At 34.0% G+C, this 72,089-nt stretch overlaps 2 long non-coding RNA genes across 2 annotated transcripts; one reads left to right on the forward strand and one right to left on the reverse strand.

Annotated features, from left to right (window-relative positions):
* Positions 1-5,704: 5,704 nt before the first annotated feature.
* On the reverse strand, positions 5,705-29,080 carry LOC147393102 (uncharacterized). The gene is made up of 4 exons (XR_015182061.1): positions 28,616-29,080; positions 26,655-26,733; positions 11,545-11,976; positions 5,705-7,078 (listed from the first exon to the last, which is right to left on the reverse strand). It is a non-coding gene; the product is annotated as an uncharacterized LOC147393102 (long non-coding RNA).
* A 25,280-nt stretch (positions 29,081-54,360) lies between these two features.
* On the forward strand, positions 54,361-56,715 carry LOC147393103 (uncharacterized). Its single transcript, XR_015182366.1, has 3 exons — positions 54,361-55,247; positions 55,319-55,667; positions 56,334-56,715. It is a non-coding gene; the product is annotated as an uncharacterized LOC147393103 (long non-coding RNA).
* Positions 56,716-72,089: the final 15,374 nt, after the last annotated feature.

The following is a 72,089-nucleotide window of genomic DNA, read 5'->3' on the forward strand; positions in this document are numbered from 1 at the left end:
AAATCATTTATGAAATTGTTAAGATCACTCAATCGTTTTAAAATTTTCTTAAAAGAAAATAATTAAAACAACTAATGTATCGTATGAGCTAACATCCCTCCATGTTTTGGTGAATATTTGAGTAGCCCAATGTGTTCTGGGACTACGACATACTTTTGACCTTAGTTTTCTCTAGTAGATTAATGAAAATTGATCTAAATGCCATTTTCTTCAACCTATAACTAAATGCCCCTTGATTTTTCTTTTCAAAACCAATAATTTTCAACTTTGTGGAATAAATTTTTTTCTTGAAAACTCTAACCTTGAGATTCTATCTACTTCAAACTTCAAGAACAAGATACCAGAAAACTGGATTCAAATCCCACTAGCATTGAGTTATCGAACTTGTTAAAATAGACTTACTAATAAATATGTAAAGGAAACTTCAAGAACAAGATAATAGTTTTGAAGTATATAGTGATCTAGTCTTGGATAGAAAAATCAAGGATTTTTTACAATGGATTAAAGATGAGATTGAAAATGATGTATTGACGATGGGGTTCAGTAGATTTAAGATAATTTACCAAATAAGTTTAACGGCTTGAAAAGATGACAGATTTTTTATTTATTTATTTATTTTTTTGAGGGGGGGGGGGGGGGGTTGTGGAAATCAAGGTTTTTGGTTATAAATTGAAAACAAGGGCAACTAAGACATTTTCCTTAACCAAAAAGTGAAGACTGAGGTCAAGGAGCATGTCATCCATTTGAAAACACAGGAGCTATCTCAAATATTCACCAAAATGTAAAGAGATTTGTCTAAATCAGCCTAAATAGTCATGGAGTTAGATGGACACTTAATTGAATAGTTGAGATGTTAACCAAAATTAGAGAGTACTCAGAGGATTGGAAATGGATGGTTAGTTGGTTACTACTTTTTTTTTTTAGCACATGTGAAGGGTGCCCCCACCAAGGTTGTCTTTATGCTTATACATCTCATGTGATTCCGACTATGACACCATTTTACAAAAAAATAATTACAAGATGCCAAATAAGGGAAACTATGTCACACTTCATGTTCATTCAATTACCACCCCTCTCAATTTATCCATCTATCTATCAATCTATCTTTAAACAACCCCCACCACCATATAAAATATTAAATGGGCCCAACCTACAAGATATGGACTCGGAGATAGGTGGAAAGCATCGACTCAAAGCAACCCATATCATGGTATCTACCTTTCACCATGATGTGTTTTATATGATCTGATTTACATTATACACCATGAACATGGACTCGGGTAGATTGTGTCAAGGATGTCAATGGGTGACTAGTTACCTGATGTACCCGAAATTGATTAGTTGATTTTGGATTTACCATTATGGATCCGATCATTTGTCGATTTGGTTTTCGATAACCCTCTTAGGGACTCAGATTTTTTGTTATTTATAAAAATATTAGTAGTGATATCAACTATCTAGTGAGGAATTACAAATTATTATTATTAATTTTCCTTCAATAAAAATAATTGTTCATCAAGTATTTGTAGGGTCTGTTCTAGTTCCAAGAGTCTCGTTCTAAGAATCCAAATCCTTATTTTATTTAGGTTTCGAATTTGGGAATATGTGGTCCATCTGTTGGTTAGTTTCAATCAACAAGTGTGTGAGTTGAAGGCATGTTAGGGAATTAGAAATGGAGGAGTATTATATGTGATGAACTTGGAACCACTGAATCACTACTTTCAAAACATCAAAAAAGTGAATTAGTAGTGAAAATGGCTCAAAAGGCCCAACACCCATTGTGAGGAGACAAACGTTGTTGTCAAAGTGACCATGTAATTGACTCTAACGCGCTTAATCGAACACAAATCATCATCTCTAACTTTTTGTTTTCTTGTTCTCAATTCATCAATTAATTCCATCATCACCACCACCTTTGAATTTGTGAGAAAAGGAAATGAGAAACAGCCCTTAAAAGTTATAATTTATGTACAAAACAAGAAACTAGAAGGAAACATGAGGAGAAAGATGAGGGAAAAGCAAAATGATAAAACGCGTTAGATATGATATTTAAATGCTATTGTTACAGGGTGAATGGGTCAGGCTCTAGCTTGGCTTTTAGTAATATTTTATTGGAAAAATTACTTTGTAGACCATGGAATAATATAAATCCTTTCTTTAAGGCCCCTTCACCCCGATAAAACAACAAACTCGAATCATTGAGATTGATGATTTAGATCATTGAGATCAATCGTTCAAATCATCGAAATGTTGAGATCGATGATTATAAAATGGTTGATCTCGACAATTTGAATTGTTGATATAAGGATTCACGTTTAAATGTTGAGATCAATGACTCATAATCATTGATCTAAACGATTGAAAAAGGTCAACTCAAAATTTTGATTCATCAATATCTCAAAAATTGAAATGGAGTGAGGTAGTAACACATGGTTTTAAAACTTGTCTAAGACCGAGAGGTATCGCCTAAGTTAACTATATCGGAACTAAACGAGATCAACTCATAAAATCACTTTTTTGACCCAAATATAGGACTCATGTTTAATTTTTGATTTTTTGAACAAGACGTTTCAAACGTATTGAAAAACTTGTCTGAGATGACTCGGTATTGGACCTGGATGAGATAAGATGCGAAATCATTTTGATTTAGCTTTCGTCACTCTACAATCTATAAAGCAACCTAATGATAATAATTTACTCCTATTGAATAGGCATAATTATTTTCTATGTTTGATCAATAAAATAAACAAATATCACTAATTTGCAACCACTTCTATAAATTTAATATACATATTTAGTGAAAAAGACGCTAAAAAAGGAAAAGAAATAAATGGTGCAAATGACGTTGGGATGAGAAAAACCTTCAGCCATCTAGAATAGGGCTGGCAATGATTTGGCTTTTATTTGGAATCTGACCCGAGCCAGAGGGTTTGGATTTATGGATTGGATTTGGATTGAAATTCAAAAATTGATTAAATTTCAGATTACTTTCGGTTCAACCCCAATCCCATTAGAAGTAAATTCGATCCGATTATTGTTTAATAAAAACTGCAAAGAACCAACCATCCTCTACTCTTCTTTAGAAGTATATTTATTAAAAAAAAAACAAATAAAACTCTCCCCAAATCCATTGTCCTCAACAGTTGAGTCTCCCCCAAAACTAGGGATGGTAATGGGTCGGGTCGGATTGTGTCGTGTTGAGGTAAGGATAATATGAAAATTTACCAAACACAAACTCAACCCATTTGATAATCGTGTCAAAAACTTAAAAACCAAATCCAACCCATATATAACTTGTCTAATAAAATTCTAATCTTTATTGGAAAAAAAAAAAAAAATTACATTTTCACTACAAAAAATAAAATACCATTACTAAAAATAAAGTCACACAACTATAGACTAAGTTCAATGGTGGAAAATAACTTTCTTTTGAATTATTTTTTCAAAGTTCATATAATTTTGTCCTTTATAACCATGTGGCTTCAAATCATGTTTTTGGATGTCATAAGGTGATATGGTTAGAAAACTTTCCTTACTTAATAAGAAAAGTGTTTTTCATTATTATCATTATTTTTTACTAAGAAAAATGTATTTCATTATCACATGGGCATGCTAGCCTTACTTAGTAAGATCTTAAATCTTACTAAGGGTTGTTTTGCCCAAATGAATATCCATATTAGGATTCAAACACTACATGCCTCTAGATTTCAATGAAAAGTATATTAACAAAAATATAAATGGCAGAATGACTAAACATATCAAAACGGGTTCGCGCTCCTAACCTAAACACGACCCATTTAATAATTGTGTTAGACAGATTGACATTATTATGAGCCAAACCCACTAATTTCAAGTCGTGTTTACGGGTCGTGTTAAGATTACCAACTCTACCCAAAATCCATTATCTTCAATCTTCTGTAGGACTCACCCTCTATATATATATATTGGGTCCCGTTCAGCAACAAACATTTTGGCAAAATATTTTTCAAAACATGGGTTAGAGGTTTTGAAATGGGCTGATTTTTGGTGAGGATGATCTCTACGGTGAGGAGATCATCCTCACCAAAAATCAGCTCATTCCAAAACTTCTAGCCCCAGTTTACAAGTAGAAAAATCATGGATCGTCTAATTTTTGTAAACCATTTTTGATGGGGTTAGAAGGTTTGGAATGGGCTGATTTTTGGTGATGATGATCACCTCACCGTAGAGATCATCTTCACCAAAAATCAGCCCATTCCAAAACCTCTAACCCATGTTTTGAAAAATGTTTTGCCAAAATGTTTGTTGCTGAACATTTCCCATATATATTTCTCTCCCCCTCTTTATTATCTGAAACAAAGATTTGAAACGCTAACCCCCTCTCTTTCAAACCGATCAATTTGAAACGAAGATAAGATACCCCAACCTTCTTTCTCACATCAATCAATCTGAAATGAAATCAAAAACCCTAATCTCTTTCTCAAATGGATTGATGGCTCTAAAGTTTCTGAATAAGAAGTGATATCACACATGCATTCTTTGGACTAGGCATTGCTAGTGCAATCTTTGACTCTGTCAGGATCCCCTTTTTTCACAATTTCCAAGGTTTAATCTTTCTCTTTCTCACACACAAGGCATAGGTAGGTTTTTTCTTTCCAAAACATAAATATATATATATATGGGAAATGTTCAGCACCCTAAGTTTTACCACACACTTTAACAAACGTTTTTTGTCCTACATGGGTTAGAAGTTTTGGAATGAGCTGATTTTTGGTGAGGATGATCTCTATGATTAGAAGATCATCCTCCACAAAAATCAGCCCATTCCGAAATGTTTAGCCCCATGTTTACACGTTGAAAAATTGTGGACCGTCCATTTTTTGTAAATCAATTTTGATGGGGTTAGAAGTTTTGGAATGAGCTGATTTTTGGTGAGGATGATCTCCTCACCATAGAGATCATCCTCACAAAAAATCAGCTCATTCCGAAACTTCTAACCTATGTAAGACAAAACGCGTTTGTTAAAGTGTGTGGTAAAACTTAGGGTGCCGAACGGGACCCTATATATATATATATTTAAATAATTGATATTGGAATGATCTTGGGTTGAGCAAAATCTCAATCGAATTTAGTTCAACTATTTATTGATCGAATCAGATTTGATTCATAAGGTAATGATTTCATATCGATAATGGTATGATACTAATCTGGTACCAAATCGATCTGTTGCTAGTCCTAATCTAAAATGTGCTTTATGAGGTTCGATCATTGTGTTTTTGCGAGCAAATTACCAAAGCGGTGTATGAAAATTGAAAAATTATCAAAATGATGCAGTATTCATCTTAATTCTGAAAACAATAATTTATCATTTTGAGAAATAAGTTATTTTACCAAAATGGTAAAATTTGAAATGAAAAGTGTTGTCATACCAAAAATTCCCTTTTAACATATTTTTATAAAATAATATACATATCCTCCGTCTCTACAATGATGTTTCATTTCAAGATTTAGTTTATTTCAGCATTCGATGAACTTCTAGGAAGTTCCAACATTGATAGAAATCTAAAAACCCGAATTTTCATTAGAGTTAAGGTATTGTAGATTTACAACAATGACGTCGAGTGTTGAAATAAATAAAATCTTGAAAGGAAACATAGCTGTATTAAAATAGGTATATTTCTATCTGTTTACTTAAATAGTGAATGTGTATACTATTTTATGAAAATATGCTAAAAGAACATTTTTGGTATCAAAATACTATTCATTTAAAATTTTACCCTATTAATAAAATATCTTGTTTTTGAAATTTAGATCAATAGTGCACCATTTTAGTATATATTTTTTTTTCAATTTTCTAAGCATGTTTTGCTGAATTACTCTTTAAAGTAAGTTAAGAACAAGAACCAAACAAAACCCAAAAATTTTGAGTTTAGCTTGTGGATTCATTAGCTAATTCCATATTACTTTGAAAAGACCTTCTCACTCATTACGTAACTATCATAGTGGATTAGACCCAGAGAATTTCTAATGGGACAAAATCTTAAAGATACATAGATTTAATTCAAAATTCCTTCCAAAATAACATAACTCAATGCCTATTTTTCTAGCTATCAATATTTGTCAACATTTAAAATGAACATTATTTTCCTATTTACACAAAGTTTCCAACTTATTAATTAAATGAGAAATGAGAAAAAGACCTAAAGTAATATAAATGTTTTTTTTTTTCTTTCTATATTAAAAGAAGACAAAATCAAAGATCTTTAAGAACCTTTCATTATAACTCTTTTAACATGAATATGAAAATATAAAATAATACATTGTGAGACAGTACAATAAGATTTTACATCTCAACCATAACTTGAATGATATAAGAGAACTATATCATAGTATCTCTATAAAATAAAAAAGGGCATTGATATACATGAACTAAGTTTCACCTTTTAAAAAATAAGATGCACTATATTATGGTACATGAGATGCATTAAATCATCCTTGTAGACACCCCAATTTGTCTGAACTGAGCTCGAGAGCTCCCAGAACACGACAAGATAGGACCAGACCCAAAAAGCCTAGGAGGGACTGTTCAAGGAAGGCCCAAACAAGTTCAAAACTAACCTAATTGTGTTTAAGGTAAACTATGCCAAATTTTGGTCTGGTCATGTGTGGCGCCCTGCCGAACGCTAACACAAATCCTCATGTCAGATCTCGAGGTATTATGTAACACCTCGAAATTTCGGCATGATCTCCTCTGTTTATGTTAGCATTCCAAGGCGTTCAACCTGCACCTGATAACCGACATACAATCCTGCATACATATATAAAATATAATACTAACGGAAGCTTATATACGTCAAATAACATACGAAAGATCAGAGTGCGGAAGAATAACTAGAATACAGGATTATACAAAATTTCACACTCTAACAGAAATCCTAACACTCAAGACAGAATCTATAAAACTATCTGAGGGAATTGACACCACTAGGGGGTAATAACCCCAATACTCACCAAGTGACGAACTCTGGCTGTCTATCTGACTCACCAGATGATTCTCACTCGTGCTCTATATCTGCCTCGCCAAACTTCGGATCTGAAACTAAAAAAATGGAGAAAGAAAGGGTGAGTAACAAAGGTTACCCAGTAGGGAAACAAACAATTTCTGCCAATAACCCCTCCTAACATGAACGAATAAGCATACTGAATCATTTTTAAATAGTCAAAGTTTTACAGAAGAAATTACGATTAACTGGTACATATAGCCAGGGATGAACAACTAAACATTTTAAAACTCACATTACATCGATTAGCAGTACTCACTATAACATTATCTTTTTATACAAATCTAATTGATCAAAGGAAAATAATAAACATGGATTTCATTTTATATATCAAAATAAACAACAGATACATAATACACAATGGTGGAGTATTGGAATTAGAGAGTTGGGATTCACGACTGGATCGCTCCCAGTCGGGACATGATGTTACAATTCTTCTCGGGCTTTTAGTTCCTGATTTTGTGGCTGGTCGCTGTTTACCACGCTTGGTTGACCATTTATCCGGCTCAGGCTGGCCGTTTGACGTGACCGTAAGCAATGGGTCTCTTTTCGATGTGTCAGAACGTTCGACTACTATAGATTGTTAGTGATCACTGACTAATCATCTTCGTCTATGCCTATCAGGCGTACATGTGATTCCCAAAGATACAAACCATTCGTATACGACCACCTTTACATTACAAGTTCACTGGTAAAGATAGAGAGGAATAAACCCGGATTCCAGTTGTGACTCCACTCTCATACGCGTCCCATACCACGTATAAGTTTGGTGGTCCCTACCGTACATCCCAGGATAGTACACCACTCCGGATGATATGACGCACTATCCCTTCAAGCATTCACAAACTCTTTAACAACTCACAAAATAGCTACATATGTATATTATTTTCATTTGAAAATAAAAGAGAAATTAACAATACAAGGTTGAGAATAGATATCCAGTTTCCTACCATGCAAGTGTGGCCACCCGGCCTAAAATAAATAACATAACAGAGCGCCTCGCGCTAACAGAAAGTAAATAAACATGCAACCAGTAACATTATCCCTGGATATTCGTTCACCAACCTGCATACAACACAACAACGTAAAACGCAGACATCACCCCTCGGGTGTGACTCTGACATTTTACCGTTTCATACCCTTTTTCCCTTTTTTCGCCTTTTACAGTTTTCAATCTCTTCATAAAATATCCATTTTCTGATATTCATCAACTCAATCTGAGTTCATTGAATATTAAATCACATTTTTCAACTATAGAATTTATTTCTATCAATAACATTGAAAAAATACAAATTTCATATCAAAACGGGGTCCGAGCAGTGCACAAGACCCAATTTATGGCAATAACCCGTTAAAATACCCTACCCACGTATAATTTATTAAAAATACAATTAAACATATCAAACATGCAATTTCTGGCGTGAATTTTTGAAATAACAAAATAATTCTATATTTTAAAAATACATCCAAATTTTTCGATAAAATCCTAAATGCAATTTTCACAATCTAGATTACTAATAGAAATTGAGAGTTCCTTACAATGTCTAGGCGAAAAGGATCAAAACGTGTGCACGGAAATCGAGGCGATCGGCACGAAAATCGAGACGGACCGAACTTCGAAGCGGCTGATTTTTGAAACTAGCTTGGTGGTTTCGAAGATCTCGATGTGCTCGTCTCTTCTCCCTTCTACGGCGAAAGACGGTTTGACCCCGAAATCGATGAAAATCGAGGTCGAAGTTACGAAAATCTCCGTATAAAAATACGGCTGATTTTTGACTATACGGGGTGAAAAATACGAGAAAACGGAAGGAACTTGGTTGGGTTATGTAGAGAATGAGGCTGCGGACGTTTCTCCCTTCTGCGTCGGAAAGCGATTTGACCCCGGAACGGACGAAATCCGAGGTCAAAGTTTCAAAATTTCCGTATCCAAATACGGCTGATTTTTGACGATATCGGGTGAAATAGAAAGTGAAATGAAGAAAGGTTGGGTGGGTTTTGTAGAGAACGAAGCTGCGGACCTTTTTCTCTTCTACGGCGATCGTCGAAAGTGGACCCTTTGCAAGAGATCTGAGGTGGAAGGTCGAAGAGAAAAAAAAAATTCATTTCGTATAGGTCTCGGCTGTTTAGACGCGTTGGGGAAGATGAGATTAAAAAAAAAATTAAAATTATTATTTAAATAAAATGTGGGACGAATTCGGTATTTTGTCAATTGTTTTGATCGATGATAACTTGATCATCCGGACTCCAAAACTGATAAATGAATACTCTATTTCGCCTAATTTTTCATTCCGGATCTAATGGTGTAGTCAATTTCTACAAATTTTATCTCTAACAAAAATTTACATTTTTGGCCTGAGGTGACCCCTAAACTTGATGTCGTTTTCGTTTTTGGCGATGATTCGACTTCCTGATCTCCAAAAATGACAAATAAATAGTCTATGTTGAAATTTTTTTTCGTTATGAACCCAATGGTATGATCGAATTTTAAAAATTATTCCTCTAACAAAAAGTCACTGTTTTAGCCTGGTCCGACCCGGTAATCGAGGATTTTGCAACTTTTATATTCGGACTCACATTTGAGCGTGCTTACAGGCTAAAGTATGTTTTTCGATCATTTTGAATCTAATGGTGAGGTCAGATTCAATTAAAAATGATCAGAACAAGGTCCTACAATTTTACCCTAAGTCCCACTTTCAAGATTTTCTTAAAATTCGACTATTTATTTTTTCCTCGAGATACGAATTAAAAATTCGGGGTTTTACATCATGAATAACACAAGAACCCTTTAAAAGTTGGTCTAGTCCATACCTCAGGCAAGTACCAATACAAATTTGCATAAGTCCTTGCCCCCAAGTAATGGCCATACTGTTTTCCATTATTTTCTTGGTTCTCACCGCTATCTATGACACAAATTTTTATAAGGTGTTTTTACACCTTAACCCTCTCTAATCACTCAATTGCCTCCTTAGCCAAGAGAAACTCAAGGAAAATTATACTTTTTACCCCTTCATTAATCTTTCTCTTAAAGTTTTCACTAAGGTTTTCTTGAAATTTGGGACACCTTTCAAGGTAATTTCCTTACTCTTCTCAAAGTTCAATTACATCTCTAACCTCAAGTTCTTAAGACCCAAGAAGAGGTAATTGACTTTAGAGACCCTCCTCTTGTGAATAATTCTAAGAAATCAATCAAAAGATTAATGTAATTTGACTAAGCTCAAAGGACTTAGACCTTTTTACCCATTGAAAGAATTATCTAGAATCTAAGGAGCAATTACACTTTTAACAACAATTTGTTAGAATCTTTGAGAAGATAATTGACTCCTAAGCTCCCTCTGAGTGTGGATAAAACCATGCCATTGCCACAATGTTTTTTTTTTTTTAAAATTATCTCCTTCCTCAAGGCTTTGAACAACAATATCCTTTAAAGAATTCTCTAGAGACTTTGAGAACATTTATACTTTTAATTTTGGATCATCGTGATTAATAAGACTCATTGAAAGGTAAATGACAATCAATACCTATTTTTCAAGGATATTCAAAGTCATTCATTGTGATTATAGTGTAATTAAGTTGAACTTGTGATGCGTGGACTATTATATCCCCAATTTACGTAAACAAGGTTAAAAAAGAAGGTTCTAAGAACTTAATTAAGGCCCAAGGCCAAGTTATAAATAAATGCAAAAGTTGGAATTATTTTTCCAAGATTTACATTCAAATTTAACCTAAAAGCATAAATAAAGACAATTTAGCCTAAATTCCTATTCAATGTAGATTATCAATAAGCCTTAACAAACAATGATTGATCCATTGAGACAACGTTGATCTACAATTTCAGACTTAAAACGATCACAATTCAAAGTATAAAAGAAAATTGAAATAAAACTAATTGTTGGATAAACAAGAATAGGAATCACAATGTAGAGAATTAAATCAGTTGAATCCACCAAAATCAGTGCATCTCATTAATTTATTTGTTTATTTATTATCTCAATCCAATCAACAATGCTAATGTTATTGGATCGGAAGATGAAATATATTAATTCAAATATGTAACCTAAATTCTGTGATGATATTTAATAAGATGAAATCAAAAGATCAAATATAAAATCTCTAACAAGGCATAGTTTAACTTGAACTTATCTAAGATTAAATTATCAAAATCAGATAAATAAATATTATATCTGATAATCACTACTTAACAAATTGGTATCACAATAAAACATTGAAACATAATTAGAAACAAATAAGATTAATCAAGAAGATCTTGCTTAAGCTTCATTGACCTCTCTAATAGAGATCTAGCCACAAATCATTGTAAGAATGATAAAATTATATAAAAATAAAAGAGAATAGATTGAAAAGAAAGTGACGCTTCTTTTATTAATCTTGGTCTGAGATTGGCAAATAACTCATTCTATTTACAAAGCTTGAATATATAATAAATTAATAACTGAAAACTAAAATAATAAGAGAGGACTAGAGAAGATGATCAAAAGTGTGGTACCTCCGAAATATTAACACAAAGCCCCATGTCAAATTTTAAGGTTGTAGGTGGTGCCTCAAAATTTTGGCATGGTTTCCTCTGTTTATATTAGCATTCAAAGGTATCAAGTATCTGTTTCACCTGATAAACAACATACATTATATCCTGCATATATACATACAAAATATAATATTAGCGGAAGCTTATATACATATAATAACATACGATATATTAAAGTGCGAAAGGATAAAAAAAATACAAGATTATATAAAATTCGACACTCTAACAAAAGTCCTAACACTCAACCCAAAATCTATAATACTACCTGGACAAATTGATGTCGCTAGGTATAGCTTAGTGTTTTCCATGAAAATGACTTTGATCGTCTATCTAACCTACCAGATAATCTTCACTCGTACTTTATACCTGCCTCGCCAAGCTCTGAATGTAAAGCTAAAAAAATAGAGAAAGAAAAGATAAGTAACAATGGTTATGCAGTAGGGAAGCAAATAATTCTTGCTAATAACCTCTCATAACATTAATGAATAAGCATACTAATCATTTTAACATATTCAAAGTTTTACAAAATAAATTATGATTAACAGGTACATATAATTAGGGATGAGCAGTTAAACATTTTAAAACTCACATTACTCCAATTAGCAATACTCATTATAATATTTTCTTTTTATGCAAATCTAGTTGGCCAGTTGGAATCATTAAACATACATTTTATTTTATATATTAAAATAAGACACCAGATACATAATACACAATAGTGGAGTAGTGAAATTACAGAGTTGGGATTCACGATTGGATCGTTACCAATCGAGACATGATGTTTCATAATAAAGTATTAATTTTTGATTTTGTGACTGGTTGCAATTTTTCGCACTGGCGGGACCATTTATCCAGCTCAGACTGGCTATTTGACGTGATCGTAAACAATGGATTTCTTTTCGATGTGTCAGAACGTTCGACTATTATAGATTGTTATTGATCAATGACTAATTATCTTCGTCTATGCCTATCAGGTGTGCATGTGATTCTCAAATATACAATCTCATTCGTATACAATTACCTTTATATTATAAGTTCACTGGTAAATATAGAGAGGAATAAACCCATATCTCAGTTGTGACTCCACTCTCATACGTGTCCCATATCATGTATGAGTTTGGTTGTTCTTACTGTACATTTCAGGATAGTATATCACTCCAGATGATATGACAGATTATTCTTTCAGGCATTTACAAATTCTTTAACAATTCATAATATATTTATATATACATATCATTTTTTTTTTTTGAAAACAAATAAGAAATTAACATTACAGAATTGAGAATGAATATCCAATTTCCTACCATGCAACTATGGTTACACGACCTAAAATAAATAATAGTACAGAAAAATAAATAAACATGCACGTCACCTCGTGACAACAAAAAGTAAATTAATCCTGGATATTCGTTCATCAACCCATACATAATATCACAATGTAAAATGCAGACATCACCCCTCGGGTGTGACTATAACATTTTACCGTTTCATATCATTTTCCTCATTTTTCGATTATTACACTTTTTACTTTTTCAAACACATCATTCATTTTCAATATTCATTCACTCAAATATTTATTTTTCGATATTAAATCATTTTTCACACTTTGAAATTTATTTTTATCATTTAAATTGAAAATTTATAAAACTTATATTAAAACGGGATCCGAGCAGTGCACATAACCCAACTGACGAAAATAATCCGATGAAATGTCCTTCTCACATATAAATTTGTTATAAGATACAATTAAACACATTAAATATGTAGGTCCTGACGTGAATTTGAAATAATAAAAAGAATTCTACATGTTTAAACACATTACAGATTTTCGTTAAAAATCTTAAATGTAATTTTCATAATTTATGGTTACCAATAGAAATTGAGAGTCCTTACCAATCTCTATACAACAGAATTGAAGCACATGCATGAAAATCGAGATGATCGACATGAAAATCGAGGAAGATTAGACGTCGAGGAGGTTGATTTTTGAATTAGACTCGATGGTTTCGAAGATCTCGATACCGCCATCCTTTCTCCTTTCTACGGTGGAGCACGATTTGACATAAAAATAGATGAAATTCAAGGTTTAAAAGTTGAAACCCCCATATCTTATACGACTGATTTTCAATGAAACGGGAAGAAAGAGAAGAAAAAAAGAAAAGAAATCGGATGGATTTTATAGGGGTCGATGCTGCAGAAGTTTTTTTCTTTTTCGTCGGAAGTTGATGACTACCCGTTCGCGACGAATCTAAGGTTGAAAGTTGGGAGATGTTATGCATTGAAAGAGAAGATGAACAGTGATTTTCGTTTTAAAAATTATTTTTATAAGTTGCAGGACAAAATCGATATTTTTAATATTGTTTTGTTTGACGATAACTTGACTGTACGGACTTCAAAAATGACGAGTGAATACTCTATTTTTTATAATTTTTTATTCTAAATCTAATGATTAATTAGATTTTACAAATTTTTTTCTAACAAAAATTCACTTTTTCGGTTCGGTAAGACCTTAAAATTGACGTTTTGTTTTTGACGATAATTTAACTTTTTGGGCTCCAAAAATGATGAGTAAATAGTTAATTTTCTATAATTTTTTATTATGAACCCAATGGTGTGATCAAATTTTAAAAATTCTTACTCTAGCAAAAATTCATTATTTTAACCTGGTCCGACTAAAAAATAAAAGATTTTGTAATCTTTTCGTTCGAACACGTATTTGAGCATGCTTATAGACTAAAGTAAATTTTTGACCATTTTGAATCCAATGGTGAGGTCAGATTTCATTAAAAATGACTAGAATAAAAGTCTAAAGTTTTACCCTAAGTGTCATCTTAAGAAAATTTCAAAATTCAACTATTTATGTTTCCTCGAGATACAAATCAAAGGCTCGGGATTTTACAAAAAACTTTTGTCTAGTCTTTTATTCATAGAGGTTGGATTAGGATTTTCAGAATTCGAAACACTTACGTGTTTTACAAAGAATGTAAACCCTAACTTATTACATCACCAATCATGTCACCTTAATATTTCATAAATCTCGAGGAAGTTTTAATACTATTTGTTTGATTATATTTAACTCTAAGATGTTTCTATGTAACTTAAAAATCAATAATCAATGGTTATAATGAGGTAGGAAATATATTAACCTAAATGGGTGTAAATTATAAGATCAGGATCACACAAATTTGTTAGTAACCTAAGTTACTATTGAGGGATGAGTAAATTTTTTTTTTTGAAGTTTTAAAAATCCTAGAGATCTCCCCAAATTCATGCTTATCTTACCCCATTCTAGAATACTTAGAAAAACACCATTATTTTTTTTAAAAAAACACCATCGGAGGAGCCCTTGAAATTTCTATCTGCTAAAGTCGTTTGCTCTCAAACAAAACACGAAAGTTCTTCGTCAAATCAAAGTCTAAAACATACTTAATTTCTAGACCAAAAATATAAGTAAGTGCAGGCTTATAGTCTCTTTTGATCTTTTCATTATAATGACATTATATATATATATATATATATATATATATATTTTTTTAAGTTTGTTATGCATATTTCCTTGATGTGAAAAAAATCATGTGTTTCTTTTTATATTTCATTTATGGGAGAAGAATTCGTTAATGATAAATGAATTATGATATTAATAAGTTTTGAAAAATGATATATTTTCTTTGGCATAATGGATTGGTAAAAATCATAATTAAGCAAGAAAGAACTAAGAGTTCCTATAGGGTGAAAGGCTTCAAACGTCTTACGAAAGGCCCCGTGTTATGTGGGTGTATGACTTAGTATATGTATGCCCCGTGTAATGTGGGTGAGACCTTTGCATGAATTACCATTGCATGATATACTTTATTTAATTATTTAAATTTTTATATCAATTACACAATAAAATATTTACAATTTTTTTCATTTACTCAATGTGATTATTATCTAGTTTAAATCATAGGTGAGTATAGTAGTACTTATGGAGATTTTTCTCACATTATTTATTTAAAATTTCCAGATGCTTATCCCAAGGAGGTGTTTTTGTCAAATTACATAAAAAATTCATTTTATATATTTTTTTATTTCAATCTTATTTTGTCTTGAAATAAATTATACGAAGTAATAAATCATATGGGGATTTATTTATTTTTATTTTCTAGATCATATGTGATGGATTATTCCTGAGGAATGTTTGGGTTATTTTGTTAATTTCTTTGAATAATGAATTAAAAAGATGATTGATTATTATTTTTCTCTCAACATTGAGTAGATCAAATCTTATTTTTAGAATATATACTACCATAATGATTAGATAGGTGACAAAAATCAGTTTCTAATATTTGCAAAATCATCTAAATTGGGTGAGTGTTATATATAAAATTTAACACTTACCTAATTTAGATGATTTTGCAAATATTAGAAATTTTTTTTGTCCCTTATCTAATCACTATGGTACATATATATTTGAAATAAATTATAAAAATCTGGATTTCTACCATCATTACGAACAGGTTTTGTTTCGATCAATTTTTCTCTAATAAATATTCTTTTTCTAAAAATAAATAAAATACGAAACTTTTAGGTTTATGTGTTAAATTTCCAATCCCACCAACCATTAGCAAAAATACTGAGCGCGTAGCTTATTTATTTAAAATGGGTTCGTTTTGTCTACAATGAGATTGTAGGCACCAAAATTTTGAGGAGGCCTTTACAAATTTTATAAATGAAAATCCCTAATTTTATAATGGGTCTCAAATCCAAATTGAATCCATTAAATGGGAACATGCCTCTTACAAGCCTGGATTTTGGGCTTTCGCAGATAAGGCCCATGATCTAAATAAAAATCAAGTGATCCACATATTAAATATTGGGCCTCAAACCCAAGTAAATGAGTTTGGCCTAATAATGATCCATAGAATCCTTAAAATGGGATTTGGACAAATTTAGCCTTTTAAATAAATCAATTAAACCTCTTTAAGTTGGGGGTATAATTGGAAAGCTAAATTATCTTTAAGTCTATAAATACAAGAGCCTTTCTCATTGAGAGAGGATCTGGATCACTTTCTCTCAAAAGACAGAAGCTCTCCCTCTAGAGAAGAAGAAGCTCTCAAGCCCTCCTCCAGAGACAAAGCAAGGTTCTTCAGAGATCCGGACTCCGACTAAAGACAAAATCAAGCACAAAACCCTTCTTCGGAAGCCAAAAAAAAAATCTTCTCAACCGATAAAGCGCGAAGCCCGGAGAGAAGAAGATCTACAGAAGCCTCTACAGAAGATCAATCACAAAGCAAAGTCACCGTCTAAGCAACCTTCTCAGTCGATAAAGCGCGAAGCCAGGAGAGAAGAAAAGCTACATACATCGTCACTATTTTTTTGTACTTGACTGTTAATCAGAGGAAACACTGATATCTGTATCTACTTTTCATAAAAAATCAATAAAATCATTTGCGATTATATTTCATGAATCTCGAGGTAGATCCGTAGAAATTTATTGTCGACAAATTTCTGGCACGCCCGGTGGGACCATCTCAACCTCTCATCTTTCAATCAACTGCAAGAGCATCACCGAAAGCATCGACGGCATTTCGCAACGTCAACACTATTGCATCTACCGTTACTGAGAAAGGTAAGAAAATCCTTTCTTCCAATCTTGAATCTGATCAGGTTACTAGTCGCGATCATCATGTGACACAAACAATGACAAAGACTGGTGGAATCAAGCTAATGGAGCCTCTCCAGCATCACTCCAAGAAACGTGTCACAAAAACAGTACTTACCACGAAGGAATCGTGGGCGGATGTGGTAGAAGACGACTCGTCAGATTCTGGATCTGATTCGAAGTAAAGTGAGGGATCGTCTAAATCTTTATCGATCACTTCTCCGTCACAAACTCACACATCCATCAGAGCAATGTTGACAGTTGGAGCGGTAACGATGGATGAACAAGTTGCTCAGATGGCAGACACCATCAACAAGTTAACAAAAGTAATGGAAGAAAAAGATATTCAAATTGCAACTCTTACCAACCATTTGGAGTAGAAAGACAAAGAGAATGAGTCGAGTGCTGGACCCTCACGTCCTCCAGGATTCACCCCTGAAGCATACATGGCTCCGCACGAAGAGGAACAACGAGCAGACTATTCTGGTTCACAAAAAGCTACTCGAGATCCACCACAAGGGTCTATTGCATCGCTTTCTGTTCAACAACTGCAAGCAATGATTATTGACACCATTCGTGCTCAGTATGGGGGCATGCCACAGTCCTCATTGGTCTACTCCAAACCTTACACTCAACGCATCGAACAAATGCGTCTTCTGGCAGGATATCAACCGCCAAAATTCCAACAATTCGAGGGAAAAGGCAACCCAAAGCAACATATTGCCCATTTCATCGAAACTTGCAATAACGCCGGTACATTCAGTAACTTCATGGTGAAACAATTTGTTCGCTCCCTCCGTGGTAATGCGTTTGATTGGTACACCGACTTAAAACCCAATTCAATAGATAGTTGGGATCAATTTGAAAGAGTGTTCCTCGGTCGCTTCTACAACACTAGAAGAACAGTAAGTATGGTGGAGCTCGTTGTCGTCAAACAAAGGAAAGATGAACCAGTCATCGAGTACATAGAGCGATGGAGAAATCTTTCCCTCAACTGCATGGATCGACTATCCCAATCTTCTGCTATCGAGATGTGTGTTCAAGAGATGCACTGGCAACTCCTTTACATCTTGAAAGGAATCAAGCCACACATTTTCGAAGAGCTAGCTACTCGAGCCCACGACATAGAGCAGAGTATAGCTGTGCATCAGACTCCACGACCAAGCGAGCCTCGAAGGCAGGAAAAGAAGGATGGCAAGTCTTTCAAAACTAAAGAAGTCTTGTTTACTACCACCAACAAACCTATCAAAATCACATGTAAAAGAAGAGAAGATCAGCCACGAGCTGATTCAACACAAGAAAAAGGAAAAGCTTGGAAAACTCTCAAAGAGCTTGAGGCAAAAGAATACCCTTTTCCTGATGCTGATGTCTTGGACATGTTCGAAAAGCTGTTGAAATTAAAGCTCATTGAACTGCCAGTGCCCAAACGACCCGAGGAAGCAGGTCGCGACAATGATCCGAAATATTGTCGCTATCATAGGGTGATTAGTCACCCGATTGAAAAATGCTTCGTTTTCAAAGAGAAGATTATGGATTTGGCACGTCAAGGAAAAATTGAACTTGACTATGTCAAAAATGTTGCTACTTCCAACATGACCTTTGTCACTTTTGGATCTTTTGATCCAATACTCTTGACAAGTCAGTATGCTACGCAGATTCCATCTCCTCAGATCAGCAAAGTTTTACCTAAACCATCAAAACTCATATCCGTACATTTTGATGTTGAAAAGGCCCATCCCACGCTGGGGGCAAGGCCACATCAAAGAAAAGTCATCACCTTTCTCACTTCACTTCAACAAGGACCACAATCGCATTCGGCTTCAAAATCAAAGTCAGGCATCTCAGAGTTTACTTCAGTTGATGATTAAGGGTGGACAGTTATCACTCGTCGAAAAAGACGTCCTACTGTCCACTCGTCGAAAAAGACGCCCTACATATGTGCCAACTCCTTCCATTTCGAAGCCAAAGAGAAATAGAAGAAAGTCAAAACCAAGTACATGGTTAAAGAAACGAAAGAGGACAACAAAGAAGAAGGCTTTCTGAGTTTCGCCTATAGACCCCTGAAGACATCTTTCAACAACCTCCCCGTGTGCCGGTTACTCGTTTAGAATTCTTATCAAGGAAGCTCTTAAAGGAAGTCTGCACGATTTCATGTCATCAAGTGGAAGCAGAAATGCTAGAAGATGATGTCGGTGATAGGCCCGAAGAACATCCTACTAGTTCCAGTAATGGAGATCAATGACTTGAGAAAGACAATAGCACTTCGAAAATAGAAGATTCGCAAGTCGACTTGGATTTGTCCAGTGAATTCCAAAACGTTCAGCTTACTTCAAAGCAAAGCTCAACTGATTCAAAACAGGAAGTTCAATCTGACATAGATCCACAACAAGATAGTATGAGTATGGCCACAATCACCTTCACTGACGAGGATCTCCAATTGGGGTCTCGAGCTCACAATAGGCCTCTTTATGTTACAGGTTATGTGAGGGAAACTAAAATTCAAAGAATCCTCCTGGATTACGATTCTGCGGTCAACATCATGCCAATTCATACTATGAAACAAGTTGGCATCTCATCAGATCAACTTGCTCGCAGTAAGTTGATGATTTAGGGCTTCAACTTAGAAGGTCAAAGAGCGATCGGTATGATAAGAGTTAAGCTTTCAATCGCAGATTTGGAGTCAACAGCACTCTTCCATGTGATTGATTGTAAAACTTCATATCAATTGCTTCTCGATCGACCATGGCTACATGAAACTGGAGTAGTACCATCCACGTTACATCAATGCTTCAAATATTACCAAGATAGTGTGTAGAAACGTGTAATAGCCGAAGATCAACCGTTTGACAAGGCAGAGACGTATTTTGCATATGCAAAATTTTATTTTGGAGGGGACATCATTCAAGAAGCAATTCCAGTTTCGGTTCCTCATTCTAGTAAGTAAAAACCCGACAAAAGAAAGCATACTACGAATGATGCCGAGGAGATTTCTCTTGATCTTCCGCTTAAGAAAGAACGAAATAAGAAGCAAGAATCAGAAATTCGACAGATCAAGGTGGGTCAATCAATAGTGGACGCGTTATCCACAATTGTGTTGCCAACCCCAATGCTTCGTTACGTGCCGCAATCGAGACGGAAGCCGGGACAATCACCTTTCGAAGACATTTCTTCAAAAACCAAGCCTTCTGTCTCTAAAATCGAATTGGAGACGTTGAAAGAAGAGTTAACTTTTCCGATTACACCTCTTCAAAAATCTTACATAGTAAGGACACCAGTGGAAAACGTTGTCCCAACTACGACAATCGCGAAGAACCATGAAGACAACCTCGCAAAAGTAGAGTCCAAAAGTTGGTTTGGTTTTAAAACTTTAAAGTTATTCAAGATTGCCGGTTATGGAAAAGGTGAACCCGTGCTATTAGGTAAACTGCCACAGACTGATCAAATTCATGATTTAACTGTAACACAAGTCAAACTCGTTCGAGTTGGAGAAAGAGTTTCATTCACACGAACAGGGCTAGGTTATACGCTAGAGGCTCCAATCAAAATTTCTAAGATGAAGACGGCTTCTTTACAACATACTACAGTAGAGGTCATCGATGAGTCTGTAGAAGAAATACCAGTTCCACGAACATCGGTCTTTGATCGAATTGGTGGCCACATCTCAACTACGTCGGTATTTGACCGATTGGGTGCTTTAGATGATCATCATGATGTACAAATTCATAAACCTCGTGCGTCTGCTATATCTAGACTTGGTCAGAATGTTGGGGTAAAAATACGAAGAGAATCGCGACGTCGACCTAAGAAAATGAATAAACATGTGGAGCATAAAGATAGTAGTGGCTTGCATAGCGCGATTCCATCTCGCATGAAACGATAAGCAGCTTTAGAAGTCTCGATATCAGATGCATTGATTGTGAAGCGACGCACCATCATCCTCACAAACCAAACGAGTAACAGCCGAGCTTCAACTGTTGGAACAGACAATTCTGAAGAGGTTGTTTCTGTAAATCATATTACCATTGAGGAATTCCCTGAAGAAGATTCTACTTCGTCAGATGAAGAACTCAAAAATGCTCCACCGATCTTTGAAGAAGGCGGACAAGCTACTATAGATGACTTGAAAGAAATAAATCTTGGGACAATTGAAGAGTAGCGACCCACGTTCGTCAGCACTTTTCTAAACCAGCATGAAGAATCCGAGTACCTCAAGTTGCTACAAGAGTACAAAGATGTATTTACTTGGACTTACAAAGAAATGTCAGGACTTGACCCGAAGATCGCTATTCATCAGCTCACAGTTAAACACGGAGTTCGCCCAATAAAACAGGCACAACATCATTTTCGATCAGAGTTGATACCACAGATTGAGACAGAGGTCAACAAGTTGATAGAAGCTAGCTTCATCCGAGAAGTAAAGTATCCAACCTGGATTTCCAACATAGTTCCGGTAAGAAAGAAGAATGGACAAATTCTAGTATGCGTCGATTTTCGCAACTTGAATAATGCATGTTCAAAAAATGATTTTCCGCTTCCAATGATAGAACTTATGGTTGATGCGACTACAGGACATGAAGCCTTATTTTTCATGGATGGATCTTCTGACTACAATCAAATTCGAATGTCGCCAAAAGACGAGGAGTTTACAGCCTTTCGTACCCCAAAAGGTATATATTGTTACAATGTTATGCCTTTTGGACTTAAGAATGCTGGTGTCACTTACCAACAAGCTATGCAGAAAATCTTTGATGACATGCTACACGACAAAGTCGAATGTTATGTTGACGACCTAGTAGTAAAGTCCGAAAAAAGGAAAGATCACTTACAACATTTACGTGATACCTTTGACAGATTACGGCAGTACTAGCTCAAGATGAATCCATTAAAATGTGTTTTTGGAGTCACCTCGGGTAAATTTTTGGAATTCGTGGTTCGGCATCGTGGTATTGAAATCGATCGAAACAAGATTGAAGCCATTCAAAAGATGCCGGCACCAAAAAATATTCATGAACTCAAAAGTCTACAAGGTCGACTTGCTTACATTCGTAGGTTCATTTCAAACTTAGCTGGGCGTTGTCATCCCTTCAGTCGATTGATGAAGAAAGATATATCATTCGACTGGGATGAAGCTTGTGAGAATGCTCTGAAAAGCATCAAGGAGTATCTTCTTAAGCCTCCTGTTCTTTCTGCACCAATTCCTGAAAAGCCACTGATTCTCTATATTAGTGCACAAGAAATGTCACTAGGAGCATTATTGACTCAAGAAAATGATGAAGGAAAAGAAAGTGCACTCTACTACTTGAGTTGAATTCTTGTTGGAGCAGAAGTAAACTATTCACCCATCGAGAAGACATGTATAGCGCTCATCTTTGCTACAAAGAAACTCCGCCACTACATGTTATCGCACACAATCCGACTCACTGCGCGAGCTGATCCACTCAAGTACATTATGACAAGGCCAGTCTTGTCGGGAAGACTAGCTAAATGGGCCCTTCTTTTATCAGAATTTGAGATTATTTACATCCCTCAAAAGACTGTAAAAGGGCAGACGTTAGTCGATTTTCTTGCTGATCATCCTATTCCGGCTAAATGGGAATTGTCTCACGACTTGCCTGATGAAGAAGTATTCTCTATTGATGTGTTTCTAGCTTGGAGAATGTTCTTTGATGGGGCAGCTAGAAGAGATGGAGCGGGGGCAGGTGTAATTTTTATCACCCCACAAAATGAAGTATTGTCATTCTCGTTTGCCTTGACGAAGCTATGTTCAAACAATGTTGCAGAATACCAATCTCTGATCATTGGTTTAGAACTCGGGCTAGAGATGAAGTTACACCAACTTTATGTGTATGGGGACTCACAACTTGTCATTAACCAACTCTCAACAGAGTATGACGTTCGAAAGCATGAGTTAGTGCCTTATCACTACTATGCTTTACAACTGATAAGACAATTCAAAGACGTCATCATTAAGTATATACCAAGAGCTGAAAACAAGCAGGCTGACGTTTTAGCTAGTCTTGCTACAAGTTTGGCTATGCCAGAAGGAGAAACAATGAGTATCCCTATCTGCCATAGGTGGGTACTACCTCATTTGATAGAGGAAGATTGCGAATCGCACGAAGCAAACACCGTCGAAATAACCGAAGTCAAAAATTGGAGACAGTCACTTATCGACTATCTACAGCATGGGAAGCTGCCAGACGACCTAAAACATAAAATAGAAATACGTCGTAGGGCACCTCGATTTTTATATTTCAACGATAAGTTATATCGTCGCTCTTTCGACGATATCTTAATGAGATGTCTTGGAGATGATGAAATCCGAGATGCTTTAGAAGAAGCACACTCTGGAGTGTGCGGTTCACATCAGTCAGGGCCGAAACTCCATCACAGTCTGAAGAGGATGGGATTTTACTAGCTTACTATGGCGAAAGATTCTTTAAACCATGCAAAGATGTGTAAAGCTTGCCAATTTCATGGAGATTACATTCGTCAACCACCGGAGTCATTGCATCCTACAATTGCATCTTGGCCTTTTGATGGGTGGGGACTTGATGTTGTTGGACCATTCTCAAAATCCTCAAGACAACATCTTTATATCCTTACTGCAACTGATTACTTTTCTAAATGGGCTGAAGCAGTTCCCTTTTGAGAGGTTAAGAAAGAAACGGTAGTCGACTTCATCAAAAGTAATATCGTTTTTTGTTACGGTATTCCACGATATATCATGACAGATAATGGAAAATCTTTTAGTAATACGTTGATGGATCAATTCTGCATGAAGTTCAACATTAAGCAGAGATGTTCTACAATGTACAACGCTGCAGCAAATGGACTCGCCGAAGCCTTCAACAAAACTCTCTGCAAGCTTCTTGAGAAGGTTGTCTCAAAATCTAAAAAAGATTGGCATGAACGAATTGGAGAAGCACTGTGGGCATACAGAACCTCATACCGCACCTCCACACAAGCCACACCTTACTCATTGGTTTATGGAGTTGAAGCTGTTCTTCCTTTGGAATGTCAGATACCTTCATTAAGAATTGCAATCCAAGAAGGTCTAACTTGCGAAGAGAATGTAAAATTATGTTTAACTGAACTTGAAGCATTAGACGAAAAGAGATTGGAAGCACAACAACGGCTAGAATGTTACCAAGCCCAGTTGTCACGTGCATTCAATAAGAAAGTTCGACCACGTTCTTTTCAAGTTGGCGATTTAGTTCTCGTTGTACAATGACCAATCATCCTCTCATACTGTTCTGGAAAAAAGTTTGATCCAAAATGGGATGAGCCTTATGTAGTGAAAGAAGTATACACTAATGGTGTATGTCTTCTTGTAACACCAGAAGGATTACGTCTTGGCCCAATTAATGGCAAATTCCTCAAAAGATACTATGCTTGAAAGAATGTTGCTCCCCGGCACGAGCCTAAACTGTTTGACAATGCTTCCCAACACGAGCTTAAACTATTTGACATTGCTCCCCAACACGAGCCTAAACTGTTTGACAATGCTCCTCAGCACGAGCCTAAACTGTTTGACAATGCTCATTATCGTGCGAGCTTAAACTACATGATACTCTTGACCCGTATGAGTTAAAACTGTGAACAGTCCAAAGTTTAAAAAAAATTTTGAACTCGCTAGATTGAAAACCCGAGAGGGCAATCTAGGCAAAACTTAGAGCATTATCCATCTGAACTACGTTATGGTTTGATCCCATTTTTGGATACGTAGGCAGCTTGTAAAGTTACTTCAGGTTCAACCACATCAACAAAAAATCATATATGTCATATCGCACTAAGTACTAGTGTCACATCGACTAAAGATATATAAGAGTATGAATAAAAAAGCCATCATATTCAATAATGCTCAGACGCTAGAGATTGGCCAACTAGCTAGACAAATGATTCGTCACATGGTTTTTCTAATCAGTTGATGTTTCTCAGCCAATTGACGTTATGATGTTGTTAGCCAGTTGATGTTGTGCACCCTTAAGCATTACTGATGAACAACTACTTTAAAGATTGGCCAAATCGACTGGACAAATGATTTGTCGCATGGTTTTTCTAACCAATTGACGTTTGTCAGCCAATTGACGAAGTGATTCTTTTAGCCAGTTGACATTTGTGAGCCAATTGACGTCATCCACTCCTAAGCATTACTGATAAACAATTACTTTAGAGGTTAGCCAAATAGCTGGACAAATAGTTCGTCGCATGGATCTTCTACGTGCATAAAGCTTGTGTACCGCGATTCTTTTAGTCAGTTGACGTTTGTCAGTCAATTGACGTCATCCACTCCTAAGCATTACTGATAAACAGTTGCTTTAGAGGTTAGCCAACCAGCTGGACAAATAGTTTGTCGCATGGATCTTCTACGTGCATAAAACTTGTGTACTGCGATTCTTTTAGCCAGTTGACGTTTGTCAGCCAATTGACGTTATCCACTCCTAAGTATTACTGATAAACAGTTGCTTTGGAGGTTAGCCAACCAGCTGGACAAATAGTTCGTCGCATGGATCTTCTACGTGCATAAAGCTTGCGTATCGCGATGCTGCTAACCAGTTGACATTTGTGAGCAAATTGACGTCATCCACTCCTAAGCATTATTGATAAACAGTTGCTTTAGATGTTAGCCAAATAGCTGGACAAATAGTTCGTCGCATGGATCTTCTACGTGCATAAAGCTTGTGTACCGCGATTCTTTTAGCCAGTTGACGTTTGTCAGCCAATTGACGTCATTCACTCCTAAGCATTACTGATAAACAGTTGCTTTGGAGGTTAGCCAACCAGCTGAACAAATAGTTCGTCGCATGGATCTTCTACGTGCATAAAGCTTGCGTACTGCAATGCTACTAACCAGTTGACGTTTGTCAGCCAATTGACGTCATCCATTCCTAAGCATTACTGATAAACAGTTGCTTTAGAGGTTAGCTAACTAGCTGGACAAATAGTTCGTCGCATGGATCTTCTACGTGCATAACGCTTACGTATTGCGATTCTTTTAATCAGTTGACGTCATCTACTCTTAAACATTACTGATAAACAGTTGTTTTATAGGTTAGCCAACTAGCTGGACAAATAGTTCGTTGCATGGATCTTCTACGTGTAAAAAGCTTGCGTACCGCGATTCTTTTAGCCAGTTGACGTTGTCATCTCCTAAGCACTACTGATGAACAGTTGCGCTAGAGATTGGCCAACTAGCTGGACAAATGGTTCGTCGCATGGTTCTTCTACATGTACATCGTTTATCAGGCAATACTTTTAACGATTCAACATTGGCCACCATTAAGCAGATTAATAGATAAATGTTCTAAAAGTTGACTGATAAGGGTTATAAGTTCTTAATTTGTAATTCTGGTTACAATTCATAAGAAAGGAAATGCAAAGGTGACAAAGTTCAAAAAAATAGGGAAGGAAAAACTAAGGTCCATACCTTCCTGTGGTTTCAAAGCTATAGCCGGGCTACAATCGAGTCAAAAGAATCAGATCTTTGTATCAATATATTGGTAATCCTAGATATGTAAGAAAAAAGAGAAGTTTCAATATTGATTCATTCATAAGTTTTGAAAAAAAAAAAAAAAAAGACCCAACAAGGAGAAGAGATAAAGTATAACAAAATAATCAAAGAAGGCTTCAAATCACAATCGATTCAAGAAGATTGTTTTATATGCTCAAAGGACTCTATTCATATCCTTCAACAAGTTGTTCTAAAAAAAGGAGGATTTTGTTATACTTTAGTGAAAATCACTGTGTCATGGGTGGTCAGACGATGTTTTCATTGAATTAAAAGAAATTTAAGAGAGGAGGAAAATAAAGCACCTTTACAATCAAGTTTATTGTCAAATTAATCAATATTATTTGACTTGAGTTGATCAATCAGCAAAATAATTTTCTTGTCCCTCAATTATGGTGATGTAAACAATGAATCAAACTCATTGAGTCCAAAGAAGTCACTCCCTCCAAAATCTACATGGATTCTTTCTAATTACTGAAGAAAACTGATGGGTTGGTGACCTTAACAAAACCCCTAATTTTATTAGGGTCGTGGGTTTATAAAGATTTTAATATATTGGCAATCCAAGTCCAAATTTAAGGTCCGATGTGAATAATGAGTTCCTTTTCAAAAATCTGAAAGTTTTTGGGATATCAATGAAGTAATCACAAGCAAGGTTGGAGAAGAAAGTTAGTCATCAAGAATTACACCATGTGAAAGATTCCGATCATCTGTTCATCTACTGGGCTTGAGAAAATAAAAATAAATAAATAAATAAAAAATGTGCGACCTTTCATATTGCTAGAGGATTATTATAATTTCTTGGAATCATGAAGGATGATGGTCAATTCAAAATTTTTACAAATTGACTTTCTTAAGATCATCGGACAAGAAGGTTACATCTACGTTCGTGATTTATGCTCACACACCTCTTTCCTTTGTCATCACATTCTGTAGGTAAATATGTGGGTTGGGTACATGGGTTGAATAAACTACGACATTTTGTGACTTTGCAATATGTGCATCTAGTGACGGAAAATAAAACAAGAGAGATTCGTTAGATTTCTCAACAGAATCAGTTATGGAAATCTTTGAGAGCTTCAATGGAGATTAATAGGTGTTAGGGACGAGAGAAACGAAGCTCGAGTGACAAATGGAGCTCGCAATCCTTACGTGTTCGGTTCTGTTCTGTTTCGGCAAGTGAAAGCGAAACGCCACCAACGATGCAGCGTGACAAGTAGATCCATCTGTCAAGATTTTTGAGAGGCAAATGGACTAAGCTAGAACAGAAACATGGATTTGGTGAGATTCTGGCACTAATTTGTGGTTTTGTGAACTTTAAAATGTTCGCAATAAAATCTTCACACCAAGATAAAGACTTTTTATTTGGTGAACCTGGATTTGAAGTTTTCTAGTGGTTCTAGGTGTAAATCTCCCTTTTTCGGATCTGATCCGAGTTTCGAAGCTTTTCTGATTTGTTGGGGGAAAGAGAGTGTTATTGAGCTTATTTGAATGTCTCTCTATTCTTTTTTTTTTTTTCACTCAATCCTACCACTTCAGATTAAACCAACGAAACAGAGAAGAACAAACTCACTTTAATCCAAGAACCTACTACCAAAAAAAAAAAAAAAAAAAAACGCTGATTTCAGCTATTTGGTGATTTAGAACTTCGAAGATCACTCGAACGCATCGGCATTCTATTACCAAACAAACGTAGAATGGACGGTTTCCAATGTTAGATCTCAAATAAAACCGCACGAAAAAGGCAAGAATCTCTTCACGACATACATATATTTCAATCGAAAAAAAAGGATTGAACTTAAAGGCGTGTTTTGGCTAAATAAAGCTGCTCACGGTTCCTGTTTAAAAAAAAATTTAAAGAAGAAGAGGAGGTTACTTACACGCATGCAACGCTCAAGAAATTTTTTTTTTTTTTGCTGCAAGTCCCTTCAAGAATCGATAATCCAAGTCGCTGCAAATCTCTTTGAGACTCAATCACGCCGGCAGCAAACGAATCCTTCTTGAAATCAGTGAGGAATCCTTCTTGAAATCAGCAAAATTTCACCAAACTTGTTGGATCTGTTTGTAGAAGACGCAGTTCTTCTTCGGCACGGTGATGAGGGCAAAGACGTGGGGAAGAAGAGAAGAAAAGAAAGCAAGAGAGATGGAAAGTTGCCGAGATTCAATATCGATTTTCAAAACCTATGAAACTCTCCTTTTATGGCTGAGTTCATGGCTGAAATCTGAGAGAGAGAAGCTCCAATCGAGCTCTCAAGAACGAACTAAACTTTAGAGAAAGAGGGATTTAGATATTAGTTTGGTTAAAGCTTATATTGACATCCCGGTTTTGTAATTCCTAAGTCGCAAAGGGTTTATACAAAGTCGTTAAAAAAAATTGGATTAAAAAAAAGAAAATTGATAGTAAGCTAAGCTTACTAACTTAGTAAGACTCAAATCTTACTAAGGGACGTTGGCTTCTTTGGAGGACGTCTAAATCCAACTTCAAGGCTTTGAAGCACACATGTACAATGTACAACCAAAGCACATTATTCATTAAAAATTAAAACAATTGTCTCTTGTGGCAATCAAGTCACATCTCTTGCCTCTCTGTTCCCACAGCTTTGCAAAAAAAAAAAAACAAAAAACAAATAATCAAAGTTGGAATGGTGTGCCTGTTTCGTTATTCTCTCGGCTGTGAAAAAGTAACCAAAAACAGAAGAGAGAAGAGAATAAATAGAGAAAAGAAGAGGTGTTGTTGGAAAAGAATGGAAGAGAAGAAGTGGGATTGTATAAGAACAGTTAGAGGAGTAATAGGTAGGAAGAAGAAAAGAAGAAAAAGGAGTCTGTGTTGGAGGTGTAAAAAAAAATGGGTAAAATAAAACAAAACTAGTCTTACTAACTTAGTAAGATTCGAATTGTGCTAAAGCCCAACCTAGTACATGACTCGCCACTATTTACTACAGCCAAGCCCAAGACCAATGTAGTTGTTTTAAGGCCTGAAAACAATTCTTGATATATGGCTATTGGGCCTAATAACAACAAAACATAAGAGCAATGAGGTGTAAAAGCCCATTGGGCTAGTATGTGCGTGACTGTTCCGATACTGGAGTGAAACCAAGAGAAGTTGTCTTTGCAAGATTCAAATCTAACTAACTTAGTAAGAGTCAAATCTTACTAAAGTTGTTGAGCTCACATATATGACACACCCAACGTTGAGGGCCAAATAATTGGGCTCAAAGAAATCGTTGATGGGATTAACTTTTCTGTTATGGTATAGCCCATGAGGAAGGAAGAAAGAAAAAATGTAGTCTTGAACTTGTGGACTTCAAAGGCTAATACATGGGCCACGTTGGTTTGCTTTTGTGAGCTTAATTGAAATTATCCAATGAAGTAGTCTTTAAGGTGTGGGCTTTGAAAGCCAATACATGGGCCACATTAGTTTGCATTGGATGGAGTTTAAATGATAAATATCATGACCAATGATTATCTTGCGTCACGATCAATTTTAGTTTGATCTTCATCAACAAGATCATCATAGTAAATACTTGTCCAAAATCTTTGATATTGAAACTAAGAGGGGTTCATAGTCAAGCAGCCTAACAATTATTTTTAAGTGCTCTGAATGAAGTATTGATACTACCTTCGGGTACATGAACGTACCAAATACATGGATTTAATCTCATGTATCTCAACTATGAGAAAGCTAAGTATACTGGGGTTATGCATCTTCATGCGGGTTAAATTGTTCTCAAGGATCACTCATCCTTTATTGAAAAACGTCCTACTACAAGGTTCCAAAGACATGTGGCAAATCCTTCTAAACTCGAAGCTTTCACGTGTCAGCCGACATAATCAAGGATACCTCATCCTCAGCCTCGCATTCGATGATGCATCCTTGAGGGGGCATTTGTAGGCACCAAAATTTTGATAAGGCCTTTACAAATTTTATAAATAAAAATCCCTAATTTTATAATGGGTCTCAAATCCAAATTGAGTCCATTAAATGGGAACGTGCCTCTTACAAGCTTGGATTTTGGGTTTTCGCAGATAAGGCCCATGATCTAAATAAAAATCAAGTGATCCACATATTAAATATTGGGCCTCAAATCCAAGTAAATGAGTTTGGCCCAATAATGATCAATAGAATCCTTAAAATGGGATTTGGACAAATTTAGCCTTTTAAATAAATCAATTAAACTTCTTTAAGTTGGGGGTATAATTGGAAAGCTAAATTATTTTTAAGTCTATAAATACAAGAGCCTTTCTAATTGAGAGGGGATCTGGATCATTTTCTCTCAAAAGACAAAAGCTCTCCCTCTAGAGAAGAAGAAGCTCTCAAGCACTTCTCCAGAGACAAAGCAAGGTTCTACAGAAATCCGGACTCCGACTAAAGAGAAGATCAAACACAAAGCACTTCTCTAGAAGTTCAAAAAAAAACCTTCTCAGCCGATAAAGCAGGAAGCCCGGAGAGAAGAAGATCTACAGAAGCCTCTACAGAAGATCAATCACAAAGCAAAGCCACTGTCCAAGCAACCTTCTTAGCTGATAAAACACGAAGTTCGGAGAAAAGAAAAGCTACATACATCGTCACTATTTTTTTGTACTTGACTGTTAATCAGAGGAAACACTGAGATCTGTATTTACTTTTCATAAAAAATCAATAAAATCATTTACGATTATATTTCACGAATCTCGAGGTAAATCCGTAGAAATTTATTATCGACAGAAATAACACACATTTGCTAACTTTTTTTGAAATTTCCTATCATATTTTCTTCTATAACATGTGATTATTGTATTTGTACGAAAAATACATTGAGTTGAGAATATAATAATTTAGTAAATGCATCATTTCAAGGTATTTCAACAATTGAATGAAATCATACATTTTAAATTGTCGATGTTTACTACAAAAATGAACTATTATAGAGTATTTTAGTGTTATCACGAAATAATTTTATCAAAAAAAAAAATACACATATATTTTATATCTTAAATAATTTATAATTTTTTGACCTTTAATATTCAAATCTACATTCTGACTCAACAGGTTATGGGTTGAGTCGTGGACCCAAATTTTGACACATCACACGCCCTTTAATTAGAACTCTGAGATGATGAAGAGTATTATTGTTGCGGAACCAAGGCTAGGTTCATAGCGGATTGAGATTGTCTATTATAACTATTTTGGAAATCTAGAGTACTACCTTATTGGATAGGTTCATTTTGACGATAAGACAAATTTGGATGAAACCTATTGTTAGGGTAGTATGTTTAACTGTAAGAAGTAGAAGTGAGTTTCTTATAAGTGCTATATGACCCAATAACATTGGCTTGCTCAGACATTACTATTAGCAAACTTGGTCAATTTTTGATGGAGTGGTCGAAACTTTTGCATAGAGAACATACTGATTGTAGATCAGTTGCAACACATATTACTAGGGTGGCTTCTTGGGTGTTGGTTTTGATATTGAAAGCATTAGGTTTCTTATTTAAGTTTTACACCCCATTGACCAAGCTTGTCATGACATTTTTGAGATTTGGATCAATCTCTTACATGCCTAGTTTCTTGATTGCCATGTCTTTTTGAAATCGCCTCGACCCTTTTTCCATCAAATTGTGGATATGGGGTCCGATTGGTAAATGGGGGGATTTTGAAAGATGGAGTCGCCACTTAGTTTAGGTTTAGGAACCATAAATGACTCTGAAATGAATCGGGTCGGTCCACGGATTAGAGAAATGGGTAAGGAGTCAGATTACGGGTTTCGGAAGGTGTTAGGCACCGAACCCGCCTGATTGAGATGATCGGTCTCTACTATGATTCAAACTATCCTACGGTCAACGGGTAGAGACTAAAGACAAGATTGTGGTCCAATCATCATCAGATTATATCGAATGTGCTAAACGAATCTTACGGCCAATATTTTCTCAAATATCACATGATCCTCGAATCCCACACAAAAATAAAAATATTTTAAAAAGCCTCACTTCCAATCCATGCTCCAAAATTCACGTGGCAATAAATTTCAATCACAAATCCGAATGCGCAAATATTTTCCCAAATTGACTATAATAGGAATTCGTGAAAATTTTCCAAATTGGAAAGTCATCAATATGGAAAATCTAAATTGGTACTTTATGAGATTTCTAATTCGAAAGTACAAAATTATCCATATTAGAAAATCATGAATATACCAAATTTTAAATTAGATATTGGCAAATATGAATTTTTCGAAGTAGAAAATAATAATTAAAAAGTTTTCCAAATTAGAAAATTATAAAGTTTCAAAGTTAGAACGTTCCAAAATCGAATCTCTCAAAAAATGGGAATTGTGATCATAACAATTTTTCAATCACGAACACATGGTAGATCAATATGTCAACGCATCAATAACCAACGTGTGCAAAATTTCACATTAAAACATTAATGACATAGGGCCAATGAGGGAATCAACCATTCATATAGATGCCAAAATTTTTTGAACAAAGAACACGTTGCAAATATTAGTAAACTGCTTGATGAATTAATTTGCATATACATGAAAATCAGTGAGTCAACTTGCACCTATTTTATTGAGAAAATCAATTTTAAATTTCTTATATACTCAAAAATCAGTGAATTGACTCCCATGTCACTTTGATAAAAAATCCAATTTCGAAACCTCTAAGCACATAGAAAAATAATGAGTTGACTCGGGTCACTTTGATAGAAAAATCCAATTTTGAAACTTCTAAGCACATAAAAAAAAACAGCGAGTCGACTCGCCTGTCACTTTGATAGACAAACAAATTTCAGACTTCTAAGCACATAAAAAATAGCGAGTCGACTAGCGTGTCACTTTGATAGAAAAACAAATTTCAGAACTTGTAAGCACATAAAAGGACAGCGAGTCGACTCGCATCCCTTTGATAGAAAAATCCAATTTTGAAACTTCTAAGCACATAAAAAAATAGCGAGTCGACTCGTGTGTCACTTTGATAGAAAAACAAATTTCGGACTTCTAAGAATACAAAAAAACCGCGAGTCGACTCGTGAGAATTTACGAATTAAAACTAATAAATAAAATCTACACATAGAATAACGATTAAAGAGGCGTAAGAAGAGACAAAGAAAAAAAAAACTGAACTTACCACTTGCAAGGGTCGAATTTCGTGAGATTCCTGCAGGCACAACTTAAAAAATGAGAGAGAATATTCCGATGAGAGAAAATCTAGTCGGGGACGTGTCAATGTTGTTGTGTAAGCGACGAAGTAGACGATGGTGATGTGGGCAATTGATCGAGGCTGTTGTGAGGTTTGAGAAGGATGAAGAAGACGATAATAGAGAAGGTTGATAGGAGCTGCTGTGAGAGTGTGTTAATGATGGCAGCAAGAAGAAAAGAAAATGACTATGGAGGTCTGTAACGAGGTGGGTAGTGGCAATGGTAGAATATGAGTGAGAATTAGAGATGGAGTGAATATATAGGGCTGGTTTTAATGGTAAAGAGGTGACTGTGAAGAAGATGATGCTTTTAATGGTGGAACGTGAGTGAAGGTGGGGTTGTTGTGGGTTTAACGGAGAAGAAGAGGGCTGAGAACTGGAGGATTTGGCTGGGCAGAATGTGAGTTCAACAAGGACGTGAGATAGGAGGTCGGTTGGAGGAAGGGACGTCTAGAGAGTGGATCAGCAATGTTGCAGGTTTGATGGATACAACAAGTTCTCAAAAATGAAGGAGCAGCAAAGGGGTTAGGTGGGATGGGCATCAGTGCAGGAGATGGGTTGCAGCAAGAGGAAGACCAACTCGTTGGAGAAGAATTCAGCCAAGAAGGAGGTAGCAGTCCAATAGAGAAGAAGAAGTCCTTTTTGCTGTTTTTTTCTCCATTTTTCTTCTTCTTTTTCCTTCTTTTATTCCTTTTGGTTGTTGTCCAAGAGGACGTGAGGGGAGAGAAGAGAGAGATGGGAGGGCTGTTGCAGAGCTTGAGAATGAATCGAAGGGAAAGAGAGAGAGCCGAGAGCTCCTTGTTAAACCGTCCATCCATTAAAATAGAAACTGAGTTTCTATTTTGATAGATTTATTTCTATTTCTTTTTACACGTTCTCTCACTTTCCTTCTTTTGGGAGAATGGGAGTAGCGATCTCACGCTACTCACTTTATTGGTAGCTCCTTGTTGTCTAATCATGGTTGGCCAATTTCAGATTTTGTTTTATCGGTTGATTAGTTATTAATCTTGAGTTTTATTAGTTTTTATTTTGAGTTTGGTTTAAATTCTTTTTTTTATTTTTGATTTGAGTTTTAATTGTTAATCGGCCACTTGATTTTAATTTTAATTTTTAAATTTAAATTTGAATTGTTTAATTTTAATTTTAATTGTGTAATTGTATTGTTTAATTTGATTGGATTTTTATTTTTTTTAATTCATTGATTGACTTTAGTTGGGTTTCGCTTTTAATTAGGATTGGTTAATTAGCCGTTAACTTGATTTATTTTTATTTAATTTTGAATTTTAATTTGAATTTTAAGTTGATTATAAATTTTAAGTTGTCAATTAAATTCTAATTTTAGTTTAATGGTTATTTTGAAATTTTTTATTTGATTATAAATTTTAATTGATTTTAATTTAATTTTGATTATTCGAGGTTTTTTGGCTTGAAGTCCTTTTAATTCTTTAATTATGTTTTCCTAAGCGTCAAGGTTTCTAAGAGTCGAACATCGAGGGGCATTTCGGTCATTTTGTGATTTTTCATAAATTTCTCTGATTTCATCGATTTGGGTTTCGTTAAACTCAAAATCATGTTTTGAATGCAATGGAGGTACTTTCGAGATTTTTCGGAGGTTCGAAATTCATGAGGGGTATTTTGTCAATTTTTGCAGATTTTTACGAATTTTAACGTGAGATTTCTTTCAATTTCGACATGATTATTTCTAAGTTTCAATGTTGGATTTTTCTAGCGTAGCGAGGTCTCTAAGTTATCCAAATGTGTAGCGAGCCTAAGCGTACGTGCTTGCTAAGTCGGGTAGAAAATGTGGCGATCCTAAACGTGCGTAATTCTATGTCGCGTGACGAGGAGAAAGAAGGGAATATAATTAGAAAACAAAAGGAATTGGAAGGATGCTTCTCTCAAGCTTTCGAGTTCTTTGTACTCATCATTAGAAATCCACAGCAACCGGGTGACGAATCGCCAAGTCAGGCGGATGCAAAAATGGGGTGTCTACACTTTTCTATCAAATTCTTTTAAGTTGGTGTTCCAATTTCGAGCACTTTCAGTCAGTTCAACAAGGAACTTGTAAGCCTGATCGAGAGTTTAATTCATAAACTTGCTTTTGTGCGTTAACTCCAATAGGACACATTGGGTTGTTGAGAGGTCACGATAGAAAAATTTGACCAACTAGGCTTTATCTATCCTATGATGAGGGTATTTAACAAGCATGTCATTAAATCTCTCCCATGTTTGAGAGAATTCTTCATCGGATCGTCCCTTGAAATTCTGAATGGCATTTTAAAATTATTTGATTTTTTTCCATTAGAAAGAATTTGGCTATGAATTTCTTTGATAACTCATGCCAGGTGGTGATAGAGTTAGAGGCCAAGGAGTTTAACCATGTTGCTGCATGATTCTCTACGAAAAGATGAAACAACCTTAACTTGATACTTTCCTCATTCAGGTAACCATTTCTAAATGTTTGACATAAGGTTAAGAATTTGTTGATATGGTTGTAGGGTTATTCACTCCCAAACCCATAAAATTTAGGGAGCATATCAATTATGATTGCCCTAATTTCGAATTGTGCCATATTGATTGCTGGCAAGGCAATACAAGGAAGATGGAGTGACTGTGATAGGTACAAACAACTCATTGATGGTTCTTTGTTCTTTTATGATAGGTTGATGTGGGATAGGCAACTGAATAGGTTGATGATCTATGTCAAGAATTTGAGGATTATGTATCAAATTGAAATATCTCATAATCCTAGGGAGTAGGTGAGATCTTGTGATCTCTAGATCAAATGGCTCAAGAGGTTCTTATAGAGATCTCCTACCTACCATATATTATGGACTCGCACAGAATTAATGAAGGAATTCAAATAGTGTTTTATAAGTTTCTATAGATTAGACAACTCCTCATTGTTTCAAAGGGATATTCTAAGCCTCCAATTTAGTTATCTAAGATCAAAGTCAGACAATTCAATCCCTACATGAAAGGTGGTGCACAATACTAAGCAATGGTACTCTTAAATCATCTTATCATTTCGAATAGACGTAGTTTATCCTTATCGTACAACAAGATATAATGAGGTAGGATTTTACTTAGGCACTAACCTTAATCAAAAAGTGCAGTTAGTGCAACTTAAATTAGCTTTGACTTTGTGCTCGATAGGACTTAAAGTCACATCTACCCAAATTTTAATTAATTATTGGATGATTATGAATTCAATTGTCTATTAGGATAAGAAATTAGCGAAGAAATCTGATTATTATCTTATCGTGCCATCCTCGTAAGGGAGGTGCCTTTTTTACTATGTGCAATTCGAAGTGTGTAATTAATTCACCCAAAAACAATACAAAAATCCACTAACAAAAGTTTTGTGGGGTTTCGAGTCTTACTTACCATTCTGAACAGGGGATGAACTAGTTGAGTCAACTCAGGCCATTGACACCAATCTTGGTGTACAAACCCAATGGGCTGAGACAGTTACATCTTATTGTCATCCTTCCGTAAAACTATTGTACTCCGAGCTTTCTTGGATAAATTATAAAGTTAAAAATATTCATTTACAACTAGAACAGAAACTTACTACAAGTTTGATCTTAAAAAGAAAAAAAGAGAAAATAAAAATAAGAAAAAGTAATGCTAGTTTTTGTTGGAGAATTTGATCTGGGTGACCAAATAAAACTTTAGTCAAATATTCCATGTTAAATCCTTGTCCTGAAAACAACAGACACATATGAAATCAGAAAACTAAAATTAAAATAAAATATTTTATTTGATTTGTAACAAGTGCATAAGTTTTCTGCAAAGCAAAATAAATGTGTATCTCGAAGTTTTGCCATGTTGTCCAAAGGATCTTAAGCATCGCAGTAAAATTTTGTTATTTTATTATTTTTATTTTTCCTAATAGATTTAGAATCATAATAAAAATATTTAAATAGTTTGTTTTTTTAAAAAAATTCGGATTTGTCGAAAATACCTAATAAGAATTTTCCAATTATAATAAAAATATTTTAAAAAAAATAAAATTTAGATTTGTCGAAAATTCCTAATAAGATTTTTTCAAAAATTGAATCAAACCGTTGTCCCCGGCAGCGACACCAATTTGTTCGATGTAGATTATCAATAAAAATATAGAACAAAATAATAAGCCTTGACAAGTAAGTATCGATCCACATAGACAACGTTGATCCATAATTTCAAACTTAAAATGATCATAGTTAAAAGAATAATTGTTGGATAAACAAGAATAGGAATCACAATGTAAATAATTAAATCGGTTGAATCCACTAAAAGCAGTCCATCTCATTTATTTATTTTTTTCAATCCAATCAACAAAGCTAATGTTATTAGATCAGAAGATGAAATCTATTAATCTAAATATGTAATTTAAATTCTGTGATGATATTTAATAAGATGAAATCAAAAGATCAAATATAAAATCTCTAACAAGGCATAGTTTAACTTGAACTGATCTAAGATTAAACTATTCAAATCATATGAATAAATATTATATCTGATGATCACTACTTAACAAATTGATATCACAATAGAACATTGAAGAATGATTAAAAACAAATAAGATTAACCAAGATGATCTTGCTCAAACTTCATTGACCTCTCTAAAGGAGATCTAGCCACAAGTCATTACAAGAATGATAAAATTATATAAAAATAAAAAGAGACGAGATTAAGAAGAAAGTGATGCTTCTTTTATTAATTTTGGTTTAAAATTGGTAGAGAACTTTTGTTTACAAAGCTTTAACAGAAAATAGACTAAAAACTGAAAACTAAAAAATAAGAGAAGATGGGAAAAGATAATTAAAAGCACTTGTCTGGTCTTTTATTCATAGAGGCCATATTAGGATTTTTAGGATTCAGAATACTTTCTTGTTTTACAAAGAGTCTAAGCCCTAATTTATTATGTCATAAATCATGTTGCATTAATATTTTACGAATCTCGAGGAAATCTTACTGACATTACCATATTACAGCTCTTGTAGGCCCAATGGGTTTGGTCTTCGGTCCGTAATCTTGTCATGGATCTTTGAATTGTAATGCACTTCTCTAATTATCCTGTTTCATCTTTTTGAATCTCGTGATTTTGATCCATCACAAATAAATGATTGAAATTAGGCCAAAAATTAATACTTTATTAAAAAATAATAATAATCATGGACTATTAATGAATTATGTCTATTAAGGGGATTTTATGTACTATTAAACCTTAAAGTCTATGTAAATAGGGCCTTAGAAACATCTTTTTATGCCCTAATCAACTCTTTCGTAAAATGCTCAAAATAAAGAGTGGGGGGCTTTAGGCCCACCTAACTTAATAAGCCCAAAGCAATAATCAACTTGGCCCATGGACTTTTTGTTCTTCAAAGAAAGACACTTGACAATCATTCATAAACGGGTCGGTCTATTTGCATACATTGAAATGGCAAATTTCACCTACTTAAGTGACTTTTTGAATTAAAAAAAAAAAACAAATTATCATTTTATCTTATCATCTTGGTTTATTTCACATACCATCACCTACCGAACAAAAAAGCCAAAACTCACTTTTTCTTGTTCTGACTTTTGTGAGAGGTTGAATAAATGGAGATTAGATTTTAGGATTTGTTTTTTCAAGTTATCTTATCTCTTTGAAATTTCTTTTACTTTTTATTTTTTGTTTTAGCATTTAATCATCAAGGAAGATAGAAAATCATTATTAAAATATCAAAATGATGATTTTGAATCAAAAAACTTGGAGATTTTGTTTACTAGGTTTAGATCGAACTTGTTTTATAAATTTTGATAAGTACCTATCAAACAAAACAATCTATTGAACATTACAAAACCAATTCGATAAGTACTTACCAAACAATAGTACAAAAAAGACTTTAGACATCGGTTAAAATCCGATGTCTAAAGTGATCAGAATAGATGCCTATGACATTACTTTAGACATCGATTTTTATAAAAACCGATCTCTAAAGTTATATTTATTTTTAAATTAATTATTTTATTTTCAAGATTCTGTCACATTAATTTATACACAAAAAGACTTACAATGTCATAATTTAAAAAATTACCTAATATTACAAAAATTCTTGCAAATATCAAAAAAAGAAAGATCAATCAAACAATGAAGCTGATGTAATTTACAAATTCCTAACAACCAACAAAGTATTAAGAAAGTTACTAAGCTAATTCTAAAATATGCTCACCCACATAACCTGCATAGAATCCAGTATCTTCTTCCCTTTTTTTAATATATGGAAGTCTCTTATCTATTAAAAAAACAAATTAATATATAAATGAAAAGACTTCATAGGAATAAAACATGAAGATTTTACATGAATATGAGTAATTGACAGAAATACTAAATAATTTCAAGAAACACTCTAGAATTTAATTCAGAAGTACTCGTTCGAAGATAGGCTCACAAGTGTTATTAATTATGTGTCAAATTACGAGAATTTTTTTTTTGTTTGAAGACTATTTTTCCATATCAAAGAAATATAAGATTTTACATGAATAGAAACTAACTGTTTCCCATGTGTCAGATATGCTGATACATAACAAAGAAAATTTTAATTTATTCAAATATTCAATTTTCAACTAATATTTATAATATATGGTTTTAATATGTACCATCTAAACTAAATACATTCTATAATGTATGATATAAATCTCAAGAAATATGCAACTTCAGACTCTTCTTGATCGAAGGCCTTCCTGATTTCATACTAGATGTCTTTGTTAAAGTCCTCACTGGTTTTAAGCTAGATGTCTTTCTTAAAGTCCTCAATTGTTTGTGACTAGAACTAGAAGAAAGTTTCGATTTCAGACTCCTAAAATAACTAGCTTTAGAACTTTTAGGAGTTAGCTGAGACCGCTCCTTCCTCGCATTAGAACAATTTGTTGATTTCATATAATTTGGTGAGGTATCTGATAACTTGATCATGGATGGCTTCTGTGGTGTAGCAGCGACAACAACTACATCGATAGGAGGCTCATCGATTCGTGATTTTGCTCGTCTTTCTAGATATGATCCCAAGTTCTCCAGATCTGAATGTTTGAATGTTCTTGACTTGTTCATTTTCTTCTTCTACTTAGGTCCTCCTCCCTTGTTTCTAATATCTCGATGTTGAGAAGATGATGGCTTTAGTGTCTTGGAAACATGATTCTTGGAATCAGCTTGGATACCAAGCTTGTCAGGGGCATTTCTTTGAACCATCTTTGAACAAAGATAAGAATACTTGGATTGAAGGAAACCAAGAAGGTTTTGGTGGAATTATGAAGTTGGGATCATATTAAAATATTTAATTCTAATTAGTCTGCATCATATATATATATTAGGGTCATATTGGAAACTTACCGAATTTTTAAATTCATCATAGTTTCCCCAATGTATGTATTGTGGGATTGGACCAGACCATAATGGGAGAAGTGAAATGAGTATAGAGGGGTGTGGCAAGACCATAATGATGGAATTCTGGAGGGCTGAGATCTCCACTAAAAAAGTAAACTGCCTAAATGTGTAAAACACAATCAAGTAACACGTATTTGTGTGTTGGTAGCAATTGAGGAATGCACAAAGAACATCTATGTAACCTTTTCGTGTTACAATTGGCATTACCTTTTTGGGTTTAGAAACTAGATGACTATTCTTTTAAGAGTGCTTTGGAGCCTTTTGTCATCGATCTGTGGTTGTGGTCTTATGAATTGTTTTCTTCTTTCTGTTATTGAATTTCTCCAAGCAAGCAATGAGTAAACATAAGCCATACTTCTTTCTGCGTATATGATATACAGAGAAAACCATAGAATGCCTCATCAATAAGTATGTCTACATTTTCTCGATGGAGCTGCTTATTATCTCCATTTTTTTAATTATTCTTTAATGATGTATAGAAAAACACTATTTTTGTTTCTAGTTTGTTACAGTATTTGTACTTGTGGATTTTCTTTGATTGTGGATCTCATAGACATCCACTTGTATAGAAAAGCATTTTCTTTGGTTCGTTTAAATCACAAATTTATGCTAAGTAACATAGGAGCTACAAACAGAAAAATGAGGATGAAATCCAGCTTATAATGGGCACAAATGGACAACATGACTAGGCCCTACCAACATAAAATATCACAATTGAGAGCTCAAGGCTCTACCCACTTTATTTGGCATATACAACTTGAGGAATCACAAAACTAGATTTATTTTGTAATGACTTGAAATCCTAAAATGTATCTCAAGGAAAGAATTTTAAATCTGTGTATTGATTTAAAAGTATAGATTGTTAATTTTTAATATTTGAGGAAAATTAACTTCACCAATAGATTTAGAAGGATCGAGAAATATACTTTAGCCTATAAGCACGCCAAAATCTGAAGTCGATTGAAAAAATGATCAAATCCTCGAGTTTCGCATTAGATATTTTTCCAATAAGTAAACGACACCTTAGAGACGTAATTTGAGGAAACTGATCATACCATTAAGTTCGTGTCAAAAACTCACCCGAAATAGAATATAAGTTTGTCCAATTCGGCATTCGGGAAAAACAATTCTCAAAATGACAAGTATGTCCCAACTTAAGTGATATAAATATCTAAATTCTATTAGAAAAATCAGATTTTTCTTATTCTCCTCTCCAAACAAATCTCAACCCTTTTCCTTCAATATTTGAAACTCAGATCTACGCCAAACGAGAACGATCCGAGCTTAGGCGCAAGAAGGAAAGTTGTTTCTCTCGCCGAGGGTTACGCGTGGACGCAAAGAAATCCGATTTTCGCCGGAAGAAAATTTTGGAGATTGGCCGGAGGCGATTTTAAAGTTCGTTCAACCGTTGAAATTAGCTTGAGGTTGGTTGCCTTCCCTTCTACCTTCTAGTTATGCGATAATTTCATAGAAAATCCATATGATTGTTGATAAATCGATTATTTCATTAAGTTTATACATATTTGAACGATTTGAATCATGTTTACATGCTTAGTTATGATCGGTTTTAGTTCATTTGATGTAATATAAGCATTTTATAGTTAATATGATATTTGGATCGAGTTTGGTCGAGTTTCGACGAAAAATCAGCAATTCGAAAAAGTATCCGAATGTTGAGTTTGGTTCTAATTTGTTTTGTGTTGTTTCCATATAGTATGTATACCCATTTCCTACATTTATTTCATTAAAACTAATTAAGTATTACTTTAAGTTCTTTAATAAATAAATAAATAGTTCGTTTTCAATTTCGACTTTGAAAAAAATTATTTTTCAACACTTAGTTAAATTTTCATAGATTTTCAGCTTATGATTTTATCTTTGTTTTCGAGTCTCTCGACTCAACCAAAACCATCGAATGGAATTGGTTGATGCTTTATGGATTTCGAATTACTTTAAAAGTAAAATTACTTTAATAGATATGTAGGAAATTAGATGATAGATTGATCGATTTAATTGATGGATGGATAGAGAGAATGTATGTTATTGACTGATTGATGGGACAGTGCCTCCAGTTCTACGTAGTGGCCATGCCACGTAAAACGTGATAGATAGATAGATGGATGAGATGGTTGATGGATGAAAATGACAGATAACTGTCACTAGAGGGTACTATCAGACTTTGTTTGTATTTTCGATTAAAAAGAAATGATATATTATATACAAAATAAATTATTTTGTTTACTAGTAAATGTTTGTAGAAAACCCATAAAGAGTGACGCGTTGCTGTGTATCCGGAAGCGACGAGTCAATTTAGGATAACACTAGATGTCATATGCTCTTCGGTAGTATGGGATACCTTAGAGCATATTACAGCTTATGAAATCCGGGAATTTCTCCTACTTATTTCTTGGGGAACGTTGTGTGTAAAGGCGGTCTCTGTATAGTGTAGAGCTAAGCGGGGTTCACATGCATTGCCTCTTGATAGGCTTCGACGCGAGGGGTCTCCTGGGCTAGTTAGTGATCACTATTAGTCTGTAGTCGTCAAACGGTCGACCTCACCGTTAGTTGAACTCAGTATTGGGTTCTTGGTCAACGGCCAGTCTGAATCGGATAAATGGTCATCCAACCGTGGTATGCTAGACCGGCCACAAAATCAGATTATAACGATGGGATTCCACATCGGAGGTTAAGTTTGGAATATCGTATTGCCATAGCCGAGGCGGTTATATCGGCGTGTTCCTCTACTCTCTTATCGATTACACCGCCGTGTTTTTATTATGTATATTTTACTTATTTTGTAATGATTGATAGATGTTTTCATTTAAAAGATGCATATGTTACTTTAAATGATAGAAATGATAGGTTGAAATTATTTAACTGTTTATTGAATATGCTTAGACATTTATCGTATGTTACATTATGAAAAACTTACATTATTTAACTGTTCAACTGATTACTCGTGCATGTATGACTCGTTGTTAGAACGGCGTTCATCCTGCTGAGTAACATTCCCCTGTTACTCACCCTATCCTTCCCCTTTCAGATTATTCAACTTTTGAAGAACCGTTCTTTGAGGAGGTCCTCGAGGAGGATTAGATTGATGTCTTGCCACCGCCATGTCTTTGAGGACTAGTAGAGGATCTTAACGGTTTTTGGTTGTAGATAAGAAATATGGTAGTTTAGAAATTTTTGTAACCTGATGAATTATGAGATTAAAGATCTTGACTTATATCAGTGTTTGTCGATTTCTTCTGTTTACTCTAGACTCTCGTATAGATGTTAGTTAAATGTTTATTCCGCTGCGTATATTTTCTTTTCATAAGTATTATTATTTATGAATGTTCTGTCAGATTGTGTGATTGATTACCTCACACCTCGAGATTCTAACCGATGAATCATAGGGATTCGTGTTGGGATTTTGGGGCGTGACATATTCTACTAGAATTTCTGACTCAATAAGTTCTATTTTTAGTGAGTAAGATTCACAACCATCTGAGAAATAACAAACCTTCTCACCTAGTTTTCACAAATATAAAAATTTCTTCAATAAAAAAAAAGTAATGAACTAAAAAGAAGAGCTCAGTTGCATTGGGATCCATCTTATCACGAGGTAATACTAACCAAGTTGAGCAAACAGGATTGACGCACTAACTCAACAATGTACCAAGGAATTAAATCGTCAAGGAAAAGAAAAATAAATAACAATAAATGTAACGTTTCAATTTCTTCTACAGCTCTTGTTTAGTGTTTGCCAGTGCATGGATGGAAAATTGTGCTTTTTCTTCCAAAAAAAACAGAAGAGATTTGCGCTATTTTCAAAGCCAATTGAATCATCCGTGCTTGACAAGTTAGTTTTCTGTTGTAAAAGAAAAGAAATGAAAGAAGATCGAAATTTAAGGCCTACTTGGATGCACTAAAGCATGCATTTGAATATACTTATTAAGCAAAAAATAAAATAAAATAAGGCAAATGTTTTTGTTATCTCTTGTTTGGTACTCATCCAAATGGGACCATACTGAATCAAAAAATAAGATAAGAAAAATATCCAAAAAGAAGTAGATAACCAACCATCTAGTGTTAACAATCAATTTTTGAAATCTTAAATATCAGAAGACCAAGAATTGAAAAAGAATACTAGGAAAACCACAAACTAGAACTTAATGCATCTCAACTACCCTTTTGTACATTCTCTTTTCTATCAATAAAGATATAAAGGCAGATGGCACCATGGAAGCCGACTTAACAACAATTATGTGGTAGATTTAGGTTGTGTTTGGATTGAGAGAAGTGAAGAGAAGAGAAACTCATTAAGAGAAGAGAAACTCAATTTCTCTCCACCATGTTTGGATTGATAGGAGAGAACTTAGGACAACTTTGGAATTTTAAAATATCTTAAAAGCGATCTAGGGGCAGAGTTGGCATTATAAAATATTTTAAAAGGGTTTCTCTCCATGTCTCTTCTCTTCTTTTCATTTTTTTTCTCTCATCTTCTCTCCAATTCTTTTCTTTTCTTTTCTCTTCCCACTTAACAATCAAAATAGGAGAAATGGAGAGAAGCTCATTTATTTTCTCTTCTCTTCTCTTCTCTCCATTTCTCTCAATCCAAACACAACGCTAAAATTTATTGGCTCTTTACTTTAAAGAGTGAAAGTTAAAAAACAATTTCCAAGAGACTCTTTAAAAGTAAATGTTCAAATAAAGAGGGGGTTTCCACTCTCTACATATAGAGAGCCTCCAAGACTAGTTATTTTAATGTTAGAAAATGAAAAACACTTCCCTTACTAATCTAATAAGATTTAAACTCTTAATAAGGGTTGTTGGGCCCACATGAATTACCACATTGGAAATCCAACACAATGTCCTTCTAGATTTTATGGGAACACTCATATCCATTTATTTTTAACTTGACCAAAGTGTTGAAAATGGAGGGCTATCGAACCCTCAAAACTTATAATTTAGCGATGAAAAATAATAATATTTTTTCAATATTTTTTTTTCAAAATTCTTAGAATTTGATTCTCTACAAGCCCATGACCTTGATTCATGTTTTTGGATGCCAAGATACGAGTTCGCAATCCTTACTAGTATTTAATTAGGTTTTAGCAAATATTTGTTCGAAAAGTAAAATAATATTAAATATAAAATAGGGAAAGAATTATTAAATTTGTTGGAGTTAAGGATCAAATTTAACATTAGTTAAAATAACTTTTGTTACTTTTTTCAATAAAAGGTGCACTTTATTTTAAAGAACATTGTTTGCTCTTAGGTTATAAAACAATGCCAATTGGGTGAGAAGGCTTGCTCTTCGTTACAGTACACACAAAATACTACCATAAGAAAAGACAAAATCACCCATCCAAACTTTTCAATCCTATAATTTATCAAATCTTATATGTGTGTTTAATTAATTTATACCTAGGAATATGTCTATTTCCTAAGTTTATATTAGGGTTGGCAATGGATCGGCTCGGTATCAAATCAGTACCACTCCAATACTGATCCGATCCGAACGGATTAATGAATATGTGAACTGAATCCGATCTGATCCGAACACGTCTTAATTTAAAATAATCAATGTTCAAATTTTTTTAAAAATATATGTATTTATATAAAATTATGAATAATAACAAAATTATTAAAATATGTTCAGATTGGATTTTTTCCAGAATGGATAGGCATAGATTCGAATCCGATTTTGGATCGGATCGATTTGGACATCGGGTATATTTCAGATCATTACCAGCCCTAATTTATACTTTACTATAACAAATATATTTTGAATTTAATGTGCTTAGCCACATGAGCACCACTTAGGCTGCCACGTGAGCATTGCATAGCAGTCACATCAGTGGGCACGTGGCCCAAGTAAGTGAGTAGTAAGTGTAGTAGCAATTTTGTAATTTTGATTTGAATGATCGAAGATTTGAATCAATCAGCTGAAGGAATTTAGATTCGGCCAAAAGATGAAAGTTGTTCGTAATTCATTTCCCAAATTTGAAAATTATAGGATTGAAAAGTTTTGAGGGGCTAATTTGTCTTTTCCTATGGGAGTAGTTGTTCCGTAATGAAGCCCATAATCTCTTAGCCCAAGGGTAAGCCATCTTTCAAGTGTTAGAACACTACAGGAAACTGGACTTATATCAACGAAAAGTAGAGACGGCCACCACCTAGCTGTCGCCCGTTTTTATATCAATCCCAAATGTCTCTCTCTCATTTCATGTAACCTCCTCCCCTCCCTCTCTCTCTTTCTTTCGATCTCTCTTTGTTTGCTACCACCATCCTCTCTCTTGGAGGTTCGAACTAGGGGTGAATCTCAACACGACCCACAAACACGTCTCGAAAATGATATAAAGTTAAGTGGATTTGGGTCAAGCCTAATTGGGTTTGAGTCATAATATTGTCAATCCGTCTAACGCGATTATTAAATGGGTTGGATTTGGGTTCTGGGCATCAACTTGCCTAATCCATTTAGTTATTTTGTTATTAATGTGTAATTTTAAATATACCAACAATTATTTAAGAATCTTTTGAATTACTCATTTTTTTTATAGAATTTCTTAGAACTTTTTCATAATACATTTTTTTAAATCAAATTTTATAAAATATAAAGGGTGTTTCAGATATTTTTAAATTAGTAAATGATTAAGCTTTAGTTTGAGAAAGAAAAACACTTTTCCTAATAAGTTATGAATTTTGTTAACGAGTGCATTAAAGTGCAATAAATACACTTTGGAATTGGATTTTGTACTGAAAATGCCCTTAAAAAATTAATTTTTTACCAAAATACCTTATGATTCCAATTTTCAATATTTATTACACTTTACCAAAATAAATTATTTATTTATATTTATATTTTTTACTCCTTTTTTTTTTCATTAAAATCTATAGGTATGTAGCGTTTGATCCCTAATATTGACAAAATAACCCTTAGTAAGATTTAAGATCTTACCTATTATGTTTCATGTGATAATGAAGTACATTTTGCTTAGTCAATAATAATAATAATAATATTTAAAAATACTTTTCTTACTAAGTTAGTAAGAAAAGTTTTCTAACCACAACACCTTATAAAAACATGATCTCACGCCACGTGGTTGTAAAGGTCAAAATTCTACAAATTTTGAATTTTTTTTCAAAAGAAAATTATTTTTTACCATTAAAATTAATTTACGGTTGTGTGACTTTATTTTTAGTAATAATATTTTATTTTTGATGGTGGAAATGAAATTTATTTTTTTAATTAAAGATTAGAATTTTATTAAATATGTTATATATAGGTTCGGTCAGCTATACCTATTTATAAATGGGTTGATTTTGGATTTGATAAATTTTCATAAAATACCCTTATCTCAACATGACACAAACACAACCCACGACCCGACCCATTGCCACCCCTAGTTCGAACTCTGCTGCCACCTCATCGAAAACCCTACAAACTACGTAAGATTTTTTTTTTGCTGTTGTTGTAATTCTTCTCTCTATTTTATTTATTTATTTATTTATTTTTTCTGTTGCTTTTTCGATTATCTCCAATTTCTCTCTGATTTCCTCAATCAGTGACCTTAGAATCTTCACCACCATTGCCACCATCTCAAATTCTAAATTACGTTAGGGTTTCAATTGTTGACTCATGTGGTGTGATTCTCGACAACAATCTATGTTAGAGGAATGGATTCAATAAATCATTTTCATCTCAAAGTAGCAGAAATTTCTCTTATATGTGTGTGATTCTGCATTCAAACCATACCTTTGTCACACTTAATTGAACTTCAACACTTGGATTTATTCATGATTTGTATTTTTTCAGTTGAATTTGAATTGAATATCGATTTTTTCGGTCAAACCTATTAAATCGACAACATTTATGTCCTTGTGGCTGAATTTGTGATCTCAACTATGGATCTAAAGAGTTCGAACATGAATTTGAGTTTAGGGTTAAGTTTCTGATTTGATTTTCATGCATTTGTAGTAAAGTTAGAGTATTTAAGTTCAAAGTTGATTGCGAGAGTCTATTTGACTGGATTCGATTGGATTAGGTGTTGCTTGAGCTAAAATGCATGTGTGAAGTTGACAGTTTATGTCTTTGACCAAATCAAATGTAAAAAAAAGTAGAACTAATAGCAGATTTTTTTTTTCTCTGTGAATTTCAGTAAGAACTAGCAAGATATTTTTCCAATTTATTTCTAAATGTGGTTGATTTATGCGGATTCCATTAGCTTTTTCAAATTTAAGTGAAACTTTAATGGATTCAAGACCACAAACACTATAATAAATGGCACAAATCATAGAAGTGAAGAACTATGGATGATGTGCATCTAAGTCTTATAGAAACATAATTCATACATAACAATAAATAGTCTTGTTGATTGGAGTAGTCTTCCAGACATGGTTTTAAACTTTTAAAATTTGTGCCAGCATGGGGATCTGATCCGTTAAGCGATTATGGTCGAGTTTTAGCACATTCAGATAGGAACAATTCAAGAGTCTCAATGGGATCTCACCAGAGAAATTGTTGAAGGAGAGATCAAGGGATCTCACCCCAGCTTTAAAACCATTGCAAGACTAACTAGAAGCAAAGATAAAATAGAGAAAGTAAGAATCCAGTGCACTTCAAACAATATACTCATCAAATTTTGGCCGTTCTATTGGAGGTGGAACTGTTGTTGCAGTTTGACCATCCTCTTTTGTGGTTGGCACCCTTGATTCAGTCCCCTTTGGACGGTAATTGAACCAAAATGCATACTTTTATTTATTCAATTGCAACATATTAACTTCATAAGATCTTTTTACCAATCTAAAAAAGAAAAATTTGACAAGATTTTTTCAGTCTTCGATGGCTTATCATTTAGTTTCAATTAGATATAGTTGCTTTGTGTCTATATTATTCAATTTACTTCTCTGAAATGGTTTCTCATGTTACCCTAGCTTCCAAATATCATGGAGTTTGTTGGGCTTGGGTACACGAGATGGGTTTGTTCATCAATACCTCCTATTCAAGGTAAAACAATTTTTTTGGCTTACAAACTATTGTTCGTTATGGTACTTCAAAAATATCATGTTGGTTGCAACTTAGTATATTGGTGTTTCAGAAAATTTATGCAATTTAAAAGACATTTTAGTACAACAATCTAAAATATGCTATAAATGCATTCTACAATACTATCATAAGTTGATATGGAAAGACAATAATAAAATTTATGTAATTTAAAAGACAGTTTGGGTTGTCTTAATACAATAACGTACACTACAAGAAATTGGATTTATAGCAACGAAAATTAGCGATGGTCACCCCCTAGCCATTGTAGTAGAGTAGCTACCGACAGCTTAATGACTTAGCCATCGCTATAGTGTTCTCTTAGTTACTCACTCCCAACTCTCTCTCTCTTTCTCTTTGAGGTTCGAAGTGTTTGCTGCCACCATCGCCAAAAAATCCTGCAAATCGGGTAAGAATTTTTTTATTTTTTATGTATTTTTTCTTTGTATTTTTGTGTGTATTGATTTTGGATTATCTCCAATTTCTCTTTTGTTTCCTCGATCAATGACCTCAGAATCTTTGCCACTATTGCCACCGTCTCAAACCCTAAATTACATTAAGGTTTCAATTTTTGACTCATGTTGTGTGATTCTTGACAACAATCTATGTTAGAGGGATGGATTCAATAAACAATTTCAATCTCAAAATAGTAGAATTTCTCTTATAGGTATGTGATTATGCATTCAAACCCTACCTCTGTCACACTTAATTGAGCTTTAACGCTTGGATTTCTTCATGATTTGTACCTTTTCCAGTTGAATTTGAACTCAGATATTGATTTTTTTGGTCAAACCGATTAAATCGATAACAGTACTGTCCTTATGGCTGAATCTATGATCTTGATTACGAATTCAAAGAGTTTGAACATGTATTTGAGTTTAGAGTGAAGTTTCTAGTTGGATTTTTGATGCATTTGTTGTAAAGTGTAGAGTCTTTAAGTTCAAAATTGATTGTGAGAGTTTATTTTACTGGATTCAATTCAGTGTTGTTTGATCTGAAATGCATGTGTGAAATTGACAGTTTATGTTTTTGACTGAACTGAATGTAAAAAAAAAAAGTAGAACTAGTAGCAGAATTTTTTTTTCTTGTTTTCTATGAACTTCAATCAGAGCTACCAAGATCCATTTTTTCCCAATTTATTTCTAAATGTGATCTATTTTATGCGGACTCCATTAGCTTTTCCAAATTTATGTGAAACTTTAATGGATTCAAGATTGCAAACTTGATAATAAATTACACAAACTCATCACATGGATGATGCACATCTAAGTCTTATAGAAACATAATTCATACATAGTAGATCTAAAAAACCAAGGATTAAGTTAGACGAGTATACCAAATTGTGATTGGATTCATGTATTACCATTAACTCAGTGAAAATGTGAGAAAGATCTTACTCAACAGACTCTTAAATAATTTATTGATTCAATCATTTCTTTTCCCCATTTGTTACACTTTTGTAAATAAAAACATGAGTGAAGGCCTGTAATTGTTGATTATTTTGATGATCACTAGCTATTGAATGGTGGTTTCTCGATATGTTTGTATGGTAGATAGAGTATAGATACATCAGAGAGTCCCAAACAAGACCAATGCAATTCTATCTATTATAATACAAATAAAGCCCCCTTTAGGATGCCTTTTATCTTATGCCGAAATACCCCTTAGTGATAACTTATATTATCTCCATTACTAATCCTTTGTGTACCTTGGTGTTCCTAACCGTCCACTTATTTTTGCTCGATCCCCAATCAACCAATATTAAGTACCAATGTTTGCCTCCTATTGAAAAGTATGGGGGATTTCTTGGTTAGTGCTGAGACCAAAGGTGAGCTCACTCTTACTTAATCAAGTGATGGAAATTTTATTGTGTTAATGTTTTTCTCTTGATTTTACTTGACATGTTCCTTTTTAATGGTTGATGATGGATGCGTTTTGCATTCTGTTTTTTTTTGAAATTCCACTCTTGGTGTTTGGTTTCTATTCTTTTAATTCCTTTTTTTAGCATAATCTAGGTGGTGGAACAGACCTTAACTTCTTGAGAATTTTAATCCCTGCTATAAGTAGCGTATGATTATTGCATATGATGGCACTAAATTTTCATTGTTATTTTCTCTGACTTGGCATGTGCACCATAACATTTTTTGTGTGTCCTTGTAGTTAAGAAAATTGTCAAGCAAACATGCTAAAAAAAAAAAAAATTTTCTTTCTTACTTATAATATCATTTTCTATTTTGTGGATCAGGACTTTGGAAACACAATAGACAGCAATGATATAGGTATGTTGTTTCCTCTTTTATGATTATGGAATTGCCTAACCTTATAAAATAGTTTGATCCTACCATTGTGATTGGGTCTTCATTTCTTTTGTCAACATGCTTATACATATTGACTTCCATGACTTCTTTCATTTCCTTAATTCCTAACATGCAAGTTGCTAGAAATGAGAATTTAAAATTATTAGTAAATGCTAAAACACTCGTTCAAGTATCCATGCTCCATTTTGTCTTTTTTTCTTTTTTATATCTTTCTTTCTTTCTTTTGCAATTCAATAGTTTTGTTGTTATCTATGTAAAATATATCTTAATTCTACTTCTAAAACTTCCCTTGCATTTAGGGATTTTATAGGGGTACTCCAAATAATGAGATGCGCCTCGGAGTTTGTTCAAGAACCAATGATGTTGTGGAACCAATGATAAAGCCACAATGGTTTGTTAACTGTAATGGTATGGTGAAGGAAGCTCTTGATCTTGAAGGTTAGTGTATCTCTCCTTAGCAAAAAAAATGCACACTATCTATCTGTCAAAAGTGTTCTTTTACAAACTTCTTTGAAGTCCTCTAAAGGCAATAGGGCTAGTTAGATTAACTAACAGGATTAAATATCAGCCCATAGATATTTGTTTGCCTCAATTGCAGGTTTGGGGACCCATTTAAACACATTGGAAGAGTGTTTCAAGAGAATTAGATTTGGTTTTAGAAGAAAAAAATACCCGAGGGGCAGCTTCCTTGTATCCATGGTCCATAGTTGTCAATTGGCAATGAAGAGTTATCATAAGTGTGGGATTTCCATTGCTAGGAATTCCTGCTTGGACCAATCTCTATTAAGATGGATGTAGTTGGGGATGAACCATACTCATATCTAGTGAAAATCTCATAGGGGTGATTGTATGCCCAAGGATACCTGAACAACAATATTAGAATATACAAATCAGAAAAGATCTTTATTCACTATTTCCTTTGCTCAAGGACGCACATAGGACAAACAAAGGAGATACATACTTAGTACTAACATCTTAAATTCCCTCAAACTAGATGGAGGGCATTTAATAAGTATGAAGTTTTTCGAAAGGGTGGTGATAGTTGAAGTCTATTAGAAAGATAAAAATGAAAAATGAAGAAAAACAAAGGGATCATAAGGTCAATAGGCTACTTCTGAGTACTTGTATTCAAGTAATCTACAACTTGAAGTTGAGTTTCAACGATTGTTGTGGTAGATGTCCACTTGTTGTGAATAGTAAGATTGAACTTTGACCTTTATATATTTTTCCAATGATTAAAGGCCTGCTTGGAACTACTGTGGACTTTTGCTTCCAAGAATCGTAGTACAATTAATGCAATAATAAGTGCATCCGTATGAATACCTAAAAAGTGCTTATTAGGAAACAACATCTTTGATAGGTATTCATATAATTGACTCAAGAACAAACACATGTTGTAATTGTGTAAATGCGTAATCCAATAGTCAGGATTTGCTTGTCCTCATAATACATACTCATGTTCCATTGATACTTTTCTTGACTTACTATAGTATTTTGAACTTAAACAATCAGGATTGTGTATTTTTTTTCTTGAATAATTTTTCTTGAGCCAATGGAACCCAAGCCTTATATTACATGTTTTGGTATTTTTGATCATTTATTTTACATTTGAATCAATGTAAGAGTATTTTTAGTTACGACCATATGATTCATAGTCCAACTACAAAAAAGTAATAGGACCCACTTGAATCGTAGCTCAAATATCCCTACTCGATCACAAAAATCTGGATAGAAATGCAGATTTTTTTTTTCCAACATGAGGGTGACTCCTTATGTGGATGAGTCTATTGTTGATGTCAACCCGTCAAACAAAGGCTTGTCTCTAGAATTTATTAGGTGGTTGAAAGAGAGCAACTTCTCAAGTCATCTTGAGTCATTACCTTATAATGCACTTTTATGAAGGGTAAGCATTATGACTTATCTATAGTGCAAGTATTGTAAACTTGATCCAATTGGATTAATTTAACCTCAACTGAAGCTGTAGTTTAAAGAAGGTAGCACCGTCACTGTAATGGGAGTTGTACAGAGGAATGCTTAACAAGATGCCAATGGGGCAAGTGTATTTTACCAGCAAGCCTCGGGGGTATAGTTATAAGATGTGAAGATACCTCAAAGATCAATGTGATACCAGTGTATTAGATACTACAGGAAAATGAACTTTTAGCGGCACTTGGTAGCAAGGGACTTATCCTGACCGTCGTTATATGCTCTTTTTATAACAAAAAAAACCTCACGAAGGCACTAACCCATTGAAGCTTATCGATGTCTTCAAGACTTCCCCCATCTCTCCCTCCCTTTTAAGCTGTGATCGTCTTCTCTGAAACTTACTCAAAGTCGTCTTCGAGGCTTCCTCCATCTCTCTCTCTCTCTCTCTGACTTCGAGGGTTCCAAAGGATTGTTCGGTGTTTCAAATCTCACACGACTACAAAAACACTCGAAAATTGCTGCTTGTGGTCTTACTATTAAACCGAAGGACCCCATTATCAACATCAATATCGTAGATGCAAATGATTAGTTGGTAGTAATGGAGTATGGAGAGGATATCTACAAATTTTACAAGCTCATAGAGGTAAAATCTTATTTAATTTGAATCCATACTTCTTTATTTATCAATTTGTTTATATGACTGATATTGTGTAGGGTTGCAAGATGATGGATTTGGTCGTCACTAAAATGCAGGGTTGCTCGGTGTGCTTGAATGAGGAGTTTGTTTCTTATATGGACGATGACTTCTTTTGCTTATCGGTTCAGGATTTGAGTTTGGGTTCATCATGTAGCAAATAAGAGACCTTACCAGTATAGGTGAATTTGTTTACTAATAATTAGAGAATGTGCAAATTTCTTGTAAAACGAGTTGAAAACGAGAGGCATTTGGGTCTTTTCATGTTGGTAGCTGGGGTCGAGGGGGTTCTCAGCAATTTAAAAACAGGAGTATCTCCAATATTCAACAAGATGTATGGGAGCATGTCATCAATTTAAAAATACAAGGGTAATCTCCAATATTCAACAAGAAGTGAGGGTGCATGTGTAAAATCACACTATTTTTTTTTAAGTTTTATTTATAGCGACGGCCATGACCGTAGTTATAAACCTTCTAAAGAAAAAGAAGATCTGCTATTTCCACACCAACTTTTACTATTGCTATACTTTATTAATTGCCACAGTAGGTGTGACATTAGCAAAAGATTGTGCAGAAATAACAATTTAAAAAAAAATAAACTTACCCTATAGCGACGACCAGTAACCCTCGTTGAAGCCTAAATTTCATCTTGACATTTGTTGTAGACTATACCGACGCCTTTGGCCGTTGATATAACTAGAATTTACTGTAGTACTATGATCACCGTTGCTGACTACTCCAAGGATTCTGAAGCATATACCTATAATAACTATGAAGGCTCCTTATTTTTCTTCTTATTTAGGACAATTTGACACAGACACTTCTTGTGATTGATTATTGTATAGAGGAAAGTTACATTTGTTTCCCACATTTTCCTTTAGGAAGATGTGACTCTAAAAAGAGTCGTTGAGATTGTAGAAATGTTAAGGAAAGGGAAAACACCTACGGTTATTCTCTGGGCATGAAAAGTTAATTTCGTTATTAAATTATAAAATTGTTTAAGATGGACCATTTTATTTGTATTCTACATCGCAGGTTGGCACACAAAATTCACTGCGCATAAGGAGTGGACCGGAAGGTGGGGAACACCACTCTGTTAAGTGAGCCAAAACTACCACCGTACAGGGATCTTGATGCCTGCTAAAGTAAAACAAATAACAAATGTTTTCTCCAATAATGCAAATCTTGGATGTTGATCGACTTCCTTGTATGGGAAGCTCTTGTAATCATTATTTGTTCACTAACCATTATTTTAGGTTCCTTAACAGAAGTGGTGTGTGAACGACTCACTTCTTTTGGTATTTACAGGTATGAATTTTTTCAAAAGGTTGCTGTCCCAAGATTTACATCTTCAATTTTTTGATGTATTGGACATTTTTATCTTTGGTAGTAATATGTAAAATGTGCAAGAAAGACTCGGTATATAGAGGCAATTAAGCCGACCTTCTGTACTAATAAGCCGACCTTCTGTACTAATTATGCCCTAATCAAGTTTTGGACCTTTGCTCTCAAACAAAAAAAATTGTAAAAAAGAACATTTGATACACCAAATGATATTATGGTTCTAAAACTCATCGAATCATAGACAAGACTTGACTAGATTTTGGGAAAATGACTATAGAGGCCAAGTTTTTGAAAGTATGTACCAAAAAGTCTAATTACCCGTGAATTTGTTTTGTAATCACATCCCATAGTTAGGGTCTCATCTTTGTTGATGACAGCAATGATAACCATGTAGTTGAGGCAAGGGACGAGCTCCACTGGATACAGACACTTCTTGTGATTGATTATTGTATAGAGGAAAGTTACATTTGTTTCCCACATTTTCCTTTAGGAAGATGTGACTCTAAAAAGAGTCGTTGAGATTGTAGAAATGTTAAGGAAAGGGAAAACACCTACGGTTATTCTCTGGGCATGAAAAGTTAATTTCGTTATTAAATTATAAAATTGTTTAAGATGGACCATTTTATTTGTATTCTACATCGCAGGTTGGCACACAAAATTCACTGCGCATAAGGAGTGGACCGGAAGGTGGGGAACACCACTCTGTTAAGTGAGCCAAAACTACCACCGTACAGGGATCTTGATGCCTGCTAAAGTAAAACAAATAACAAATGTTTTCTCCAATAATGCAAATCTTGGATGTTGATCGACTTCCTTGTATGGGAAGCTTTTGTAATCATTATTTGTTCACTAACCATTATTTTAGGTTCCTTAACAGAAGTGGTGTGTGAACGACTCACTTCTTTTGGTATTTACAGGTATGAATTTTTTCAAAAGGTTGCTATCCCAAGATTTTACATCTTCAATTTTTTGATGTATTGGACATTTTTATCTTTGGTAGTAATATGTAAAATGTGCAAGAAAGACTCGGTATATAGAGGCAATTAAGCCGACCTTCTGTACTAATTATGCCCTAATCAAGTCTTGGACCTTTGCTCTCAAACAAAAAAATTTGTAAAAAAGAACATCTGATACACCAAATGATATTATGGTTCTAAAACTCATCGAATCATAGACTAGACTTGATTTGATTTTGGGAAAATGACTATAGAGGCCAAGTTTTTGAAAGTATGTACCAAAAAGTCTAATTACCCATGAATTTGTTTTGTAATCACATCCCATAGTTAGGGTCTCATCTTTGTTGATGACAGCAATGATAACCATGTAGTTGAGGCAAGGGACGAGCTCCACTGGATGCTTATCGAGGTACAATCTTCATTAAAAATATGACATTTGTTTAATGACTTTTCATATGGTTATTGCAGATCTGTGGTCTAATTCATTTTAGCATTTCGATGGTTTGGTCTCTAGGTTATTGTAGGAATTTATTATGGTGAACCGAAAATCCTATATTCTTTGTCTTGAATTTTGAGTTTTGATTCAATCATGGAATCAATACTTTGATTTGATGGTAATTCATGATTTTCATTTTGAGATTATTTTTGGAGGGAAAAGTTGTAGGTGAAGATGGTTTAACAAACTAGATCCAATGATTAACAAATTTTGGGAGGAGACCAAGGTCAATGACATTCATCAGTTCAAGACCAAGGTTAAGAGGCAAGTCATCAGTTTGGAAACAAAAGGGCATCTCAAATTTTTACCAAAACAAATAGGGGGGTTATTTAAATAACGATCCTTTGGGAGGAGACTGAGGTCAAGGGCATTCATCAATTCAAGACCAAGGTCAAGGGGCATGTCATCAGTTTGAAAATAAAAGGGTATCTCAAATATTTAGTGAAATAAATAGGAGGTTATTTAAATAAGGGCATTAATCAGTTCAAAAGCATTTAAAGTCAAAACATGAGTTGGTTATCATATTTTGGGGGAAAAACAAAGGCAAGAAGAAGAATGGAGGTGAGCTGAGAACTCCACCACAGATCCAAAAATCCAGGAAGTTTTCTCTCTCTTTTTCTCTTTAGATTCTCTAACTTGCAATGTTTTTTATTTTATATAGTTTTAAATTTTAATCTCTTATACTTCATTGGCCTTATTTGTTTTTGAATTTTTTTGGGAAAAAATTGAAATTTTATTTATTTATTTTTTACATAGGGAATTATTTTGCAATTTGTTTTAAAAATATTGAAACTCTATATATAAAGACAGCCAACATTTCATTGACTGTAGCTATAGGGTTATCTTAGAAAAAACTTTCCAATTTTTGTTTTTTAGCAAAAAGCTAAAGAGACGTTTATTTTCAGAATTTTGGCCAACGTTGAATGAATTTGCGACCAAGCTCTCACCGATGCTCAGCAACGAAAATTGTGGTTGTCTCTATAACCATTAGTGACGGAAAAATGCATTATAGCGACTGTCGACAATAAATTTTACAAATCTACCACAATATTCGTAAACTAAGATTGCTTATAATTTTATATTGATTTTAATAAAAAGGAGATACAAATCTCAATGTTATCCTCTGATTAATGGTCAAGTACAAAAAGATAACGTTTGTAACTTTTCTTCTCTTCGGATTTCGCGCTTTATCTGCTGAGAAAGTTGCTTGGATGGTGATTTTGATTGTGCATGATCTTTTATAGATTTTCTTCTCTCCGGGCTTCTTGCTTTATTGGCTGAGAAGGTTTTCTTGACTTTCAGAGATGGGTTTATGCTTGATCTTCTCTTTAATCGAAGTTTGGATTTTTGAAGAACTTTGCGTTGTCTTTGGAGGAGGGCTTAAGAGCTTATTCTTCTCTAAAAGGAGAGCTTCTATCTTCTGAAAGAAAGTGATCCGGATTTCCCCTTAATGAGAGAGACTTTATTATTTATAGATTTAAAGATAATTTAGCTTTCCAATTATATCTTAACTGGAAGAGATTTGATTGGCTTGTTTAAAGGCTAAACTGGTCCAAATTCAATTTTAGGGATTTTATGGACTGTTGGTGGGCCAAACTCATTTATTTGGGTGTGGGCCTGATACTTACGTAGATCACTTGGATTTATTAGATTATGGGTTTTATCTGAAATACTCAAAACTTAAATTATAAGAGGCTCATTCTTCATTAGTCAATGGATTTAGTTTAGATACGTGACCTATTTATAACTTTAGGGTCTTTCTTGTGATTTATGAAAGATGTAGGGACCTCGTCAAAATTTTGACTCCTAAAAATGCCTCCCCAAAGATGCATAGTTGACAAGAACGCGTCCTTGATGTTTTTAAGTCAAGTTCGAGTGACTTTGGCATATTTGAGCCTTTTTTTTTTGACAAAAGATCATCCTTCTTTTCTAATTTGAAGAGCATTGTATTTTCTATTTGCTTCAAAATTTGAACTTAAGAATAGTGAGAGTCCTCGAATTTGTATGAGATTATCTATGGTTGAATTTGCCTTGTATGTCATATGTCAAGAACAACAAACAATATATATGTTTATGAAAAATGTTTTGATCATTTATTCATAATATATATTGAAAATATTTTTTAGAAAATGTCTTTATTTTTTTATTTTATAAAAACATATTCAAAATGTCTTATTCATAAAATACTTTTAAAATTGTTTCATAAAAATAACAAAAATTCAAGGCATTTCAATAAAATATTTTCTTTATGGAAGGTATTTTTTCAAAAAAACCTATTTTGAAAAAAATGTTTTCAAATTTCTATATGAAAACATTTTCAAAAAAAAATGAAATTTATGAAAATATGTTCATCATAGTTTTTTAAGAAAAACATTTTCAAAAATCTTTTATTAAATTTTTTTCACAGATTCTTTTATAAAAAATATTTTCAAGAAGATTTTTTTTTAAAAGATCACAAAGTGAGCTTAGCACCTCTCAGCACAATTCGAATCTTACTAAGTTAGTAAGATTAGTTTTGCTTTTATTTCATCAATTTTTTTTACTTTCTTCTTCTTCCTCACATCTCTCTTTTCCAATAGGACTGGTCTTCCTTCATCCTTATCACTCTAGCGTCCTTTCTTGCTTTGACCATGCTTTTGAGTCCTTTTCCTCTTTAAAACTTTCCTATTTATTCTTTATATATATTCCAACTCTTTTTTTTTTTAAATTCACTAAATCTCTTTCACTTCATCTCAAATACTCACAGACGGGTTCAAAGAAGGACTCCTTCTTCTATTGGCACACGATTCTTGAACCAATTCCTTTGCATAAGAAATGTTCTTTAAAAAAAACTTGATTAAGTTCTTTCAATTTTTTTCAAACACCAACAATTGAGTCTAAGGACTCTCTTCTTATAAGCACAACACACGACTACTGCTGTTAATGGCCGACTCTTAAAGGGGAGTTGTAGCAACACATTGGTTCTTGGAGTGATACATGTTTGCAAGTACCCTTTTCTCCTTGTCCATCTTATTTTTTAAAAAAAATTCCTTTTTCCAAAATAGGGGATGCGACTTGTAATATCCTGAGTTTTTTATTTGTATCTCAAGGAAAATAATAATAAAATTTTGAGAAAATTCTAAAAGTGGGACTTAGAGTAAAATTTTATGCTTTTTTAATCATGTTTAATAAAATATGATATCACCATTGGATTCAAAATGATCGAAAAACATACTTTAGCCTGGTAAGCTCGCTCAAATGTGAGTTCGAATGAAAAAGTGGCAAAATCCTTGATTTTCGGATTGGACATGATTAAAAAAATAAATTTTTACTAAAGTAAAAATTTGTAAAATCTGATTACATCATTGGGTCCGCAACAAAAAATTATAGAAAATGGAGTATTTACTCATCATTTTTGGGACCTAGAAAGTCAAATTATCGTAAAAACTATAAACAACTTCAATTTTTGAGTTAGATCGGACTGAAAAAATGAATTTTTGTTAGAGAGAGAATTTATAGAATTTGATTACATCATTAGATCTACAATGAAAAATTATAAAAAAGGAGTATTCATTTGTCAGTTTCAGAATTCGAAAAGTCAAGTTATCGTCAAATGAAACAACTTTAAAAATATCGATTTCGTCCTGTCAGTTTATATAAAGAATTTCTAAATAAAATTTATTATTCATTGTCTACTAAAACTGTCCAAAACTAGTTGAATATGTTTTGAATGGAAATGTTGATTTTCTACTAACTTTAAACACGAGATTTATCGCGAATGGATCTCTATTGACGTTTAGTGAAGAAGAGTAAAACATCCGTAGCATCAAACTCTACAACCCCACCCATTTTTTTATTTTTTTATTTTCTTTCTCCATATTTTATCAAAAATCAATTGTACCCATACGTCAACCTCCTATTTCATTGACTTAGAGCCCAAATTGTCCTACGCCACAAAGGAAAAAATGACGGTGTCGTTGAGATCTTTGAAACCACTGGATTCGATTAAAAAATTAGTTGTCTCCACGTTAGATTGCCTTGATTTTCATGTTGGTTACTGTGATTTCCGCACACGTTCTTTAATTCTAACATCCAGAGATTGGCAAGGGTTATGTCTCTTACTAGTAATCGTAGATTTCAAAAAATGCATTTAGGATTTTTATAAATCTTTCAATTTAATTCAAAACGTAAAGTTTTTGTTATTTATTTCAAATCCATGTGAAATATATATGTTTAATTGTGTTTTATAACAAATTATATGTGGGTGAGACAATTCATTGGATTATTTTTACTAGTTTGGTCCTGTGCATCGCTCAGACCTTGTTTGATCAAATATTTATAATTTTTCAATTTAAATGATATAAACGAATTTTAAAGTTTGAAAAAATGATTTAATATTCAATAAACTCATGTTAAATTGATGAATAAAAAAAATAAATTTTGCGTTCGAAAAGATAAAAAGTAAAAATATCGAAAAAAGGGATGAAACGGTAAAATGTTAGAATTACACCTGAGGGGTGCTGTCTGCATTTTACATTGTGATATATACGTATGGATTGATGAACGGATATCCAGGGTTAATTTACTTTATATTATCACGAGGTGACTTGTATGTTTATTTATGATTATGCACTGTGTACTGTTATTTAATTTAGGTCAATTAGCCACAATTACATGGTAGGAAACTGGATGTCCATTCCTAATTCTGAAATGTAAATTTCTTATTTAATTTCAAACATAGTTATTTTATAAACTGTTAAAGTTTGTGGATGCTTGAAGGGATAATCTTTCATGTCATCCGAAGTGATATACTATCCTATGTGTAAAACCCCGAATTTTCAATTCGTATCTCGAGAAAAAAAATAAATAGTGAAATTTTAAGAAAATCCTAAAAGTGGGACTTAGGGGTAAAATTTTAGGATGTTTCTGATCATTTTTAATGGAATCTGACCTCACAATTGGATTCAAAATGATTGAAAAACATACTTTAGCTTGTAAGCACGCTTAAATGCGAGTCCGAATATAACAGTTGTAAAATCCTCGATTATCGGGTCGGACCAGCCTAAAATAGTGATTTGTTGGTAGAGAAAGAATTGTTAAGATTCGATCATACCATTGGGTTCGTAACAAAAAATTATTGAATATAGACTATTTATTTGTCATTTTTGGAGATCAGGAAGTCGAATTATTGTCAAAAACAAAAACGACATCAAGTTTAGGGATCACCTCAGGCCAAAAATATAAATTTTTGTTAGAGACATAATTTGTAGAAATTAACTGTACCATTAGATCCGAAACGAAAAATTATGCGAAATAGAGTATTCAATTGTCATTTTTGGAGTCCGAATGATCAAATTATTGTCGATCAAAACAATTGGTAAAAATACCAAATTCGTCCCAAATTTATATAAATAAATTTTTTTTAATTTTTTCTCTCATCTTCCCCAACCTGTCCAAACAGCCGAGAGATATAAAAAAAATGAAAAATTTGTTTTTTTTTTTCTTCTGATTTTTTACTTCAGATCCCTCGCAAACGGTCAACTTTCGACGATCGCCGCAGAAGAGAAAAAGATCCGCAGCTTCAACATCTACAAAACCCATCCAACCTCTTTCCATTTCACTTTCTTTTTCATTCAATATCGTCAAAAATCAGTCATATTTATATACGAAAATTTTGAAACTTTGACCTCGGATTTCGTCCGTTTTGGGGTCAAACCGTCTTCCGATGCAGAAGGGAGAAACGTCCGCAGCCTCATTCTCTACATAATCCACCCAAATTCCTACCATTTTCTCATCTTTTTCACCCCGTATAATAAAAAATCAGTCGTATTTTTATACGGAGATTTCGTAACTTCGACCTCGGTTTTCATTCGTTTCGGGGTCAAATCGTCCTCAGTCGCAGAAGGGAGAAAGGACGACCACATCGAGATCTTCGAAACCACCAGGCCAGATTCAAAAATCAACCACTTCAAAGTTTGATCCATCTCGATTTCCGCGCACACGCTTCGATCTTTTTGCCTAGAGATTGTAAGGAACTCTCAATTTCTATTAGTAATCGTAGATTGTGAAAATTACATTTAAGATTTTACTGGAAAAATTTGGATGTATTTTTAAAATATAGAATTCTTTTTTTATTTCAAAAATTCACGCTAGAAATTGCATGTTTGATATGTTTAATTGTATTTTTAATAAATTATACGTGGGTAGGATATTTTAACAGGTTATTTCCATAAATTGGGTCTTGTGCACTGTTCGGACCCCGTTTTGATATGAAATTTGTATTTTTTTTCAATATTATTGATAGAAATAAATTCTATAGTTGAAAAATGTGATTTAATATTCAATGAACTCATATTGAGTTGATAAATATCAGAAAATGGATATTTTATGAAGAGATTGAAAACTGTAAAAATCGAAAAAAGGGAAAAAATGTATGAAAAGGTAAAATGTCAGAGTCATATCCGATGGGTGATGTCTGCATTTTATGTTGTTGTGTTGTGTGTAGGTTGGTGAACATATATCTAGGGATAATATTGTTGGTTGCATGTTTATTTAAATTTCTGTTAGCGCGAGGCGCTGTTTACGTTTCCGTTTCGTTATTTATTTTAGGCCGGGTGGGCACACTTGCATGGTAGGAAACTAGATATCTATTCTCAACCTTGTATTATTAATTTCTCTTTTATTTTCAAATGAAAATAATATATATATGTAGTTATTTTGTGAGCTGTTAAAGAGTTTGTGAATGCCTGAAGGGATAGTGCGTCATATCATCTGGAGTGGTGTACTATCTTGGGATATACGGTAGGGACCACCAAGCTCATACGTGGTATGAGACGCGTATGAGAGTGGAGTCACAACTGGAATCCGGGTTATTTCTCTTTATCTTTACCAATGAACTTATAATGTAAAGGTGGTCGTATACGAATGGTTTGTATATTTAGGAATCACATGCACGCCTGATAGGCATAGACGAAGATAATTAGTCAGTGATCACTAACAATCTATAGTAGTCGAACGTTCTGACACATCGAAAATAGACACATTGCTTACGGTCACGTCAAACGGCCAGCCTGAGTCGGATAAATGGTCAACCAAACGTGGTAAGTGCAGCGACCGGCCATAAAATCAGGAACTAAAAGTCAAAGAAGAATTGTAACATCATGTCTTGACTGGGAGTGATCCAGTCGTGAATCCCAACTCTCTAATTCTAATACTCCACCATTGTGTATTATGTATCTGTTGTCTTATTTTGATATATAAAATGAAATGCATGTTTAATGTTTCCATTTGATCAATTAGATTTGTATAAAAAAAGAATGTTATAGTTAGTACTGCTGATCGATGTAATGTGAGTTTTAAAATGTTTACTTGCTTATCCTTGGCTATATGTACCAGTTAATCGTAGTTTTCTTCTGTAAAACTTTGTTTATTTTAAAATGATTCAGTATGTTTATTTGTTCATGTTAGGAGATGTTATTGACAGAAATTGTTGCTTCCTTACTGGGTAACCATTGTTACTCACCCTTTCCTTCTCCAATTTTTTAGTTTCAGATCCAAAGATTAGTGAGACAGGTGTAGAACATGAGTGAGAATCATCTGGTGGATCAGATAGACAGTCAGAGTCCATCACTTGGTGAGTATTGGGGTTATGACCCCTAGTGGTGTTGATTTGTCCAAAAGTATTATATATTTTTATGAGTGTTAGGACTTTTGTTAGAGTGAGGAATATTTGTATAATCTGTACTCTGGTTATTTTTCCGCACTCTGATCTATAATACGTTATTAGATGTATATAGGCTTCCGCTAGTATTATATTTTGTATGTATATATATGCAGGATCATATGTCGTTTATCAGGTATAGGTTGAACGCTTTGGAATGCTAACATAAACAGAGGAGACCATGCCGAAATTTCGAGGTGCCACCTAGTACCTCGAGATCTAACATAGGGATTTGTGTTAGTGTTCGGCGGGGCGCCACACTATGATATTTGATAGGGACAATCAAACTCATACGTGGTATAAGACATATGTGAGAGTGAAGTCACAACTGGAATCTAGGTTTATTCTTTTCTATCATTTTTAATAAACTTGTACTGTAAAGATAGTCGTACATGAATGATGATTGTATAATGGGAATCAAATACACGTCTGATAGGCATAAATGAAGATGATTAGCCAGTGACCACTAACAATGTATAGTAGTCTAACGTTTTGACACATTGAAAAATCCATTGCTTACGATCACATCAAATGACAAACCTAAATTGGATGAATGGTTATGCCAGTGTGGTAATGCAGCGACCGACTTTAAAATCAGGAACTAATACTTTATTATTAGAACATCATGTCCCGATTAGGAATGATCTAGTCATAGAATCTCAACTTTCTAATTCCACTACTCCACCATTGTGTATTATGTATATGTTGTCTTATTTTGAATTATAAAATGAAAAACATATTTATTGTTTTAATTTTTATTAATTAGATTCGTGCAAAAAGAAAATATTATAGTGAGTACTGCTGATTGATGTAATGTGAAATTTTAAAATATTTAGTTGCTCATCCTTGGCTATATGTATTAGTTTATCTTGTAAAATTGTGCATGTATTGAAATGATTTAGAATGCTTACTTGTTCATGTTAGGAGATGTTATTGACAATAATTGCTTGCTTTCCTACTGGATAACCATTGTTACTCACATTTTTCTTCTCATTTTTTTAATTTCAGGTTTTATACTTGATGAGGTTGGTATAGAGCAGCGTTAGCAAAGATTATTTGGCAGGTTAGATAAACAACCATAATTCTTTACTTGGTAAGTATTAAAGCTATAACTGTCAGCAGCATCAATTTTGTCTTAGTTATATTATAGATTTTGGTTGAATATTAGGATTTTGTTAGAGAGAAGAGTTTCTATATAATCTTATATATTGTTTACTTCCTTTGCACTCTGATCTACCTTATGTTGTTTGATGTATATATATATATATATATATATATGTATATGCGGGATATTATGTATATTGTTTATCAGGTGAAACAATTATTTAGTGCCTTGGAATGCTAATATAAATAAAGAAAATCATGCCGAAATTTTGAGGTGCCACCTAGTACCTTGAGATTTGACATGGGGTTTTGTGTTAGTATTTCGGGGGCGCTACACGACTTCTACCTCTGTAGATCCCACATCATCTTTTCTTAGTTCATGATGAAGGCTTAACTTTGAAGCTAACGAGTTAATGGATGCTTCCATTTGCTTTGTTAACATTTGTTCTTGTATTTCAAACCTTCAGACCAAATTTTTCCTTATCTTTGCTTCATTTATTTCTTGAAGCTCCTTTAATATACTCTCATCGTATCCTTCATCATGATCCTTTTCTCAACTCATTTCAGTCAGTGCTCCTGCATATTTCTCTTGTAGATTCTCTATTAGCTCAGATCGTCATCCTGATTTTCAACAAGAGCTCTTTCAACTCCAGCAGCAACTATTATAGCGACAAGATCTTCAGGGCTTATATTACTTTCTAGTATCTCATCTAGATCATCTCCGGTGTACGTAGACATCTTTTTAAACAAGATCTTATATTTTGACAATTGTTAATAAAGACTTGATTTCCAACAATATCTATTTGTTTTTTTTTTTTATAAAGACAAGGAGTTATTCAAGGATTGAAGAGCCGACCCTTCGTTTACTTTTTAGAACACGACTTAGCATATACACCAAATTAGGTATATTAACTCCCTTTTTTTGTAACATTTTCTTTCTTTCCTTTGGTATAACAGGAGACAACAATCCTTTTTAATCCTTTGTGTGCACCATGTACCAGCTACCCTCTTTAATTTTGTATGCATCATGAACCAGCAAGCCTACAGTTTCTTCTCATTGTTTAATCATAAATTACAATAAATGTTTTTGCTACTTTAACTTGATTACTTAATTAGAAGATATAAGTCCGAACACAATTTTGCAAGCATGTTTTATTTTCTTATTAGCTCCATTGAGGTAATAGATATTCCCATCATTTTGTTTAAAGATAGATAGAAATCAGAATCTTGATATTTTTTTAAACACAAATTTGGAGGGTTATTTGAGCTTTAGTTCAATGGGAACCAAACTTTTGGTATGAAATAGATCGAACCAATAACCTTATAAAGGTTTAGACCTTCTCATCCAATGCATTTTAGTCCACTTCTATCTTGATTCTCACATCAGGGTGATCGAGGAATTTACTATTTTATTATATTGATCAATTGTTTGACATAATGTTTATCATGTTAGGTAATGTAACGACTTTGCACTTGACGGCTATTAGTCTTAGTCCTTGTTATTGCGTCGTAACAACTACAAGCTTCAATCCTTGTTATTACTAACAGGGTAATCTCCCGAACTTGATTTTCCTAACATCTTTTGTCTTTGTACACAATGACTTGAAACAGGATGCAGCGATCAAGATATTAGGAACTCGTTCTTGCTAATTAGTTTTTGGACTAACTATTTATTGGTTGTGGATAAGAGTGGATGATACCAACTGCCTAGAGGTATCAAGTGAAGAGAGATGTACATGTCGGTTGGCCAGTTTCCAAAGCAACTGTTTATCAATGGTGCTTGGGGGCGGACAACGCAAACTGGTTAGAAGAACCACGTGTTGAAGGAGTTGTACACGTCGATTGGCAAGTTTCCAAAGTACCAATTTATTAATGGTGCTCGGGGGTGGACAACGCCAACTGGTTAGAGGAACCACATGATGAAGGATTTGTACACGCTGATTGGTCAGTCTCCAAAGTAATTGTTTATCAGTGGTTCTCTGGGGTAGACAATGCCAACTGGCTAGAAGAACCACGTGATGAAGGATTTGCACATGTCGGTTGACCAGTCTTCAAAGTAGTTGTTTATCAGTGGTGCTCGAGGGCGGACAACGTCAACTGGTGCCAAAGTATTATTAAGCATTATGCCTTTTGAGTTATACTCTTATATATCTTTAGTCAATGTGACACTAGTATTTGGTGAGACATGACATTTTTTGAATAAGTATGTTCACTATTATTTTTTTTATATTCCACAAAGATGGCTAGGAACATTCTTTCCAAAGATTCAAGGAATAAGAATCGTTTCAAATGAAGCTTACTGTGTTTAGATTGGATAGATGACCTTATAGATCTCTTTTAGAAGGGAAAATGGCTTTGCTTTCCCCATGTTATGATAGCTGGTCATTCAAGAGGAGTAAATGTCTCATCAATTAAGTTGAGGCTTGTTGTATATACACTGATGATTGGTCCTTTGAGGGTATAAGATATAGAAAAGGGACACATCACTTGACATGATAGCTTTAAGTGAATACCCTTCAATAGCTGGTTACTTCCTGGAGATGAGATTGATACAAAGTGTTAGCCCTTTTTTATGTCATCCTCCTTATCATGATCAAGCTCAAAATTTTCTAGAGCCTATTTTAGCGTAAAAAATGATGCTACGTTTCACTCGATTAGGTTTTGATATTGAATCTCGAGGAGACATTTGATATCTCAGTGATTTTTGGGACTAGAACTTGGATGTGAGCCATAAATTACATAACAATAAGTCGACATATTCCTTTGGTGGAGCCATATTTGTAGCTAGTAAGGAATATAGTTGTCCTAACAACATGTATCGGGTTCTATGTGAGGTTTGATGTCTTGAGACCAACACTTTTGTGATGGGATGTGGGGAAGTTAACATTTTTATGAGAAATGTAAAAGATTTCTAGGCTTTTTATCATGAGTGAGTATTATGAAGAAGTGATTCCCAATTTCGATGAATTCATGCATTGCAACAATATTTCAGGGTTTCCCTTTTCTTTTTAGTACCTATTCAAGGTATACGCTCTATTGATTTTTGATAAAGGGAGTGACTGCATTAAACATAGTGAGTGGCTTGATTTCTAGTATACTAAAGTTGAACAGATTTTTAATCCTTGTCTAATGATGGAATACAAAGAAAGGGTAAAATTATTCTACTTTGATCGTAATGGCCGTTAGCATCCTATAACGAAATTTCCAATACCCTTTTCTTCTCGAGTTACTTTGGATATAGGAAGTCATAAAGATGGAGAAGATCTATTTATTAGACTTGACTTTCTTAGGAATTAAAATGTTGAAAATGAAGTTATGACGGCTACGGATATCTCATTATGGTTGTGTCACTTTGTTCTTCCTTGCAAAGGTGGTGATGTTTTTCGTCCAGACACCTTCAAGATAGTAACATTGATGGCCTGAGGTACTACATTCAGCTTGGTACCTCCACTTTTATGTTGTTTGTATAAAGGTCTAACTTAGACTTATTGGGGTATGAAAGCACAGATAGTTGTAGGTGCTTCCATAGCTTATTGCCCCCTTCATTATTTGTTTGGGTGGATTGAACTTCATTTTTCTTGAAAATTATTTGGTGACCTTGATGTTGACTATGGACCTCTATATTTGGTTTGCACAGTTGGTGTTTCCAACTCGTATTTCTGTTGGAAAGATAATACTAAGTATGCGAGGGATTTAATCCTCAACATGAGTTTTAGTGATTTAAAATGGCATCTTGAGAAGGTTTGGCGGTTAAAAGGTGATAAAAGGATATAGACTAATAATGGTGATGAACCTATGAGATTTAAGCTTTCATGATAAGCTATCGTCCTGGATTTGTTGTGTTCTAACGTGATAACATTTACAAGGTGAAAATGTACAATCTCACAAGTTTGCTAGTCAACAAGGCTTTCATCAACGTATTCTTGGATCTCTAATTCCTTTTACAAGATCTGTGGATGCGATAGAGTTACACAGTTTGTGACTGTCTTTGAATCAAATAAATAGTCGAGTTAATTTTTTTCTTCTTTCGAAAATGCAAGACATGATTCGACAATTTGATAATAGTTACATAGATTGGTGGGTTTAAGACTATTGCTTCACTTCGATGCCTTTGATTTTTGTCTTCTTGAAAATAGCTGTAACACCCCGTGTTTTTAACTCGTATCTCGAGGAGATCAGATAGTATTTATTCGAAGAATATTCTAAAAAGATAACTTAGAGTAAATTACCCAGATTAGGCTATGCTCATTTTTATTGAAAATTGACTTCGTCATTAGTTTCAAAATGATCGAAATATATACTTTAGCCTGTAAGCAAGCTTGAATTCAAGTTCAGGTAGAAAAGTTAACAAATCCTCGAATTTCTCGTTAAGTGAGACCCCAAAATAGTGGAATTTTGTTAGAACGGAAATCAGGAAAATTCAACCACACCATTAGGACCGCAACAAAAAATTATTCGAAATGGTATACTCATTTATCATTTTTTGAGTTCGAATAGTTAAGTTACGGTCGAAACTAGAAATAGTAAAGAAATTATAAGTATGCCCTCAGCTTTGTTATAAAAGAAAAATATGACTTTCTTTCATTTCATTTCATTTCTCTTCTTTTCTAAAGAACCCAAACCTCAGCCATTTTCTCAACTTATGATTTCTTCTCGTCACCTCAAGATTCATTGAGAAGGAATAACCGTTGAAGCCCGACGAAGAAGACAAAGTTGTCGGCTACGACGATAGCTACAACCTCACCCTCTTTGTTAACCCTTTCACGTCCGTTTCCTCACCCTCCATCAGAAATCAACGAGTAACTTAGGGTATCGTCACACTCGGAACTTCACCATGTTAGTAGAGGCCTGTCTTCTAGGGTAGAAGTGGAGGAGAGTGTCGTTGTCGAAAGAGTTGCAAACCCTCGTCCTCTTTGCATCAAACTCAACTCAACACCAACTCTTTCACTACCAACTTTGATCCTTGTACGAGTTCATCACCTTTGGCGTCCACAAATAAATAGGGAACTTTTAATTCCTATTGGTAACCTTAGATTTCGAAATGTGCATTTAGATTTTGAAATAAAACTTATTGTTTGTATTTAAATCGTGGAAAGTTGTTGTTTGATTTCAAATTCATGGTAGAAGTAGATGTTTTGATTATATTTTATCAAGTTTTAACTATAAACTCATGGGTGGGTCGAATGGTTTGA

This window comes from Akebia trifoliata, chromosome 10 (assembly GCF_017979445.1).
Source record: "Akebia trifoliata isolate Shusen 1 chromosome 10, ASM1797944v1, whole genome shotgun sequence".
NCBI classification, from domain to species: Eukaryota; Viridiplantae; Streptophyta; class Magnoliopsida; order Ranunculales; family Lardizabalaceae; genus Akebia; species Akebia trifoliata.